Source organism: Coloeus monedula, assembly GCF_965178545.1.
Source record: "Coloeus monedula genome assembly, chromosome: 25".
NCBI lineage: Eukaryota > Metazoa > Chordata > Aves > Passeriformes > Corvidae > Coloeus > Coloeus monedula.
Genome location: NC_138805.1, coordinates 191,211 through 262,272, shown reverse-complemented (window position 1 = coordinate 262,272; position 71,062 = coordinate 191,211). Strand labels below are relative to the sequence as shown.

General features: G+C 48.2%; 2 protein-coding genes across 2 annotated transcripts; both read left to right on the top strand.

The window, feature by feature from the left end:
- Window positions 1-44,692: 44,692 nt before the first annotated feature.
- LOC309582071 (transmembrane protein 45B-like) lies at window positions 44,693-48,632 on the top strand (the record flags this gene model as incomplete). Its single annotated transcript, XM_082297065.1, has 5 exons — window positions 44,693-44,876; window positions 45,360-45,572; window positions 46,584-46,768; window positions 47,695-47,840; window positions 48,515-48,632. 5 exons carry the CDS (start codon window positions 44,693-44,695, stop codon window positions 48,630-48,632), a joined length of 846 nt encoding a protein of 281 aa, XP_082153191.1.
- Window positions 48,633-57,366: 8,734 nt separating this feature from the next.
- Window positions 57,367-59,993, top strand: LOC309582070 (transmembrane protein 45B-like; the record flags this gene model as incomplete). The annotated part of the gene is made up of 5 exons (XM_082297064.1): window positions 57,367-57,547; window positions 57,811-58,023; window positions 58,640-58,824; window positions 59,463-59,608; window positions 59,864-59,993. The coding sequence occupies 5 exons, from the start codon at window positions 57,367-57,369 to the stop codon at window positions 59,991-59,993; spliced, it is 855 nt and encodes a 284-aa protein (XP_082153190.1).
- Window positions 59,994-71,062: the final 11,069 nt, after the last annotated feature.

Here is a 71,062-nt window from a genome sequence, read left to right as displayed (position 1 = left end):
TTCATCTGGAATCCCAAGGGACTGGAAATGAAATAAATTGGCTTAAAGTGATGTTCCCCAGATCAGCAATTGGATCCTGGGAGGATCCCCCAGGGCAGTTTTCCACCAGGTGGAAAGAAGGATGTGCCTCTCTGCTGTGCTGACCCCTGCGAAGGCAAGCACATGCTTGAGTCACTCACCTTTATTTGTGTGATTTAGTGCAATAAATCATGCTTGTCTTTCCCAGGCTCCCCCATGCAATCCCGACACTTTTCCATCCCATTTTAAAGCCTAGAGCTGAGCTCCCATCAGCCTGCACTGCCTGGGGACTCATCTTACCTGTTGACAGACATCTGCATTGGCAGCACTTAGCCCTGGTGAAGGTTCCACCTCCTGCCTCGCTGAAATGTGCAAAAGGGAAAGGACTTGTCCTTAGAGAAGAAAATAGACTCTACTCAGCTTCTTGGAAAGTAATTTCCATTGACAAACAGAAACATTAGAGCAGGTCATTTATTCCTTGAAGAAATCAATGTATTGGGTAAAATTCCCACTGTTGGTAGGAAGGTGTCTGTGGTTACAATGTTTTGGCTTTATCATTCCAGCCCACTTTCCATGAAAGAGAATTCAAATTAATCACTTCCATCTCATCCTCATAGATGTTATTTATGTTTCTGTCTAGCCCAGCTTGGTGGAAAAACACCATTTTAGGTGCTGTCTGGCAAAACAGACGGCAACATGCCTAGGAATCCCCAAAAATCATGAAACTCCATCCCTGCAGGACACAGAAGTTGTCTGGTTTTGGTTGTTTATCAGATTAGCTATTCTGGAATAATTATTTTGGTAGGAACATTTGCATTCTAAAAGAAGTGTCTTTTTCTCCTTTCTCTTAACACAACCTGAAAGATGATTTCTCCATACCAGCCTTGGGCAACTCCTCACCAAGGTGGTTACACACCATCATGCATAGTAATATCTCCTTCTTGGGCTGGATCTTCCGCTCCAGGTCTTTGACAGTTCACAGCACCTTTAGTGACATGATTAAGTCTTGTTTACTCTCCTGCCCACAGAGAGGGAAGAATTGGTGCAGCAGCCCAGCAGTTTGCTACAAAAGGACCCAAAAGCATAGAATCATGGAATTATTTAATTGGAAAAATCTCTGGGATCATCAAGCTCAATCATTCCCCAGCACTGCCAATCCCACCACTAAATGATATCCCCAAGTGCCACGTCCACACAGCTTTAAATCACTCCGAGGATGACTGCCCTGGGCAGCTGTACCAGGGCTGGACAGCCCTTCTGGGGAAGAAACGTTTCCTAATACGTTACCTAAACATCTTCTGGCACAACCTGAGGCAATCTCCTGTTGTCCTAAACCATCACGTTTGGCTTGTGTGACAGCCATGCCACTCCATCCGTTCCTGCAGATGTGTTCATGGCCCATTCGGGGTCTCAAGGCGGGAGGTGAGTGAAGAGCAGTGATTTCCCCACGCCTCTGAGCTCCTCTGTGCTGTGCCAGGTGATGGCTCGCCCGGTGCCACATGTAAATACAGGCACAAAACAGATGCAGGAGGTTGCCCGCTCGGACTGAGCACACAGCTCTGTTGTGGTGCCTGTTGCTATAAACACGCTGGCGATTTGCACAAGTATGTGACATCGTAAAAGTTCCTGAAAGATTTTATCTGATTTGTTTTGGCTCAAAGCCCTTTATTCACATAGAAACACCAGGTAGAAAGACAATACGTGTGTATCCATGTGTATATTTTCAACTTCCTAAAGGCCATCAAATTGGAAAGGGAGTGGGTTTGCTTTACTCAGGAGTTGAAGACAAGGTAACCCAGAAAAAGCCTTTCCTCTTAAAAAAATATAAATTATAAATGTTGCTTCTCCCTGGACAGATTGTCTGAGCGATCTGTAACAATCTCTTGTACCTCTGCATTATTTTGATTTTAAAATATTAGTTCATAACAAATCTTGAGCTGTCAGAACTAAAGGATTGTACAAAACAGCTTCAAGGTTACATAAACAGAGTAGCTGGGGAACAATTTGGTAACACGTATTCATGTGGAGGGCAAAGATGTTTTTTAAAGGAATTTTCCACCTGAATATTGACCCTCTATGTTTTGGGAAATGTTGATTTAATGGGATTGAAATACTTTGAGTCAGGAAGAGGAGGGCAAATGGCAGAGGAGGGAAGAGAAGAGCTGGGGCAGCAATGGCCAAAAGTGTGTGCAAGGAGGTTTTTAATGAGAAGGAACTGGGGATGGGTGGGAGCTGGGAAGTACAAGGGATATAAATTAGGGTGTGCTTGGACTGGGGGAAAATAATTGGGAAAGATCTAGCAGAGAAGGTAAGTGAGAGCCGCTGAAAGTAAAGGGAAGGTGAGGGGCTGGAAAGATCACCTGGGACGGAAAATCCAGGACAGATTTGGGTCTAAAGAATGGAACATGAGAATAAATATAAGGGGGACTGGGAATGGGTTCTGGGACTTTGTACTGGAGGGGGGAATGGATTAATTCAACACAGGGGTCCTTTGGAGACAGTGGGTGGAGGAGTGACAAGGAAGAGATTTATCTGCAGTGGTGAGGGGAACCCATTCCCTCTGTCCTGGCTGGATTTAGGACCCAACACCTGTGTAAAAGAAGGATAAACGGTATCCCTGCAGCTGGGTGTAGAAAGGACAGAGTTATGACACTGGTTGTGACCCACTTGCTCTGACAAGCTCCCAGGGAAGGAAAGTGGAGGGTGAAAATCAGAAGGAGCAAATTGCTATTTGCAATGTGAGATGGAGGAGGTACACTGGAAAGAGTAGCTGGCATTTGGGGTGAGAGAGCTCTGCACTTAAAATTGCTGTGCTGGAAGGAGAGGGCTGGACTGGAGGTGGAAATAGAAGCAGGAGAGAATGTGAGTGGGAGAATGTAGAGCCTGTGGCGGGGACAAGGTGGGAAAGGGGAAGGAGAGGGACAAAGAGGAGGACTGTGATGAGACGAAGATGGTAGGAGGACATCTGGCAAAATTCTCCATCCTTCCAGGCCCTCTGCAATAACCTTCTCTTCCTGAACAGGAAATCTTACTGCACCAGGGCATATGCCAGAGCAAGCTGCCCCTCTCCCCAAATCTGAATGTTGTCCTGCTAAAGTGACTGGGATCAACAACAGGAGGTGCCTCTCACGGTGCCCCTTCTGAGCCAAGGCTCCAGCTGCTTTCTTTCTTCATTATTTTTCTGGATATTTTATTCCCCAGCTGCAAATCTGCATTCATTAATGAATGTCAGCACACCTTCCTAGATGCTTACAGGAGTTGTGTATTCACATTGACCCTAATTCAGCAAAACAGTTAAGCACATGTCTGACTTTGAGCAACTGAACAGGGCTACTGTGTAATTAAAGCTAAACATAACTTGGTGTCTCGTTTATTGAAGGCCTACTCAACTAATTAGTTAAACCTTCCATGAAAAGTCACCAAGATCCTTAATAAAGCAATACTCCACAAACAGCTGCTGTGGGACTCTGCCCAGGTCACATTATCTTGTTTGCAGTTTAGATGCCTGAAATATCTTTTTTTTTTTCATGTGTCTGGAGTTTAGTGTTCATGAGATACCCTCCCTCCTTCTCCAGCGAGGTATGCTAAAGCCACCAAACATTAATTGATTTAAATCCCACATGGTACCTACCAGGTAGATGTGGTAAATCACAGTTGTCAGGTAATTAAACACAACCCGTAAATCACATTGGAGCATGTGAACCAAGCATTCAGTGTCAATGCTTTTAAATTAATGTTGTAAAACAATATTTTGGGCTTAGATCAAGTGTACGGGGTGGGTAACATATCAAATTATGGCTAAGAAAGCATGAGCAGCAGGAATGGCACTAGGAACCAGCAGCCTCTATGATTCAAAATACCCAGTTGCAGCCCAACAAGTGGCCTGCCTCGGAAGGCGGAATGCAATGTTATTGCAGGGGGATTAGGACTGGGCATTAGACTCTCATTGCTCTTTAACGCTCGATTCATTAACCAGAAAGCAGAATTATCTGCCCCAGATCCATCACCTGCTAAAATGTACCAGCGGGTCATGAAAGATTAGTTTTGAGAGGGAGGGAGGGAGGGAGGGGGAGAGAGAGGGAGAGAGGGAGGGAGGGAGGGAGGGAGGGAGGGAGGGAGGGAAGGAAGCAGGGAAGGAAGGAAGGGGCGCTGACTGTCCTTCCTTGCAGTGTCAAGGTCTGTGTTGGTGGTGGGTTCCCCAGCCCTGGCAGGGGCAGGAGGGGCAGCCTGGAAGAAAGAAGGTGATTTATAACACATAAGGAAAGGGGCGGATTTTGAAAGCAACATGAAGGAGTGGGATGTTGGGTGGGTGAGAGACTTCATGTGACCCCAGAAATCTGACCATGACTTGAACTCATCCCACAGCATGGGCAGCACATGAGGGGGGATTCTGCAAAGCTCAATTCAGCTCTGCGACCCCAAACAGCAGGGGGACATGGAGCTGCTGGAGCGAGTCCGGAGACATGTTGGGATTGTCCACCCTGGAGAAGAGAAAGCTCCAGGGAGAGCTCAGAGCCCCTTGCAGGGCCTGAAGGGCATCCAAGAGAGACAGAGACGGACTTTGGACAAGTGCCTGGAGGGACAGGACACAGGGAATGGCTTCCCACTGCCACAGGGCAGGGCTGGATGGGATATTGGGAAGGAATTGTTCCCTGGGAGGGTGGGCAGGCCCTGGCACAGGGTGCCCAGAGCAGCTGGGGCTGCCCCTGGATCCCTGGCAGTGCCCAAGGCCAGGCTGGACATTGGGGCTTGGAGCCCCCTGGGACAGTGGAAGGTGTCCCTGCCCATGGCAGGGGGTGGAACTGGATGAGATTTAAGATCCCTTCCAGCACAAGCTATTTCAGGATTTTGAGTGTGATACCGTGTGCAGAAAGCAAAGTCTGGTGCTTTTGAAAATCCTGTGCTTATTTTCCTGCCAGTCTCAGATGGGTCAGTGCCTCAGAGCAACTTTCCTGCAGAATGATGGGGTGACCAACCTGGTTCAGTGGCACTGGAGAGATTCCAGGTTCCGGATGCCGCGAGTGAGGCAAAGCCCGCGTGGGGCCGGATGGGTGCCCGGCATGCCAAGGGTGAAAGTCAAATGTTGAGTGGCACATCCCAAATCCTGCAAACCCCTTTGTGATGTCCTGCCCAGGTTACAGTAAATCCCCTGCTGTGCATAGGGACTTTAGGGTGGATTAATGAGTGGAAAACCTTTCCTTAGTGGGTGTTTGCTGGGGCAAACAGCCCATGACCATTTATGCTCTAGACATCCCACTTCATAAAGGAATGTCAGGAGTCCAGGATAATTGAATTATGTTGCATTTGAGAATTATTGAGCAATCAAGCTGAAAAAAAAATAGATTGAAACGTCCTTTTAAAAAAAATGAATGCTCAATATTAACAGCCCTGGTTTTTCACAAAAAGCTTCCTTTTTTAAGCAGAAATCCTTGTTGATAAGTGAGTGCTTTACTGATAAAGCCATTAGCTATAACTTTCTTAAAAGCCACTGCTGTAGAAAAAGCCTTAAAATGTTGAAAAAGGATCGATCTGAACCCTTCAAAATGCTTAACTTTCATATAATGATCTTTTTATTTTCCCCACAAAAGGAAAAAACTTCATCTCAAGCCAGTTCCTCGTTTCCTTCTGTCCGCCTCAAAACTCTTCCATGCTTTAAAAACCTGTCCTCTTCCCACGGAGCATTTTAATTCCATCAGGCCAGCGTTTCCCAAAATAATGAGCATTTTTAGGGGCTGTTAAGCTGGTCTCCTATTTAAATTTACATCTAATTGGTTTCCTCATCTCTTCTTTCCTCTTCTCACTCAGCCATTTAGTTAATAGAAGTATCTACATAGTCTTTATAATCCCTTACATATGGATTATCTGTAATTTATTAAGGATTAAGGTTTACCTAAACCCCACTACTTTACTCATATATCCATTACATATCTAAATTTGTCTTAAAAGTGCTTTTTGGCTTGCTGAGCTCCCTGTGGGAGGAAGTTTAAGTTCAGACCAAATTTATCGTGTCCCAAATGCCTGGTTGGAAGGAACCGTCGTCACTCAAGATTTCCTGCAGATCCTTAAAGTTCACCATTAAAAATTCCCAGGAATTTGTTGTGCAAGTGAAATGCTGACCCAATGATGTTTGTAGGTAAATTTTAGTTGGTGGCTCAGGAGTGGGTTTTGAGGCAATGCAGGTCCTTTGGAGTCAGGAGGGATGGAATGCTGATCCACATTAGAGTGGTTTGGAAAGGACATGTCCAGGAATCCTAGCTCTGAAACTCTCCTCTTCCCTCCCTTGCAGAGCTTTGGCCTTCCTGCCCTGCTCCTCACTCCTTTTCCTCTTCTCCCTTCAAATAGTGGCTCTGGGTCATTGGTTTTCACCCTCATTCCTCAGAGCTGCTCCACCGGTCCTCCCACCTGGGAGGCAAGTGGGAACAAAAAGGCTTTGTGTGTTTTCCAGAGGACTGTCAAAACCCCACGGCATGAATATTATTTGCCTGAAAGGGAAAAGGACTCTAGAAAAAAAGGCAAATAAATATTTTCTCCTTCCTGTCTTACACCTTTGTTTTGTTCCTTGATGCGTTTGTTGTACAAGCCTGGTGCTCACTTACTGCTTGTCTTGTCAAGGGGTCTTGAACCATTTTCCTCCTCCCTTGACTTTTTTGTTTGCTTATTCTTTCATTGTCCTTGGGTGAGGAAAAGGTGAACAATCCTGTGGCTTTCAAATTGCTTCTGCAGGCCAGGGTGGACAAGTCTTGGAGCAACCTGGGACAGTGGAAGGTGTCCCTGCCCATGGCAGGGGGTGGGACTGGATGGGCTTTAAGGTCCCCTTCAACCCAAACCACTCTCAGGGATGTCTGGGGAGGCTGGCCAAGAGCCTCTACGTTTGAAGAGCTTTTCTCTCAGGTTCACTGCTCACCTTGATTATGATGCTGCAGCTGGATGCTGCAATTAGGAGGTGTCGATTGAGACACATCCTAATACTGAGGAAGAGACAATATACGGCTTGAAGAAATAAGTTTCAGGTTGTTTCCTGCATTTCCACTGTTCCTTGTGCTATTCCAGGCACGTTTTCTAATTTTTTTTCCATGAGCACAAAAGACTGGAAAATAACTGTGAGCAATAGCTGCTTTTCTCCTTTCATTCTCTCTCCTCCTTGCACATGCGAAGGCTGTCTGCTCCCTCTGCACTGTCCCTCTGAAGAAGGATTTGCTTGTTTGGGTTTGTGTTGTCTCACAAACCCATACACCTTTAGAGACCCTAAGAAGTATCATAACTCATAGTGCTGCGAATGCTCATGTAACCAAGAATTGGGGTATGAGGAGAACCCCTTTCTGCCACGAGCTGAGCAATGTTACCACAAGCTCTGGCAGCACCACTGCAGAAATGTAGGTGATTCTGTGGCAGAAATGTCATGCTGGGACCTCTACTCTCATTTGTATTCTCCTCCACTTTCCTGCTCTTTTCCCTTCTTTTTTTCTTGTTTTCTCCACATCCCCTGCCAGCAAAGCAACAAAATAAATCAGCACTGGTGGCATTTCCTCTCTCCTCAAGAAGGGATGTTAAACCTCCTGCAACCTGCCGGCTCAGCTCAAATGCAGCAGGACTTGGGGTGTTGCATTTACACTGCCAGAGGGCAGGGCTGGATGGGATATTGGGAAGGAATTGTTCCCTGGGAGGGTGGGCAGGCCCTGGCACAGGGTGCCCAGAGCAGCTGGGGCTGCCCCTGGATCCCTGGCAGTGCCCAAGGCCAGGCTGGACATTGGGGCTTGGAGCAGCCTGGGACACTGGGAGGTGTCCCTGCCCAGGGCAGGGGGTGGGACTGGATGGGCTTTAAGGTCTTTTCCAACCCAAACCATTCTATGATTCTACGTCACCCCTTCTTAAAGGGGGTGAAAGGCTCAACTACAGGTTGGCACTAACCCCCTGTGCAAATCCTCGGGTTGTTTTTCAGCATCACAACAGATACTTTTTTGTCCCTTGAGTCAAAGCAGCAATTTGGGGCTGCTGGAGGTTGGGTAAGACTCATCTCCTGTGTGTGTCACACCTCATCCCCTCTGTGTGTCACACCTTGCTTGGGCTTTCCAACTTCCATCTGCCATAGGGCTGGACTAAATACCTCACAGAGCTTAATTGTTCTTCCACAGCACTAAATAATTCACACCCCAGGGCTTCATTGTTCCTGTGCACCAATTTCCCCGTTGCACTCCAGGGCTTCCTGCGTGTCGTGGTTTGACAGTGGCCCAGAGCCAGGCACCACGAGAGCCGCTCGCTCACCTCCCCTGCCACAGCTGGGCAGGGGGAAAAGCAAAGGGAAAAAAAGCAATCAGCAAACGCTTCATGAGTGAGATACAAACCGTGAGAAATATTTCAAGGGCGAAACAGGCTCAATTTAAGTTGCTAAGTGAATTTACTACTAACAGAATCGTAGGAGGATAATGAGAAGTAAAAAACGCCCTTAGAACACCTTCCACTCCCAGGCCCCCCCTCCTTCCCCCCGACAGCGCAGGGAGACAGGGCACGGGGGTTTGGTCAGTTCATCACCGGGACTTCATTCCGCTGCTCCGGGAGAGGAATCTTCCCCTGTGAGGCCGTGGGGTCCCTCCCACGGGAGACAGCTCTCCTGAACTTCCCCGGCGTGGGCCCACTCTCAGGAGCAGCAGCCGCACCGCCCCTGCTGCAGCCTGAGCCCCTCCCACGGGCACACAGCCCCCCAAAACTGCTGCGGCGTGGGTCACTCTTCCATGGGGTCAATTCTTCAAGGCCAGGCTGCTCCAGCCTGGGAGCAGGGCCCCTCTGCACCGGCTCTGCCCCTGGATCCCAGCCTCCTGCAGGCATCCGCCCGCTCCGGCGTGGGCACCTCCCCCAGGGCTGCGGGTGGATCTCTGCATCCCCCGGGGATCCCCAGGGGCTGCAGGGGCACAGCTGCTCCCCCATGGTCTCACCACGGCCTGCAGAGGAATCTCGGCTCTGTTTCCTGGAGCACCTCCTCCCCCTCCTTCTCCACTGCCCTTGGTGTCTCCCTGGTGTTTCCCTCACATGTTCTCCCCTCCTCCTCTTCTCTGACTAGAATCCCAAAATCTTGTGACTTTGTGTCATCACAGAGGCGTGACCAGCCTCTCTCACTGCCCCAGTTTTGGCCAGCAGCACATCCATCTTCGGAGCCATCGGGGATTGGCTCTGCCGGACATGGTGGAAGGTTCCAGCAGCTTCTCACAGAAGCCACCTCTGTGGCCCTCCTGCTGCCTAAAACCAGCCCGTGCCAAACCAACACACTGTGGATTCTGTGGGCACTGTTCAGGGAAACGGAAGAGTGGGGACAGATAGGGCAAGAGGGAGTGACTTCCCCCCTCTTCCTTCCCACTTTCCAAGTCCTTCTCTCTCCAGGCACACATGCTGGGGCAATTCACAGTGATCTAGGTGAGGAGTTGGCAGAACAGAAGCCCAAATCTCAATTACGTTCCTCCTTGTCCGTTTGCACAGGATCCTTATCTCCCTGCTTGTAACTCTGTATTTAATTATACGCAGTGATAATACTTCACACGCTAAGTGCATTATTAAGCAATTCCTAAGATAAGTAGCTTTCTGGATCACAAATTATGATTAGATATTGGCAATCAAGCTGTCTTCCACTCTCCCTCCTCGGGCTGGCCTGCCAAAGACAGGCTTGTTTGGGTAGGTGAGACACAAGACCCATGTGAGAAGGAGAAATTTATGGGTAAAAGGTGTAGTTCATGGGTGAAAGGTGTAGCTGGCCACGCAGGGCTGCATGAGGCTTGTTCAGACATGGATTTGGGGGTTGATTTGCTGTCCCAGGCTGGCCAGGTGCAGCCATCAGATGTGTTACTCATCCTAATCCATCGCTTAAGTTGCGGCGGCCACTAAGCTCTTGCAGCTCTTAGGTTTTGTGATTTCCCATGCAACATTTACATGGGAGAAATTTCTTCTGGCAGCCAGGTTGTGGTGTTGGCTTTTTTGCAGCTTCATGGTCTGAAATTGAGGATCAGTGGAAATTAGTTTCTTTCCTTTCTTTGCATAGTTCATGTTCCCTGGTCCTCTGACCATGTCTGTTGGGCTCCTCTGCTACCTCCCAGTATATAGGATCCTAGAACAATTTGTGTTGGAAGGGACCTTAAAGACCACCCAGTTCCAACCCCCTTGCCACAGGCAGGGACTCCTTCCTCTAGACCAGGTTGCTCCAAGCCCCATCTTACCAGTGCTGGGAAGATGAACTGAAGGCTTTGCAGCTTGGTAAAGGCTTTGACAGCACAGAATGCTTTAGTTTGTCTGGGTGGATTCCTCCTTGCCTTCCTACTTTATCCCTCCCAAATATAGCAGGGCAGGGATGAGGGCCAGCAGAGTGTGATCAGGCTGGCAGAGGAGCTCCCTGATACCCAGCAAGAGGATGTGACCAGGCTCCGTGGTCAGCGCATCTCTTTTGGCAAAGTCTTCCCTCTTTTGCCAGCAGCATTTCTGGTGTCATCTCGAGTTATCTCTGTGCAGTTCCCTCATCCAAGTAATCTCCCACCCTGCATGCAGGCGTGGGATCACTGTGCTGCAATGACCAAGGGGTTATGGAGACTGCTTCTAATTCTGTGGAGGAAAATGCTGTTTGTAAGTGTAATTGAGAGGGTGGCTTTAGAGTTGATGACTCTAAGCTCGTGTTTTAGATGGATCATGTTTCACCTCTTTCAAAGCATTTATGAGCTTACCAGAAAAACAAATGTCATTGCTCAATCTGTGAAGTGTCTATAATGCAACTTGCTCTGTCAGTTCCTTCCCTCCAAGATACAGTGGAAACAGATTTATTTTGCTTTCCAAGACCCTCCAGAGGTCACAGTTGTCCCCCCCTTCAGTGTTAATGCACCTATGTATTTGTGTATGTGTGTAAGGTGTCCATGCACCTACTAAGAGTGCTTTCATCCACTCTCCAAATACTCCTGGTGAAACAAATATTTAGTCTTAGCTGTTTGTAGGAAATCTTTAATCTTAACTTTGCTATATATGTGCCTCTATGCTTTGCACAAGGACAGACTGGCTCAGTGCAGCTGAACAGTCCGTAGAGGTTTTTTCCCCCATCTTGATACTCAGTCATGATTGGCTCAGTCCTGATATTTGCACTTGAATGTGTGGGAGCAGCTTAGATAATCCCCAATTTCTAGAGCTTTCTGCCCTGTATTAAACCGTTTGTCATGTCTGACTGTAAAAAAAGGGTAAGAGATTCTAAAAGAGGGTGGGTCTAAGTTGGATATTGGGAAGAAATTTTTCCCTGGGGGGGTGGGGGGGCTGGGGGGTAGGGGGAGGTGAGGCCCTGGCACAGAGAAGCTGTGGCTGTCCCATCCCTGGCAGGGTCAGGCCAGGCTGGATGGGGCTTGGAGAAACCTGGGGCAGTGGAAGGTGTCCCTGCCCCTGGCAGAGCGTGGGACTGGATGAGCTTTCAGATCTCTTCCAACCCATACCACTCTGGGATTCTGTGTACTGAGGCTGTCCAGCCTTTAGGGACCAATGTAAATCACTTGCAGTGCCTGAAGCTTGCGAGTATTAAACAGGGGATCAGAGACAGAAGGGCCGAACCCCTAAAATTTGGTACTGAATTTGCTGCTTGAAGATGATTTGCTGATTTGGAAGTGAAGATGTCTCTGGCAAAGATCAGCAATGTCGCTGGTAAGACATTTCTTGCTCTCTTGAGGATTAATTTTGAAGTGGAATAGCCCTGGTCTGGCTGTGTGTTTTCCCACAGTCAAGACCAGGTCCTGCCACACACCTGAGCTCTGCACACCCAGCACTCCGTGCCCCAGCACCACCCTCCCTGCTCCGTGTCCTCGCACAGCTCTGTCATTACCTCCCCTAATGAAGGAGCAGTTTGCTGGCAAGCAAATCATCAGGTTTCGCACCCCACTTCCCTTTGGGAGGAATAACAATTGTGAAACAGCAGGGAAGGTGAGAAGATAGAGCTCAAAGAGCTGCACTAATGCTCCCCAGAGTGCCAACAATAATACATTTTCTGCCTCAGTACCTTGCATTTTGCGAGCGCATTTCATTGTGCCTCTCACGGTGTTCTGCAAACGTTAATTAATTACAGTCTCATTACATCTCTGTTAGATCCCTGTATTCATATATGAAGAACTTTCCATCCCCAAGCACTCTGGCATCTGTTAATCACCTGAAGGCAAACAGCAGTTCTGGAGAGATGAGCTTTGCCGTGAAAACGCTGGGGATAAACACAAAGACGTTCTTGTGAGGAAGGCTCTGGGTTAGGAATCCAGTTGGGGTTTGATTCCTGCTTCTGCAAACCATGTCACCTGAATCCTGCCATGGTGTAAATGGACATGTTTTTTTGGAGAGGATGATGGCGCTCTGCACCATCCCCTGTCCAAAGTGCTGTGATGTGCTCTCCTAATGTGCTGTGGCACAAATTCAAACAGATTAATTTAAACTACAGCTGGGACAGTAACTTCTCTGACCACTGGTTCATCCCTGGCATGATAGTCTGTGTGAAAACATCCTTTTTCTCTCCATCTCTCGCTTTGCTGTTTGCACTGAAAGGTCTTTGGGATGGGAAGAGGCCATTCCTTATTCTGTGCTTGCACAACATGGAAAATAGTTTTGTTTCTCCATGGTACCATTTGCTGCTTTAATCTTCCAGCTTTGAGCACTGAAGGTGGCGAGTACCAGTTGGAGAAGATTTGGTTGATGGTGAGCAGTGAGGCAGGCAGGGGTAACAGCAGGATTATCTGGGTTGACTTTATGTCATCTCCTTGCCACAGGAGTTTTAATTCCCATGTCAGCAGGATTTGTTGAGCTGCACAGCGCAGCTGCAGCTGCAAAGCACCCCTTGACTGTCAGAATGGGCATCACTCCTGAATTTGGAAATGGGTTAAGCACCCTTGGCTTTCCCACAGTACTCAGGCTGTGCTGGAAGTTAGCTGGTATTACCCTGATCCCCTCACTGCCCAAGAGGTTGGATCATCACATGGGCATATTTCTCCAGGCTCTGGAGAAGTCCCTGGAGGGAAAGCAAGCTGGGAGATGCTGGGATAAAGCCAGCTGCACACCTGGGAGCAGGTTTCCAGCCAGGCAGGGTGGTACCCAGGGCTGTCCCAAGGGCTGGGCAGAGCTGAGGGTCTGGCTGTGCCCTCATCGCTCTCACCTCCAGCCTGGTTCTCCTCCAGCACCAACAGGCGTCAATGCAGACACCCTGAGAGGCACCACAGAGGAGCAATTAGCTCCCATGAAATTTTCCACCATTAGGAACAATGGCTGGCTTAGTTCTCATCTGATTGAATTAATGATATTCTAACAAGTGACGTTTTTTTCCTTTTAAATTCTCTCATTTGGAAGGAATTGCTTGTCATAAATTACACTTATAAAAATTAGGCTGGTGTTTTGTATTGTTTACAACAAGTACTTCAGGGTTATGGATGTTACTCATTGATTTATAATGTTTAATTCTTCTCCCTTTCTTTCCCCCTCCTTTGAGCTGTTCATAAATCAAGCAGCCCTGTCAACCCTGTGTCAACATTTCACTCAGCCTGCAAGTTGCAGGCAAGTTGGGACAGTGGTTCTTATAGAGAAGGTTGACTCTTCTCCTTCACTGTCTTTCCCATTTTGAAGAAACAATAAAAAGGTGAGGCTGGCACTTGGCAGTTATTTCTGAGTCACTTTTCATTAGGCCTTTTTCAAACACTTCAGAGAACAATGTTGGAGGCAGGTGATCCAAACAACTCATGTTCCCGCTTGTGCACTTGTGGGTTAGGGCAGCAGCTGCCATGGAATTACACTGGGAGGCTCAACAGGTGTCTGATGGTCCTGGACCACATCCAGATGATGTCAGGCAGCCTTATCCTGGCAGCCTCCTCTTCCCCACCAACATGGAGTCATCATTTCAAAAGCCTGGGGAGGTGGCTGGATTTTTTAAAGGGTTCTCCAAGAACTGATGGAACTGCCAGGAGTGTCCAAAGTTGGGTAGAGTCCCTGGGGATTTGCAGGTGACCCAGAGCTGGTGCCTGGGTAAACCCTGAGAGAAGGAGGATTTAGTGACCAACACAGAATCCTAGACTGCGTTGAGTGGGAAGGGACCTGAAAGAGAATCTCATTCCAACCCCCAGCACTGTGGTTCCAGCATGAGGGTTTCAACATTGAGCAAGTGGTCCACCATGTAAGGGGCTGATAGTTGAGGGAAATTAATGGGAATTAGGGACTGAAGGTCCTCTGAGAGCCTCTGGCAGCAACTTCCTTAGTCATAGGATAAATTCGCTCCTTTGGAAAACTGGGAAGAAAACTTTCCTTTCCCCAAAGATGCTGCTAAGAAACAGCAGAGGTCTGGCAAAGAATATCCAAAGATGTGGGTGGGTGGTAAAATTCCCTGCATCAGGTAAAAACTGAGCATTTTCAGCCCTTTCCTTAGGTCAAATATCAGGGAGCTGCTGAGCCCTCAGCACTGAACTGTCATTGTGAGAATTACCAGTGTCTGACCTCCAGAAGTCAAAAGGTTGGTAGTGATGCACCACAAAATCCATCCTACAGGATGAACATGGTTGTTTCTACTGGGTTTGAATGTAAAATGAACAACCATGTCAGCAGGGATGGCTGTCCCCTGTTTCTCCTGCCCATCTGCTCTGAACCCACGTCACCATCCATGCTTTGGGAGGAGCGAGGCGTCACACCAAGCCCCAAGTGCCTGGTGGATGTTGGTGTATGTGTGTGTGTGGCTACCCGGGATAATTCCTGCCCACACCTTGCCTACACCAGGCGGTTTTGCCAGCCGGCCCCTTTGCTAAGCAGTAGGGCTCGCCCAGTTGTAATAACAAAAGTAAATAAATACATGTTAATGATCCAGTGGTGGTAATTAACAATGCTGAAAAACAGATGTCTCCCCGAAGAGCTCATGAGGCGGCCGATTGCATAAGCTGCCCCATTATGTGGATATGAGTTGATTATTAAAAGAAAACATTTAGCAAATGCAGAACAGGACATTCATCTGCTATTACATAATGGTAATAAGCAACTGAATCCAGGCAGAGACAGTCTTCCAGCCCTTACCGAATGCCGAGTGAAGTGCATTTATGGCCTCCGCTGTGAAATAGTCCTCCTTGTTTTTCCAAGAAGAGGAGAGATCTTTCAAGAGATAATAAATAAAATAGACTCTCATTGCTTTAACATGAAGCAAGATGAGTCCTCGGGATTAGTTTGGATTAGTCTGTTGCCAGTGGCATGGAGCTTTGGCGCTCGGCCATTTATTCACCTAGAAGACGTACAGCTAATTGGAAAAGCACCTGCGAGGAGATGCAGCTCACCACCTGCACTTTGCTGAAATAAAATAAGCCTACATAATTGACTACATTACCTATTAATGTTATGCAATCACCCTGAGGCATTTATTATTATTATTATTATTATTATTATCATCACCATAATCATCATCTCCTCTCCCCCCTCTTCTTCCTGAAGCTTTTATGAATCAAACTTTTGTCTTTTGTTGTTTCCTTGGAAACCTCAGGATTATGCCTCTGTATCAAGACTGGGACTGCTCTGACTGACTTGCTTCTCCCTGCAGGGGAATCCTAGGAAATTAATCCTTCTTGATAGGGAGAAGAAATAGTCTGACATTTAATTCCTTTTTCTAATGGGACACAGCCTCCTCCCAGTCTCTACCTTTTCCCCCCCAGAAAAGTCTGGTGGGAGTCTTTTGAGTGCCCCCCTGGTTGTTGGGATAGCTCAGAGCCTCATGATGATAAAAAAACTCCTTGTTGGCTTTTTCATTGACCCTGGCCAACAGCACAGGGTGGACAGAAGCTGTTTGGCAGAAGCTGTTGGGAGCTTGGTGTGATTGGCAGGTTTGGGGGTGGGGGGGTTCCCTGCCTGCACATTGGAAACAGATTGGTCACATGTAGGAAAACCTGGCACTACAGAATGCAAAATCTGTATGTAACAGAGGGTGACAGGCAGGTGGTCACAGGGACTTCCATGCTCAGCACAGCCCTGGTCCTGGCAGTGCATTAAAAAACCACAGAGGAAAACCTCTGTTGCTGCGTAACTGCAAGGGAAGTGAAGACAGAGCTGGAAAGACTCATGGAGAAGAGCCATCAGAAATTCCTCCTGTTTTATCTTCTCCACCTCCCGGCAGCTTTGCCCAAAGTTGAACCAGGCTCAAATCAGACCATCTCAGTGTCTCTGCAAAAAAAAAAAAAAAAGCCAAAAACAGATTAAGAGTTTCAGGGCATTTCCTTGGCTTTTGCACATCCTGATTGGAGAGGAAGGAAACTTGAAGTTCCTGTGGTCAGAGACACTGTGCCAAAATGTGGATCTGGTTTCCAAAAATTCAGAAGTCAGGTTTGTTCCCAAGTGCCCAAGTGCCAAAGTGTTTTAGCTCTGCTCCAGTCATCAAACCTTCATCCTCATGGTCTTCAACTTGACTGAGCAAACCCAGTTGTTCTTTGCCATTTCACATCATAGGAAGGAAAGTGCCTAATTATTGTCCCTGGTTGTTAATTACTGCAGTTCTGTATTGATAATTAGTGATGTTACTGCACAAATTATTGTGTTACTTTTGTCCAAAAATAATCAGGGTCAGTGGGAGGAGTAGTTTAAGCCCTTTTAGGCAGTGAAAGAGAGTAAGAGAAGCCTCCTGCTCATGTCATGGAGTGTGTGGGCAGGGCTGAGGATGGTGAGCTTGGCATGTGAGAGAGGGTGCAGCGTGGAGTTTTGGGTTGAAAACATAGCAACAGGTCTCTGCAGACACCTGAGCTCTTTGAAGCACTGAATTTGCTGAAGTGGCTCCATTGGATGCCCAGAGAAGGAAATCTGAATTTTTTCCTCTCTTGCATTAGGGGGAAAAAAGGTTTTCTGCAAATAAATTATTTATCTATGAACAGGTCAGCCCTGGCTGTGGAACCTAGTTGATGTACTCTTGTCCTGTGGGGTGGGATCATACAAAGTCCCACCTGTTGACTCACTGGTTGGACCAAGAGGTGACCTTAGTGCAGCTCTTTGAAGCTCAGACAAGAGCTCCAGTGGGGAAGAGCCTCCAAATCCACCAGGCACCTGGATAAAAGGGTTATTACCACATAACCTGAGAAGTCCTAATGGGTGAGGGGTCCTCTGAGATGAATGGTGTGCTTGCTGGGGATCTGTAGGGAATTGTTGCTCACCTCAGTCTTGTGCCCAGTCACTGTCGTGATGGCCCTGGCTTGGCTCTGCTGCTCGGTTTCCTCTGGACAGGGCCATTCCTGGAAAATGCTTGGAGGTGCCCCTCTCCCCAGGCATGTGTGCATGTGGAAAATTCCAGTTTGGACCTGGATTAAAACATATTCTGCTTCTCATGTCCCTCTAAGTTTGCATTTTGTGAATTGCACCTAGATATAGTAGGCAAGAACACCAACAGGATCCCCAGGGGATCTACTTGCACAGATAATCCTGTCCCAGATATGTGGGCAGGACTCAGAATCCCAGAATGGTTTGGGTTGGAAGGGACCTTAAAGCCCATCCAGTTCCACCCCTGCCATGGACAGGGACACCTTCCACTGTCCCAGCTTGCTCCAAGCCCCATCCAACCTGGCCTTGGGCACTGCCAGGGATGGGGCAGCCACAGCTGCTCTGGGCACCCTGTGAACCACAGCATGAGGTGCTCAGCACAGATCTGTAGAAGACACCAGTGGCATCTCAAGGTACATCCAGGCAGGAAATCAGATGATTAAGCTTTAGCAATGCTGAGTTACCAAGGTTCAGCCTGAAGAAAACTCCAGGAGATCTTAGAGTGTGGTGGCCAGTGAACATACATTACAAAGGACAGAGTTTTCAGTAAGACAAGTCCCTAGTACCACAAGAACCACTTAATGTTAGGGTGACCAAAAAGGCTTCTCCTGGGATGCTTGTTCTGTTATGGTAATCTATCCCAGTTTGGTTCCCCAGTTGGCTGTTGGCCTCTATCCCTCATCACTCCCCCAGAGCTTCTGCATTGGTCCTTGTTCCCTGGTCCTGCCTTTTCCCCGCCCCCGGATAAAACTGTGAGTTTTGGGATCATGTTCGTGTTTGCCTCTGCGCCCTCCGACAGTGTAGCAGCAATGAATGCTCCTGGTGGAACGCACCCAAACGCCCTTCTCGACTGTAACACTGAGCTTCTGTGGGGGCACGCGGGAGCCCACGGAGCCGGGCAGGGACGGTGCTATCAGAGCCCCTTCCAGGGCCTAAAGGGGATCCAAGAGAGACAGAGACGGACTTTGGACAAGGGATGGAGGGACAAGACACAGGGAATGGCTTCCCAGTGCCAGAGGGCAGGGCTGGATGGGATATTGGGAAGGAATTGTTCCCTGGGAGGGTGGGCAGGCCCTGGCACAGGGTGCCCAGAGCAGCTGGGGCTGCCCCTGGATCCCTGGCAGTGTCCAAGGCCAGGCTGGACAGGACTTGGAGCAACTTGGGATAGTGGAAGATGTCCCTGCTCATGGCAGTGAGTTGAAACAAGACAATCTTTAAGGTTCCTTCCAGCCCAAACCATTCTGGGATTCCAGGATTACCAGCAGGAAGGTGGCTGCAGCAATTCCATTACATCCAGTGTTTGCATCCCATCTCTGGGACAATGAGGTACTCATGGCCAGTGTCCACCTTGCAGCCTGATCTGCTAAGTTGCCATGGCTCTTCTCCATCTCTGATACTTGGATCTCACCTGCATCTTGGGGCAGATCCACAGCTACCAGGAACTGACTTAGACACACACAGAAGTTCAGCACTTCATACCAGGGAGACTAGAACCAAGCACTGGGAGCTAAATATTCCATAACTCAACCCCCTGCCATTATTGTGCTAGTTTTTCTTCCTGAGGCTCCTAAGTATTTTTGCTGTCATTATTTTAATTGACCTCTGAAAAAAGAGCGGTATCAAAACAGGAGCTCAGATTACTGAAGTTATTACCCTGTTATGTGCAATGAGTGATTATTTTATATGTAGAGAGACATAGGTATGTATAAACTCTTTTTTTTTTTTTTTCTGCAAAGGCAGCAGTTCAATAAATAATTAATGTTTCTCAATCCTGTAGCTATTTTTCTTGCTGTAAAAAATTAATTGGTTTTCCATCATCTGTTTCCCTCTGACCTGAAGGTATCTGGCACGGCAGCAGTGCCCCTGCTTAAACATGCTCCTTGTAATCTTTGTCATGCCCATGGTACAGAATCTGGGGAATAAACAAACTAATCAGAGATATTCGAGGCACCTCCAGGAAGATTTAGTCATTGTAACACTTTGCGCTTATGCAGCATCCATCCGTCTGGGAATAATTAAGCCTCTCAACCCCTGATGAGGTAAATGCTGTGCTCACTGCTGTGGCGGCTGGTAAACAGAGTCACAGAGAGGTTACATGGTTTGCCCCAGACCACACAGAAAGGCAAAATGGTTCTGAGGTAGAAAATGCTTTTGCACCACCAGTTTACAAAAAGTAACTGAAATATGGAGGGGGGATGAGGTGAAATGATTAAGAGGTCCCAGAAAAGCCTGCAATGAATTAAGGACTAGCTTCTGCTCTCTTGGCTGGTCATGCACCCATGACCTGACCCACAGCATCCTTTCCTTCAGTGGGGACACAACCAGGGACACGTGGGCTCCATGGGAGCGCAGGCCCTGACCCCTCTCCCAGGGGTTATCAGGGTCAGTGTGCTCATGTCACACAACTAATCCCCCTCACAAGCACTTGCTTGAACCTGGGGCCTATTTGGGCTTCACATTTGGAGCCCATTGCTGCTTAATTCTCCTACTCTTAGCCCCAGTCCTGCACCACAGCAACTCGTGCCAGACCCAGCAGCAGCAAGGAGCTCTGGCAGGAAGGTGACATTTACTTATCAATTTAATTTTTTAGAGAAAAAGGTATTTTGGGAGGAAAAAAGACTTGTTCTCACTGCCTGTCAACTTTTTTTCAATGTTTCAGGGCTGCTTTGGTCCCAGCCTGCTCCCCAAGCATCTCTGGTCCCTACTCTTCCTTTGTGAATGCTGTCATCCTTTTGATCTTCTGTATCCTTCAACTTTCAACCCTTTTTGACCCAAATTTTGCAGGTTGGTGAGGGAAATGGGAAGCCCTTAAGGTCTCTCAGTGACAGCCCTCAGTTGTTTGCTGCAGGGTGACTTTGAGATGTCGTTTTCTCCCAGCTTACTTTTCCTCTCGGCTGTGGGCAGATGCTGAGCATCCTCTTCACCAGGTGGCATCATAAATCATCCCCGAGCGCTCCTGTCCTTCTCCCAACAGCAATGATTTGCCTGAAGCCTTTGCCTTCCCCTGGAGCATCCCCTGGATGCAGGTCCCGAGGAGGAGGAGGACAGCTTGCTGTAGCAATGAGCTACTGCCCCCATTTAACAGGGAAAACCGTGGAACTGCAGGGAGAAACTAAGTGCTGGAAAGCTGGAAAATGTGACATTTGCACCTAATAATTCATGTCCTGGCTGCTTTCCATCAGCTGCACAGAGTTAGGCGTGGGTTCCAGTGTCTCCAGTGTCATCGCCATCTCCATCTCCTGTGTCTTTCAGTGGTGGCTGAAACTGCCATCAGTGCTGTTGCTTTACCAGTGTCACGGAACTTAAAAATGGGATGAAAGGTGCTATTTCAGGCTCCTTGCATTAGCTGGTGCTGTCACTCCCATTTCATATGGAAGACCAGAGGACTGAGCTTGCTGCAGTGCCTGGGCTGAGGAAAGCAGCTCTCTGTGCTTTACCAGGGGGATTCACTGGTTGTTTGTGCATGGATTGAGCCCAAAAGAGTTAACTGATGGGGAAACAAGAGCCAGTTCAGCCTAGGGGAGCCAGCAAGTACAAGCATTTTCCTAATATGAAGCTTTGTTTAATTATATCTGATGAAGATTTCAGTGGGGGCTACCACTGCCATTGAGTTTTCTGGAGCAAATTCCTTCCCTTTGATTTGTAATCTGCTCACATCCCTACCAGCCAATCTTGTACAAACAGCCCCACAGGCTGTAAAATCAAATGGAAAATGTGGGGTCACACAGCTCAAGTCTGAGCTGAAAGGGCAAGACAGGGAGGGCAGGGAGGTTACAAGGTAAAGATTTGTGCTCCAAGTTGTCTCTGCAGATGTCCAGGCTGAACCATCACAGATGCCTGGTGATCAGGTCCAAAGCCCAGCACCCCTGAGACCCATAAATTCATCTGGATGGTGCCAGGGTCCCCCAGCCCCACGGGAATCACAGAGTGGCCCAGTGCAGGCACTAGGCATTGAAGATGCTTTGTGTCACCCCACACAGAAAACCCTCATCAGTCTCATCCCTAAAGCAGAGCTTCAGCCTGAGACACCTCTGTAAAGCTGAATCAGGAGGGGCTGAGGCTGGTTCAGAGCACACATGTTGTAAACGGAGCCTGGACTTTTTTGGGTGGAATAAAAGTCTGCTTGTTTATTTAAAAAGAAAAACCAGGAGCGGAGACTCGAGATAAGCCCGAGTCCCACTCAGCAACCCAGTAAAAAAACAACCGTGCGACGCACAGAGCATCCCTTCGGCCTCAGATTCCTCAAGAAAACCCCACGAAGGGCTGAGCCCCCGGGCAGTTTTATAGTCCCTCTGATGTTATGATTGGTGCAGCTCCGATCCTCCCTCTGGTGGCTCGTTGCCAGGGTCCTCATTGGTGTTCAGCTCCGTCAGTCTCTGGGGCGTCGAGTAATTGGTTTTCCCCCTAACCAATAATTCCTCAAGATGTTTACGTCATAAATTAATAAGTCATCTTAAGAACATTCCAGACCGTTCCCCTCTTTTCTATAGACCCACCACTCTTCCCCCATTGGTGTCACCATCTAGCGATCACATAGCAGCATTACACCCGTGCAGTCGCAATAATAATCAACTTATTAACTGTATATAACAAGTAACTATTAACTTCTTTTTAACAAAAAAAAAAAAACTTTTAACCATTTATTACACACATGTTTCTGGTGGCAGAAACACTGACTGGTTGGGGTTGGAAGGGACCTTAAAGCTCATCACGTTCCATCCCCTGCCATGGGCAGGGACAACCTTCCACTGTCCCAGGCTGCTCCCAGCCCCAATGTCCAACCTGACCTTGGGCACTGCCAGGGATCCAGGGGCAGCCCCAGCTGCTCTGGGCACCCTGTGCCAGGGCCTGCCCACCCTCCCAGGGAACAATTCCTGCCCAATATCCCATCCAGCCCTGCCCTCTGGCACTGGGAAGCCATTCCCTGTGTCCTGGCCCTCCATGCCTTGTCCAAAGTCCCTCTCCAGCTCTCCTGGAGCCCCTTTAGGCCCTGCAAGGGGCTCTGAGCTCTCCCTGGAGCCTTCTCCTCTCTGGGTGAGCACCCCCAGCTCTCCCAGCCTGGCTCCAGAGCACAGGGGCTCCAGCCCTTGGGGCATCTCCATGGCCTCTCTGGACTCGCTCCAGCAGGTTGATGTCCTTTCCATGCTGGGACCCCAGCGGTGGAGGCAGCTCTGCAGGTGGAGTCTCATAAGGGCAGAGTAGGGGAGAGCCTCTGTCCCACAGGAAGAATTCCAGAACAGCCCTCATCCTGGAGCAGGAGTGTACGGGAGATGAATGCCACTTTCCAGAGCAAAGAGGGCAAGAGCAGTAACAGCACCGGGCACCTGGGTTGGGCCACTCCCCTCCTACAAACAGGGTATCAGATAACAGAGAAGCACGTTTGGGCCAGCAGGTTATAACCAATGGAGTTACTTGGACCACCAGTTTATAGATATTTCTTTGCCAGGACAAGTCAGACAAGATGAAAGTTTTCAACTCCAAAGTGCACAGATTCCCTAAGTGCATCGAACCTCCCCAAATCACAGATGACTTTGCAATCCAGGGAGCAGGAGGTGGTTAATATGGTCACACTGGGGTTTTACAGCCAGAAGCAAATGTAACTGGCATCAAGACCAGCTTCTTGCTAGGCTCCAACCAGCAAGGAAAAATATTAATTCCTACATTAAGCCAAAAGCTTTGAATTAATCTATAGTAGCACATTTGAAGAGAAGATTTTTCTGGAAACTGGCAGAAGCACCTTGTGCTACATGAACTCTTGATTACTGAATTACTTTGTCTTTTACCACTTACATCTTATTGCTACTCCTGCTTCAGTTTTTTGTCCTCAAGAAACTCGGATCATGATCCTGCATGGCATGAAGCACAAAGACAGCAGCATTTGCTAGTAGGAGCTGAGATCACAGCATCATTCCCCATGGGAAAACACATCTAGGAAACTTCATCCAGACACAGACTTCATAGGATCATCCCAGATATATTTATATATTAAAACATAGCAGAAATGACATATGCTTGCAGAAATAACTGCATTCTCTCATTACTCATACTTTGCCTTCGGAATTTTTCTCCTTTTATTGCTGTTTTACCATAGTAGCAGAGTAGTAGCAGTAAATCTACAGCGCATCTTTCTAATTACATCTCGATTTAATTATCATCCTTCTTCATGTCTCCATCCTAATGAGGTCTTCAGGTTGTGACAGTTGTTGATGAAGTGGCTGGAGAGGTGTTGTCTACTCTTCACCTGAGCAAGAGCCATCCAAGCCAGAGACCAGAGTGGGCCCTTGACAGGGTGCAGCCTCACACCCTCTGCTTTGCACACACAAAACAATCCCCATTGTGAAACGCCTGTTGGAAAGGCAGATAAAAAGTTTAAACAGCCACAGGGCACCCAGGTTGGTGGATGGGTTCCAGAAACATTAGGTCATAGATTTTTTTTTCTTCCCCTCTCTCCCAAAATACACTCGGGCACTTTTCCAGCAATTATCAAAAGTCACTTTTTATAGCAAGGGTGTCTTCTACAGCACAGGTCCTCCAGATTCTCTTCCACTGGCTTTGTTCTCATCCGATTACAAAGCTTTTCTTTATTTATTTTCCTTTAAGGTGGAATGGCTTTAGAGGCAGGGACACCTATTTCCCTCCAGACCGCCCCAGCCTAAGCCCAAATGAACATCCCTAAGGTCAGTACGTTTCTACCAGAACAAATTGTCCTTCCTGGAAGCGGGGCGGACACCTTGCTGTGCTTGCTTGGCTCGTGCTTTGGCCTCTGCCACTTGGGACTTGTTTTCTGTTGACATCCCAAAGGCTAAATAGCAAGTGGGGAGGAACTTCCTGCTTCTCATTTAAATACTTATTCCCTTGGAAAAGCCCAGACCCAATTAACAGTTATTCCAACAAAACTGTGGAATTCACCCATGGTGCATTACCACACTGAGCAAAATCTGTTGCAAATGCAGAGCAATGAGATTCCTTTCAGTCCAAATGGTGTTGGTAAAGTGCTGCCCGAACCAGGAGCTGTGCTGAGCTTTATAATGCACCTCCAGTCTGGAAAGTGGGAGAAGTGAAGTGGTTTGACAAGGACTGTGGGAATCAGTGGCAGAATTCAGTGGAAATCCACCAGTTACAGAGTTGGCAATGATCTCAGAGTCCACTTTGGGTAGAGCACTGCAGAGCCAACAACTTTGTGCTGGTGTGTAGGAGCAACACTCTCATTTGTGACTGCTCATAACTCGTTCTGTCCCTAATGGCAGGGTGACATCATTCAGTTCGAGTAAAGAATCACTTTTGCAGACCAAATACATCACTGGGTGTTCAGTTTCAGAACTTCTTCTGAAGTCCAGTGAACATTTGGGGTCAGAGGCAACATAACCATCCTATTTCTTATTTCTCAGCAACATTCCTGCTGTGTTTTCCTATGTTAATGACAGATCAAAGGAAAAAGGAGGGCTGCTCTTATATTATCTGCCACTGATATTAGCAGTGCAAGATCTGCAGACCAGTTAAGAACATGTCTAGCTATAAATATCCACTTCAGTCCCAATATTTTCAGTGTTGTGGCCAAATGATTTCTAGCCACTTTATAAAGCAGAGATGGAGAGCAGCCTTGAAACACAACCTAACCTACCTGCCCTGTGTTTGACACTTGTGTCTCTCCTATCCTAAAACCCATCAATGGTTCAAATTCCGTATTTCTGTGATGAATCTCTTCTGTTTCTTCATTGAACTTAGATGTTTTTCAAAGTTCAGACTCAACCCGTTATTTCCATTTTCAATTTATTCCTTACTCAACTTATTGAGAGTCAATAGAGGTTATTTCACTACCTCACTTAAATATTTTTGCATGGCTTTAGTTAGCCCTCCCTCTGCAGCCACTCTTTCCTCAGCTGAGCAACACCATCTTACTCATTCTTCAGATGTCATGTTTTCTGACTGCTCATCAATACTCTGTTGCACAAAACACACAGCTGACTGTCCTCAATCCACACACTGAAATTCATTTAAATCTAAGTAGATAATTGAGGCTTGTTGGATCAATATCAGGCAATGATCTAATATATTGACTAGAGATCTCTATCTGCGTAGTAATGGGTTAGTCATCGATGCATGCAGGAATGACAGGGCAGCTGTGGCCAGATCCAACCTGGGCTTACACCATCTTATCCAGGTCATCCACATCAATGATTTGGGTTCTCTCTGAGTCCACAAGGATTTGCCCAGGGATGGGGATAAACCAAAACCTGATAGCCACCAAAAAAAGGCTGCTGATATCAAAGATAATCAGGGCAGTTTGAATTACCTCCTGTCCATCTGCTGGCTACAAAGAGAGCCCAAGCCTTGAGGTTAAGCAGGGTAGCATGAACCTGGTGAGAACTGTGGGATTTGGGAGTGCTTTCACACCCAGCAAAAATCTTCCCCAAAAGTCCCTGCTCCTTTCATCCTTGGTCTAGGCTTATCAAAGTTCATTAAGAACCTTTCCAAAAAAGTTGTGTTGCATGCTTAAAACATCAAATCCAGGAGCTCAAAAGCCACAGGGTATCTTCTGCCACCTTAAGTAGTTTGTGAGACATGGGAATCTGAACACAACCCAAATAGCCTGAGATATATCTTATACATGATGTGGATTTAAGAGAAGGGGGGGAAAAAAAAGATATCAGCACACAAAATATTAAGTCATTCATACTTTCTGCAATTAATTTATCTGTCATCAATAGACTCATAAACTATTTGACTTTATGACAGCTTGGAAAGAGAAGATGCCAACTTTTCCTGCAGGTGTGCATCTGTTTGGGAATACACCAGCAGTTGTACGTGCAGGGAGAGAGGATGATAGGAGGGAGACAGTGGAATTGTGAAATAAGATGGGAGTGAAAGGGTTGGCAAAAATGCTGGCTTGCTGCATTTGTCCTCCTTGGAGATGGGAAGAAAGGGTTTGCAAAGCCCTGGCTTCGAGCTGTGTTACCAAAAGTAGATTGACACCCTCTTATTGTGCACTTTTATTGATCTGGCTTCAGGAAATGAACACAAAAAGAGCCCAGGGCACTACAGAAATGGTTCAGCACATTTCCTCTATTCCATGTGATACTTCAAATATGTATTGAGGGCCAGACACCAGGTGCTCACACTGCTGTGATGGTAGATCTGACTAATTTCACTAGGATGTGAAACCTTCCTGGGCTTTGCATAACTGTTCTTCAGAGCTTCTCCCTTGGCACCTGTGGGGTTACCTCCATGCTGGCCCTGTTTAATGGCTATGAGGTACAAGGCTTTAGGGCTTGGGAGATAGGGAAAATTATCCAAGTCAAGGCAGATTTTATGAGTCCTTTTAAAAGTTAAGCAGGGTTGGGTGAGAGGGGTGTTATAAAAACACTAGGTAGTATTGTGACTAAACCCCCTGTCCCCTACTAGGCTGAAAATATGCAATAATCCCAGAATATCAGCGGTTTTAGCTGATTTCCAGGGGTTTCTCTGAGCCAGGGAAGCATGGCTTTGAGGGGATGGGAGATGAGAAGGGTCAATGGCCTTGGTGTTTCCAAGTGCCTCCAGGTGAAACCCTTCTGTGGTAGCAGCTACTAAAATGTGAGTCAGCTACAGGCTGCCTTTCCTGCAGGAGCTGAAAGAAACCTGGTAGGCAGCCAGTTCCATCCCTGCCCAGGGTGAAAACTCCCCAGACAGGGCACCTCTGGGACTGGAAGGGGAACCTCTGTCTGCTCCTTCCTTGCTTGTGCTTGGCTGGAATTTGTGTTTTGCAGACCTCAGTAAGCTGAAAGTACCTTTAGAGGTAATTCAGTGGCTTTGTTGGATATCCTGGGCCAAAAGTTTCTTGACTTCCTTTTCTCCTTTTATTGAAGTTAATTAACTTTATTAATCAGAAAGGTTCTGGTCCCCACACTGGGTTCATGTACTTCCGTCATCCCCTGGAGGCAAACTGTGGGATTGTGGTAAGTTTTCCTCTCTGTCAGTTTTGGTGGCACAAAGTTCCCAACAAACACCTGCTGAATTTTTTTTTCATCCTTTTTTTTTTTTTTTTTAAACAAAACTGATGTTTGGATGAAGCCAATGCTCAAAAGATTGAAATGGTTCTGCATTCAAATGGTAAAAAGCCATTCTTTGCTCACTTGATGCAAAAGGGGGAAAAAGCAAAGCAATTACAGCTGCAGAAAGGAATAACTGGGGTGGAAATGTGGAAAAGTCCTGATCTGAAAGCACTGACAAGAAGAGAAGTGGATAATGAGTCTCAAGGGTCAAGGGAAAACTAGTAGTGAGTAGTGTCCTGGCTGCCTTTTGGCAGAAGATGAAGGGGGATGGTGAGAAGGGACACTGCTGGGGTTTGGGTACCAGAATGGGGAGACAGGAAAAATCCACAGTGAGAAACAAAGAAATTAAGATTTGGGCTTATGAAGTAATGAGGATGCTCCGTTTCTACTGAAGCACAAGCAAAGCTGAGGGTGCTTTAAAGTGAAGCCTTCAAATTATTTCAATCTGCCTGGTCTTTTGACAAGGGCCTGGATTGACAGGACAAGAGGGAATGGTTTTAAACCAAAAAACGTAAGTTTAGGTTGGCTATGAGAAAGAAATCCTTCCCTGTGAGGGTGGGCAGGCCCTGGCACAGGGTGCCTAGAGCAGCTGTGGCTGCCCCTGGATCCCTGGCAGTGCCCAAGACCAGGTTGGACACTGGGGCTTGGAGCACCCTGGGATAGTGGAAGGTGTCCCTGGCCATGGTCCCTTCCAACCCAAACCATTCCATGACACATGAACACTTCCCATTTGTATCAACCACAGAAATTTGCAAGGAACCACTGCTTCCTTCAATCCCCTCAGCTCTAGCAGCACATCCCACCCTCAAAAAGGAATTCAATAAAAATGTGGGGAAAGGGGAAAAAGTGAGGAACCAACACAAGGAATTTCACTCCACAAACAGGGAAAGATCTTGAACGTGCCACTGGCGTGTTGCTGCAGACAGCTTAAGCCAAGAGAAAATTCTTTGTCAGTGACATCAACTCAGCAGTAAGTAATGCATTTTCTAGGGCTGAGATTCAATTTAAGGTCTCTCCAGTGAGTGGAATGACTGAATGGTGCTTGAAAAAAAAAAACAAACCTCCAACAAATGAGATTCATCATTTAGCTCTTGTCAGCCTATAATTTAAAAGTGGGGGGTTTTACCCCCTTTTTCCACTTGAACTGTGGTTTATGTACTGAAGTCTGCTAGAACTGCCTTGAACTTGGCTTTCTCTAGAAATCATCCCTATTCACAAATGTAGAAGTTGACAAGAATAGGTTTAGTGCTGGGTGACTCATCCAAGGCTCTGAGGATCTTTAGCCCCTCCACACTACCCCTTCTACTTACAAGCTGAGAGCCAGCAGAAACTGCAGATTCACTGAACACCAAGAAAATGGACAATTTTGGGCTGTGCATCCTTGTAAAATATGGCACAGAACAATTTTTTTTTCTGGTAAATTGTGCAGTTTTCAGCAGTCAGTGTTTTACAGCCTCCCTAAACCAAACTTTGCCTGCAGAGCTCTGGGTTTAATAACCTCCAGCAAATCTCTCCTCCAGAATTTGTCATATTTTTTCCCTCTACAATAAAAATAAATTTGAAATTGCTATAATTTTACAGGGAGCTCTCACTGCCTATGAATTTTAAACTAGCCTGAATAATGCTCTGGTGAAAAGGCAGTAAAAAATAGTTTTATACCAGCAAGGTGAGGGCTTGAAAGTTTTATTTTCTTGCCGAGTGACTGGAGTTAGGCAAAGCCAATCCCCAGAGGTTTCCTTGCTGGTGATGCAGCTCTGTGGATTGCCAAGCACATACCCAACAGAGGACTAGTTTTCTAAAAATAGTGATTAGGTCATTAACTCTTGTCCCCCTCTCTTGGTCCAAGTGAAGTCTGAGGACGGATCTGGAGTGGTGGGAAAGGATGAGGAGATGCCACTGAGCACTTCCCACAGCTCTGTCCTCATCTCCTGCAGATCAGGGCTTGAAGGGAGCCTGCAGTGACCTCATATGGTTTGGTTTAGGCAAAGCAGGGAAATGGGGAGAACCTCAGATTTGATTTGTTTTGGGGTGGATACATGTATATGACTTTGGCATTGGGTTTGGAGGGTCTGCTGTGCCATGTGGGTGACCAGAGCCTGCCTCTGGCTGGGAAATGGGGTTTCATCTCATTGCTGTTTGAAAATGAGTTGTTTAATCAAAATTGGTTGTCTTGACTCTGCAGCAAAGGGAGAGAGAGGGAGGTTAAGCCAGCAGCACATCCTGGGTCTGTCTGGCCATGGTGATGCTCAGTGGATTTCACTCCTCTGGGTGTCTGCTGGTGGATTGAGATGGGTTTGTAGTGGATTCAGATGTTTTGAGGTGGTCTGCAGGTGCACTGAGAATGGGCACAAGGTGTGCTGGAGGCTTTCCCTGGGCAATCCCTGATTCTACAGTGACATCTCTGTGTCACTTGACCTCTGAACAATGTGAGACCTGGCTACTGAAGGCTCCTGACCTTGCAAACTGTGCCTGACAAATCCATAATCTTAGTCCAAGTCAGAACCAGCAGTCTTTCAGACAGGTTTAGGAGGGCCTGGTTCAGAGCCAATGCAGCCTCTGTCTTTAGAGAGAGTAACTTGAGGTACAGTTGGAATGATCTCTCCCAGACATGATCCTTCAGGTTGAGGTTGGAGCACTCCGTGGGACAGGACACAGAAGCAGTTTCCATAGCTGAGCTGCAGCCCACTCCCAACGTGCCTTATCTTCATCTCTCCCTGTATCTATTCACATGCAATCAAAAGCAGAAGGGTTAGGGATTAAACCTGCTCTGACTTACCCTGGGGGAAGCAACAGCTGGGTGTAGAGTGTTTGTTTTGGGTGCTTGTGCCATCGCAGAGGAAGAGGAGGCTGCAATGTGAAGTTGCTGTGAGGTAAAGCACAACCCAGCTTCATGTCAGGGCTCAGCTTTGCTTGACAAGTCATCTCTAATCTTTCCTCGCTTTGCTGGTGGCTGCTGTGAACACTCAAAGTGGAAATTCTGGGCAAAAATTATAATGCTACTGCCAGGATTAGATCAAAATAAAATAGGAAAACCCCATTTAGGAATCAACTACCACTTGTTAATTCATCTCATTGCCATGGACCCCATTTTTCCTGCCTTGTGCTTCAACAGCTTGAACATCCTGGTTTGTGGAATAGTTTGGATAGAAAGGAGGTGGGGTGAAGGAAGAAAAGTTGCTTAAAAAGTAAGTCAAAGGCTCCAGCATGTGTTCTTGGCTGGTTGAATTCAAGATGAGGGTTTTAGGCTTCCCGTGGGACCTCCCTTTCACAGCTCCCCCCTAATCCTTTGGAAATCGCCTGTTACCTACAGCTGTTGGGTCACCAGATGAACTATTTGTTCAATTATTCTTGGCCGTGCTGGCCCAGGCTGCCTCAAAGCTGTCGGCTCCATCCCTCGGCCCACTTCAATCGCCTCCGGAGGAGCCCCAGCCCGTTTGAAGCCCTCCGTCCTGCTCGCAGGAGCGTCTCCACTGCCGCCCCCGCATCCCTTTTTATCTCGCCCTGACATCCCCGAGCGCGGCCGGCGATGCTCCCGCGGCTGCAGGGGCGGGCTGGGAGGGCGGCTCCGGTGTCGGAGCGCCGGAGTGAGAAAATAATTACAAATGAAAGAGAGATTAGCAGAGGCTGTTGCGGCAAATGCTGCCGAAGTGGTTTCTGGAGCGCCGGCGGCCCCTTCTAACGGGAGCCATCGGCTGCAGCTGCCGTCCCTGTGGCCATGCGGAGAAACGCGGGTCCCGCTGGGATCCCGGAATGAAAGCTTAAACCTGGCAAACCACAGCTCAGGGGGATGAGATGACCGACCGGGGCAGCTTCACGTCATACAAATGGACTGGTAATTAACACAATTTTTTTCCCACCTTTGTCTGCCCCCTCTGCCTCCATCCCCTCGTCAGAGGTGTTCAAACCCGCCTAATAAATGGATCGCAGCTGCTGAAAGACGGCTCTTGCCTGGCTCTGGGAATCCTCAGAGTTCACATTGCAGGAGATCTGACTCTTCAGCCTCTCTGAGATGTCATGAAGTTCCTAAGTGGTTTGTCCTGGCTTCAGGCAAAGCCCCATTTCAGTTTGCTAAACTTCCGCCTATTTAACCAAATGGTTAGGATAGGACATAGCATTAATCCAGAAATTCTGGGTGTACAAGACATGCAGGAGAACCTTTGATGGTCTTTAGATGAGATCTGAAATAGTTGATTATTTATGGAAGGATGAGAGATGGCTTTGGGAAGCTGTTCCTGATGGGTGCAAGGCTGAAGGCATCCCGCACATCTGCCCGTGCATGCAGCACTTGCAGGCACAAGAAGCACATGGACAAGAGGAACTGTTCTACATTATCTGTTCAGCTCTTGGGGAGATTGACTGGGAGGGTAAATTCACCGTGATGGCCAAGGCAGTGGTGCCACACAGTAAAGAGGAAGATCACAGTAAAGAGGAAGATCTGCTGCTGACCATCTCTGGAAAGCTGGATGTGGGAAGTGTGCAGGCAGTGGGCTTTGGTGGCTTGCAGAGAAGTGATGGCAAACAGGGAGCTGGGTGATAGATCTGGAAGAGTTGTCCCAGCTGAGCATCCCCTTTTCAGCAGGCTGATGCCCCATCCCTGGAAGTGCCCAAGTTTGGATGTGGCCTTGAGCAGCCTGGTCTAGTGGAAGGTGGCTCTGTCCAGGGCAGGGGAGGGGAATTAGATGAACATTCAGGCCCCTTCCAACCCAAACCATTCTGTGGTTCTGTGATTCAGCTCTCAGTGACCATGCCGACCCTGGGAGGACAGGCCTGCTCACATGAAGGCAGAGCAGTAGAACAAGAAGAGGCCAAAAAGACAACACCATCCTTGTCTTCTCAGCCATCCAGCCCTTTGCTAACCAGAGGGAATGGCATGTTGGGCACTGATAATATTTTAATCATCAGCTCTTACATTAGAGGCAGCATCAAAGTTTTCTCTCTTCTCCTGGAGCTATGGGGAAGCCCTGCCTGGAGGCCCAAGGCATGGCCAAAGCTTGATTGTCCCATGAGATTATGAGCTGTTAGTGTTTCTTTCTTCTTCCAGACTCTGAGCTTTGCCCCAGTGAGCAGAGATGTCACCTGTGTCACTGTCAGAAGTGGTACAGGACAAGGAGAAATGTTTTGATGAGATGTGCTTCCCTTTGGGTTCATAGACTCCTAAAATGAATGGTTTGGGTTGGAAGGGACCTTAGAGATCATCCAGTGCCACCCCCTGCCATGAGCAGGGACACCTTCCACTGTCCCAGGCTGCTCCAAGCCCCAATGTCCAACCTGGCCTTGGGCACTGCCAGGGATCCAGGGGCAGCCACAGCTGCTCTGGGCACCCTGTGCCAGGGCCTGCCCATCCTCCCAGGGAAGGATTTCTTTCTAATAGCCAATCTAACCTTCTCTCTTTCAGTTTGAAGCCCATATGTCCCTGTTTGCCCCATTTGGGACTTGCAGCACCAGAGCAGAGGCACTGCAGCATTCCCTGCTTTGCTTCCTCCCCCCCCCCCCCCCCCCCCATCCCCAGTTTCTAAAGTCAAAAGAGATGAACAATCTCACCACCCCCCTCCTCCCACCTCCCACCCATTCTCCCTCCATCACCTCCAGGTCTCTTCCAGCTGCTCCCCACATCTCCCGACTCCCAGCAATTGCTCTTGAAACATGTCAAAACACCATTAGCCCGTCCCGGGCCAGCCTGGCTCCTTCCCCCGGCCGAGTGGGCCAGGACAGGCTGGCGCTGACACATCCTGCCTGCCACTTTGAAGTCCCCGCCCGCGCTCGGCGGGGACAGCTGGGGCGTGCCACAATCCCCTCGGCCCTTTGGGCTAAGCCGGGCGTTTTAAAATAGTCCCCCCTCCCCTGCCCGGCGGTGACAACTGCACAATTATTTCAGACGCTGTTTATGGACCCGCGGCGTAACCGGAGCCCGCGGAGGAGGAGGAATGGAGGTGAAGGGGGAGAAGGCGGCAGCCCTAAGTGGGTTTCACCCTAATTAGCAGCCCCCTTGTTTCTCACCGGGTGCTGGAAAACTCATCTATGCACGTAAAATCTGCAGCAGCAAAGAGATCCGTGGTGAAAGCTGGCATTTTGTCACAATCCTTATTTTTTAAAGGACGGTTTGAACCCTTTACATTTGTTTCAGGGCTCCCCAAAAGGCATTTCTACCTCCTTTCTGGAAAAGACATGCTGCCAGGTGGGTTGGGAATTGCCTTGGGTAATGCACCTCCTTGGGCCTCCGTTTTACCATTGGCAAAACAGGGATGTACGCTCTGGTATAACCCCGGGAAAGTAGGGGAAGGGGCTGGGATAGAGCTGGTCTTCCTGAAACCTGTGCGGCAGTCCAGCTGCTGCCAAGTGCCTTTGGAGAGGGAGGAATATGACAAAGTGACACAAGGAGCTGCTCACCTTAAAAACAGGCAGAGAAACATTCTCGGCACTCTGGGTTCCTACACCCCTGGAGCTGGGCTCCCAACCAACCCCAAAATGGGGTTGTCAGCCCCTGGCCCCCCAGGCCTTCGCCCTCGCACCCCGGAGCATCCCTTTGTGACAGCGTGGGATCCTTTCCGTGAGCCCTCAGCACCACCTAGTGTTCCCAAATATTCCTGGGTTTCCGTTCTGCACATCCGGGACATGCCTGAGCTGGTCCCCGAGGCGGGGGCAGCATCCCACATCCCACATCTCTACATCCACAAGGAAGCCCTCCAACCCTCAGCTGCCACCTCTCTTCACCCGTTTAACAACACAAATCCCCAGTGCAAGCTCTCAGGTGTGAAGGCTGCTCCCAAAAAGCTTCAGCACCTGCTTCACAAACCATCCTCCTCTGTGGGGATGGATTTACAGGGAACGCTGGAATGCTTTGGCATCCAAAGTTGCTTCTGCAGAGTGTGGGAGATGCTGGTTTGCAGCACATCAGAGCTGTATTTCCATTGCTTAAAGGTCAATAGATGCCGGATTTGAACTTGCTCTTCTTCCCTGTATGGTTTTTCATGGTAACTTTTTATGGTAATTCAACTTTCAGGATTGAAAATTAAATGAAAGGTAGCAGAAATTATAAATGTTTGCTTGGGAAAGGTAGTTGGGGCAGGAGTGCTGGAGAGGAGGATAAGAGTGGGGAAGATTGTAAAGATGATGAATACAAGGAAGAAAAAAATTAAATATCAGTATGAATGACACTTCTCAATTCTAATTTCAAAAGCAAAGGGCTCAGTGTTAACATGTCAAGATGATGAATTGATTTTCTCTCTTTTCAGATGAAACTACCCACCACATCTGAATCTTCTGGTCCCTCACAGCTTCATGTCCCCAGTAATCCCACCATCACTCAGAGACATTTCTTCCAGCCCCAGGTGTCCAAGATGAACGAATTCCTCCCCCCAAATTCCTCTTGCTTTATTGGGTGATCTGGGTACGGGTACCAAGGGTGAGCCCAGCTGGGGAGGTGACATTCCTCCCTCTGCCACCGAGATGTGCCCTTGCTCCATCACTGCTGAATGGCAGCCGGATGGAGGGGGGGAATCCCCGGATCAAACCTCCAGGATGTGAAGCTTCGATCTTTCCTGGCTGCCAGGGACAATGCTGATGGCGCAGCCTTGAGGGCTGTGCAGCTCCCCTGCACCTCTCCCGGAGGGGTTGCTCTCCACGCGAGGTGTTTTAGGGGAGCATTTCCTTGCCTTCCCACTTACATTTTTAACTCCTTGTCAACTGTGAGTTCTTTTTTTATCCTGTTAACATTTCCCACGGAGTTTGGCCACTTCGTGTTTCCTTTTAGGTGCTGTTGTTTTCATCTTTAACCTTCACCACCTCTCACTGAACCTCCCCCTCTGTTGCCTGTCAATGTTTTCTCACACTCTGCCTTCTCTCTTTCTTTCTCTTCCACTTATTTTCTTTTCTTTCCACTGTCTGGCTACACAAATTTCCTTTTAATGATTTTCTGTCCCTTATTAATGCTTTTGCCATGTCCATGCTATAGTGCTGGCCTCCAGCTGTGACTGATGCAGTTGGAATCACGTCAGGGCTGAGCCCTCCCTGCTTTTATTTAATTCTCGCCTGTTCTTACCCAGCTGGGGTCCCAGATCTGTTCACAGGGGGTGTAACAGAAACCTTTGGGGGTTTTCTTTGCTTATGTCACCTTTCCTTGCCCAGCTCTGCACCAAAGCAGTCCCTTTTCCTCCTGGCTGTGCACGGATGCCATTTGCTCTCTGCAGCTGCAGATGTGCCGTATTGAATTTATTCATCTCCTCCTTTTGCCATCTGGCAAACTCCTTCCTGGACCTCTTTGCGTGGGAAGAGGGCATTTGCAAGAATTAGGTCACGTTTTGGGCAGAGTCTGGTGGGTCCCTTGCCATGTGCTTTGTTATTTCCCAGTTTGTGCCTCCCCAGGGCACTTTGAACTCCCCATCTCACTGTATGAGGGGACTGAAGCGGCCCACGGAGAGGAATAAATTTAGGTGATGGTGCTTTGGGGAGCAGCTGCAGGTCTCTGCCCCTTCCCCTGTTCCAAGGTACTTCAGCATCACTGGAGATCTGGGTTGCACGTGATGGGCGAGCACTCAAGTGACAAACAACACTGAGATGGGAGGATGCTGCGAGGGATCATTCCCTGGGTACCAGGAGGTGGCTCACTTAGAAACAGGAGCATCTTTTTCCTGCAGATCCATTGCCTGCATTACACAGGCAGGTTTTGTGGGTGCAGGGGAAGGAGAAGGAAAACGAGACATCATCACTTTGTTTGGAAAATACATCGATATTCCAGCGATGGGCATACAAATATCTGTGTCTGGCCAGCGTGCCAGCTTGCTTTCCCATTTTCCTGCCTCTTAAAATTGCAGGCAGCCTGTGCAGCTTCTCTTTCCGGATGTGTGACCACATGGCAAATGACTCCTTCACCCGTCCCCTCTGCCAGCACAGGAGAATGAGGGAAATCATTTCCTGGCTCTGACACTCCATCATTTCCCCCATTTCTCTGAGCCGTTCGTTCTGAGCTCTCTCTGAGCATCACTCCCACAGCACGCTCCAGCCTGCAGCCCAAATGCATCCCTGGAGACTGCAGGTATTGTCTAACTACAGAGCATACTGAGATGACTCCCAGAGCAGCAAACTCCTGTTTTCTTGGTCATTCCCAGCTTTGCATGTTGATGTGAACAGACTGCCAGGGTGTTATGTGCTGCCAGATCTCCTGTGGATATGTTTAGGAGCTGCAGCTCTGCGTGAGAGAAGCAGGGAGAAAATAGACATCAGGAGGTGGAAAATTAGAGATGGGCAGGACACAAAAGAGCTTTCTTGAGGCCTCAAAATTTCCTAGAATAGGAATTCTGAAATTTTTTTTCAGGACTGATTTCATGGGGAGGCAGTAAGATTTAGAAAAGTTGCTGATCAGGACTGGTTTTTTAGGCTGGAAGTGCTGTGCTGAGCAGAATTCCCACCTCCAGTGGCAGCCCAGTGCCTGTGGATGGTGAGAGCCTGAACTGGACACAGCTTTGATGAATTTACAGCCTTTACATATTGTTTCAAGGCTGTCTAAGGAACTGTGAGGGTTTTAAGGGTGGCTGAGCTCCGGGAAGTTATGTCTATAAGTTGGAGATGATGTCAGGTTTTGGTGTGTCCTATCAGGAAATGATTGTTCAGGACCACGTGGAAATGAGACATTCTGCTAGGGCTCTGCATAGCCCCGGCTCAGGGATGGTCTTTACTACAATAAATACACCCAGAGAAGTTATTTGTTTCCTTAGAGTTAGATCCACCCCCCTTACACACCCCGTGATTTTGTTCTGCAAATATTTGAAGGTGCAAATTTCCTGGTAGCCAAGAAACACCAACATGACTCGGCAGAGCTTTGGGTGGGAACAAGTTCCCAGTTCAGAGTCAGGTTTAACTGAAGGTTTGGTTTTTAGCTAAACTCAGCCTTTCTTATGTAACAGATACAGCAACTTCATGACCCATGACTAAGACTTTTCCATGGCATTTTTTGGGGTCTCATTTGCATTTTTGGACATCCCTTGGGGTTTTCTTCATGAGCTTGTAGCAACTCCCCAGCTTAAATAATTCTTCATTTTTCCCAGGCCCTCCTCTCACCAATTGTTTTCCTTCCATTTATTCCTCAGCCTCAGTTTTGGGGGTAGTTTTCTGGGGGTAAATCCTTCTATGTGCCTGGAGCAGGGTGATTTATTCCAGGTCTTGTGGGACACAAAATGTCATCAGGCTCCTGGGACATTTGTGAAACAATTTAATGAAGAGACAAGAAATACCTGCAGCTTGGCTTTTGCCTCTGGAAAATATGAATCATCCCACCTGAAAAACCCGGAGGATTTAGGCATCCAGCCCCACCACTGATAAAGGAGAGGATGACTGTGAGATGCTTCCTCCCTTCCAGCAGCATTTACCTCTCTGGGAGGTGAGAAAGGATGGATTAATTGATAAATATTTATTATTTAAGAACCCATCTGTTTAAACAACATTGTGGGACCAGGAGAGGGAATAGATTTTATGTCAATAAATCAAAATGGTAATATAATAATAAAAGAAAAAGACAGGGGATTGCCAGACAGCTCTTCTAACCCTCAAGTCATTTATAAAATCAGGGTGGATATATTTAAAACGTTAAAATCTGGCTTTCTTACTACACATTCCCTGTGGCAGGTGTAGTTGCTCTCAGTGCTGTAAGTAGCTGCACTGCTCCCTAAAAGTGAGTAAAACCCAGGGCTGGAGCACAGAAGGCCCTGTCAGAGCTTCCTTTACAAATAGCCATAATAATGCTTCCCTCCTTCCCGAGGGTGTCATGAGGGTTAATTATTTAACATTTGTGAAGCACTTGCAGGACTGGAGATGAAAGTGGAAAGTATTATTAAGGATAAACTCAGTTTTATAGGAGGCCTGGCCAGAAAATTGCATTTGGAGTTGAAATATGGGTTATGAGTGGGGATGCTAGGAGGGGCATCCATCAAACCTGGGAAGCATGGAAAATGAAGTGCTTTGGAGGAATTAATCCAGTTAATAATTAATGCAGTGTTTCGGGGATGAGGGGTGCGGGGGTAATGCCCCACACAGCTCCCCTGTATCCCACAGCTCCCTTGTGTCCCACCCTGCATGAGGAGGGTAATGGGGAACTCTGATAGAAGGAAATGTAATCATTGCACAAAATCCGAGAAAATGAAGATTTAGGGGGGGAAAAGCCTTGAGACAGCCAGAATTCAGCAAATCACGGATGACTTTTGTGGGAGAAAAGTGCAAATTAAAGCACCTGGTGTGCCCAGGAGTGGGGATTTCTGTGTCTGGGGTCACCTTTCCCTCCCAGCTGCGGTTCGGGAGGCAGGGAGGAGGCTGGGGAGGCAGGTGCCACAGGCAGGGGAGGAGCACAGATCACCTGGGAGCAGGTGCAGCACCGGGATCACCAGCACAGGTAAGGCTCTGCTGCCAGGGCTGGCAAGGGAAGGGGGTTCTGCTGGGAAGGGAGGGAGGAGGCCACCCCACACCATGGGATGGGAAGGAACCCCCTGCCTGCCCTTTAGGGACCCCTCAATTTGGCGTCCAAACTCCATAGGGAGGGAAGCTCCCCTTAGGAAAGCAAATCTGGGAGAGATTTAAGTGTCCTCAGCCCACCGGGGTGTCCCCCTGCTCTGGGGTCCCCCTGGAGGGGCTCAGGGGGCTTGGCTGCTGTCCCTGCCTGGCTGGGAGGCGATGGGACAGCCCAGCAAACCCACAGCAACTTTTTCTAAGGAGGAAGTTGAAAATAAACAAGATATGTGGGGCCCAAAAGCAGGCAGAGGTGAGAGCAGGGCAGCCTGGGGGCAGCAGGGCCCCAAAACCCCCTGGCCACTCTGCAAGAGCCCTTGCTGGCTCCCTGCTCCACTCCCAGCCAAATTAAATGCAAACCCTCTACCTCACAGCTAAACCAAAATTACTGCTGCGTGCACTGAACCAAAAACTCCCTCCCCACCTTCCTCTGCCCACAGAAATGCCTGGAAAAGTCACTTCTAGTGCCTAAAGCTGCAGAGACTGGAATCATAGAATCCCAGAATGGTTTGGGTTGGAAGGGACCTTAAAGCTCATCTCGTGCCACATCCTTTGCTGCCACCTTTGCTGCAGGGGAAGGTTTTTTTCCTTCTTTCTTCCATTCTTCCTACCAGCTTGTCATTAAAAACTACTGACCCCTCACCTTGGCAGTGCAGGGTGCGATGGCCAAGGCTCCAGGTGCTCCAGGAGGGGGATGTTGGGGACCACAGCTCTGTGGTACCCAGGAACAAGCTGTGATACTCAGCAGGCTGAGGGTTATGTGGGTTTTTGGGTATATATTGCAATGAAATTGGTTTTAATTCTTTGTCTTGGATAGTTTTCCTTGAGGGGTGTTGAAGACACACAGTGCTTAACCTGTATCACATTCTGGGGCTATTGGGACGATTTGAGGACAAACGTTCTTCTCCTTTTTGGAAAATGCCCATGGAAGTTGTGGAATCCAGCAAAGTTGTGGCTTTCCCACCCCTGGAAGAGTTCAAGGCCAGGTTGGACGGGGCTTGGAGCAACCTGGTCTAGTGCCCGTTCTGAGCCTCTGTAATTAGGCTTTGGCTAATTTATTTTATTTCTCAGCTCTCTTTGCTGGGATGTAGTTTCTCGCTGCTTCCCTGATGGTAGGGCTCAGAGCAAGGACAGGGACGGAGGATTCAAACCAGGGGCTTATAAAACAGGAGGCAAAAGGAGGCAGCACAAGGAAGAGGAAGCAGAGAGCTGTATAATTCCATCACTAGCTTTTACATCTCTCTCTCCCTCAGTGTCTCTTTCCAGGTGGATCCATTGTGTCTATTAAATAGACCTCTAGTCCAGTATCCTGAATTTAAAGCTTTCATCCCTGTTTGAACTTCCAAGTTGAACTTTCCCGTTCCAGGAGGATGGATTATCTCGGTTTGTGTTCTATCTGTAGCTGCTGTACAAGCTCCTGCAGTACCTGATGGTCCTTCAGATACTTCCTGGCAACTGAGCCTAGTTTCCAATGATGATGATAATTTTTTAACCTAAGTCCAAACCCCTTGAGGATCCTTTAGAGGCAGAAAAGTTGCTTTCCTGCTTTTGCAGACACAGCTGAGCTCACCAGTATGAGGAAGATGATTGCTCAGTGTCACTGTTAACACTCCCTGGTGCAGCCAGAGACAGAGGGAAAAGAGAACCTGACAATAATGGGATGAAAGGGTTCAGAGTGGGGTTTTAGCCTGACATTAATGCATTAGGGATCCAGCTCCTGCAGGAGCTAATGGAAGTGCTGCTGTGATTACAAGTGCCTCTGCAGACAAATAAGACAATGCTGGTAATGAGTGAGGCAGCACAGGCTACAGGAGAGCTCGTCACTGTCAGTGATGCCTCTCCTGATACCTTTTGGGTGTCTCCCACCATCTCTCTGTGCTCAGAGGCAGAGATATCTCAGCCCTGTGTCTAGACCACTGCCATCCCCATCAGGTGCCGGCTCTGGGCTGTGTGGTTGTGTTGTATTCAGGGATATGCACAGAGGACATGCAGGATGGGGAAGGGGCTGACTGAGGATGGTTTTTTGAGCACAGCACCTCAGCTGCTGCTGGTCTGTAGGTCTGGGTTTGATGTGCTCCTGCAGTTGCAGATTCAACATGAGAGCCCCTCTGGAAGGCTGGAAATAGCTTCATTTCCAGATACACATCTCAGTGGCATTCCTCAGCTCAGCCTGAGCTTAGCCTGGGTGGTTTTTTTGCAAGCCAAGACATTTCTCCTCTTCCCTGAGTCAGCCATTCCCTGGGGACCATCCCTGTCACCCACAGATGCTCTGAGAGTCACGCACAGGTCCCACGGTGAGCAAACCAGCTCTGGTGTGTCTGAACTGCCTGATTCACAGAGGCTGAAGGGCAAAGTTAATTGTAGGGGTGATGGCTGTGACCTCTTCCCACTGGTGAACTTTAGACTGTAATTTCCAAGCTGGGGAAAACTGAAGTGATGCCCTGACTGATACATTCTCAGTGGACGTGAAAAATAAAAACGAAACAAAAAAATCTCAGGAAAGCAAATGAGACATTTGGAATAGTAAAATGTCCCAGGTTTTAGCTGAAAATAGAATTTGTGGCTGCCAGGGTAGTGTGAGAGGAGGAGGTGAAAGCCTAATTGGGCTCCTTACCATCCTCCAGATGCCTCCCCAGGTGGTTGGGTGCATTAGCTATAAACCAAGAAAAACCAGCTCCTCTGGGAGGTGATAAGAGCAGATGAAACAGTAAATCATTAAGCAGACACAGCGTAGAGCACCATAATAAACAGGGGGCAAAGAGCACTAATGACAAGCCAGCAGAGGCACAGAGGTGTTGCCAAACGTGCAGGCTGGGTGGTGGGGGAAGGGACACAGTCAGGCTCAGCAGGGATGTCCTGGGATGGTGGCTGTGGCCACCAACACCAGCACCCACTGGACGTTCAGCTTGTTCTTTTCCCTGCTGGCTGTGAGCATGTCTCACTTCCTTTGGAGCTACAGGGATAAACAAGAGCTGTATGCCCCAGGGCACAAACATAACTGTGGTTGGTTTTCCCCCCTGTGCTTACCCATTGCATGCTTTCAGAGGAGGAAGAGAAGCAGGAGAAATAGTTTTGCTGGTCACGTGTAGATGCTAAGAGAAGGTGGCAGAGAAATTTTCCTATTTTTACAGCCGCCTGTGAAAGTCTCCTTTCTCACTCTAACCAGCTGGGAAAGCGGTCTGTGTTTTGTAAACTATCTCACAGGTGCACAAGCTGTTTGTGACTTTGTTTCCACACTGGGAAAAATATTTTGAAAATGGGTGATATGCTGTTCAGCCAATCCCTCTGGGAGGTGGAGGGTCAAGCACCCAATGGTGTTATGCCACCCTTGCGAATAAAGCTATAAAAGCTGAATTATATCATTAAATAGAGCCATTCTCTGGACTTTGAACCTGACCCTGAATCCGTGTCGTTCTTTGCGCCCTGTTGGTACAGCAGCGACAGTCACGTGCCATATGCTCCTTGCTGTCAGGCAGGAATGGAGACCAGGAACCCCAAAAGAGTCCCCATCACCCCCTGAGCTCAGCCCAGATCACATAAGCACTGTAAAGTGGCTGTGCATACCCCATTTAGCTGATCTTTCTATTGTGATTGGTCAGTATAATCTTCAGGTCATCCCGGTGTGACTGCATCGACCTCAGGTGGGAAACCAGCAGGCTCCACTTGATATCAGCCATCAGTTACATATTTGACTGTATATTGCTGTGGTTGTGTTATAATTATAGCATCAATATGGCATGATATGGCTGCAATCCTTCTTGTTGTGGTATTCTTGGATGGGTTTGGTTCTGCTTCCAGTTATTACCCTGATGTTATCCCATTCTTCCTTGTACCTAATCCAAATTTCCCCTCTTTCCATTTAAAGCCACTATCCCCATTTCATGTCTATGATGAGATTCTCTACTCACCCAGAAAATATAGATTTTTCAGCCCTCTCCATGGCTTGGGAATGCTGCTCCCTGAATCACAGGGAAACAGGTGGATGCTCCCATTCCCCAATTGCCCCTTTCAAAGGACTACAGAGATGATTGTATTAACCCACTGGACTGTGCCAGCCCTGCTGGTAAACAGCATCTTGCTCTGATTTTCTGTTTAATTACCCAATGCACCCACTGTCAATAAATCTTTCCTTTTAAGTCATGAAATAAGGCAGAACCTTGCAGTGCTAATAGTGACCTGCAAAGCTGCCAGCCCCTACCATACCCTTGCCATGCACAGCTTTTCCACTCTTGGATTAAACCCCCCCTAAACTCATCTTCATGAGCCCACTGGGACAGCTCAGAGATGCTTGGTGAAGGCAGGAATGGAGACCAGCCTGGTGGCACTGCAGGGACATTGGCCCCATGCGCTGCCACGTGTGGCTGCATGTACTGGGGTGATGTTTGCACATGGAGCCAATGTTTGCTTAGCTCGAGCTGCTGGATTAGCTGTTTGGTTAAACCAGCTCAGATCAGGCAGGTTGGTTGCAGGGATTTAGGAGATTAGTTCTAACCCAGTGGATTTTCCTGCTCGGGGACAGATTCCTCTGGGAGATGGTATCTGCACAAGCCGTGGACTTCAAGGGGTGAAACAAGGTGTCCCTGGACAAACCAACCTGAAATCAGATATTAATAAAGCCAAAGAAGCAACTCCCTCTCTCCAAGGCTGACAGCAACAACTCATGTTTAACCCCACATGCAAATCATCCCTTGTGCAACAACAGAATAAGAACATTTTTGGTTTATATTTTCAGCAAGTGGGGACTGAAGCCCAAAATGCTGCTGGGGAAGGTGGTTTCAGGATAATCAGGGCACCTGGGATGGGGAGGTCAGATCCAGCTCCAAACCATGCAACTCCTGCTACGTGGAGGGAGAGCATTCACTCCACAAGGGAGATGGTTTCTGCCCAGCATTAAGTGTGGATTGGCACAGGGAAATTACTAAACAGAGAAGGAAGTCCTGGGCACCAGCAGCACAGCCTTTGTTATCAATTAAAACATTCCTAATTGCCCGGCCTGCCACCACTTCACATCAAGGCAGCCCTCAAACATATGGTCGAGCCCACATGAAAGAGCTGATCAGTTCTCAACCTAATTAAGCAAACAGCACACAGGAGCTGGCTGGGTCTAATTGCAGTAATTCTCCCAGGAAACGGGTCCCCCAGCATCCTGCAAACCGTGCGTGTGTGCACTCCAGCACAGAGGCTCCAGCAGCTTGCTGCAAATCCTGGTTTAGGGATGCTCAGGAGAGGGAAGGAGTGTGAGCAGATCAGGATGCAGGGAACGAGTTGGTTTGTTTGCCCAAACCCACAATGTTTTGTTTCTGGCAGCTTTTGGGGTATTTTTGAAGGTATGTTTTTAACAAAATGCTTTGCTTTGTGGAATAGATGCAGGGTATTTTTTACCTCTTCCATGGCCTGAAATAATTCCAGAGATTTTAAAAAATTTTGGACTTTGCACACCACTTCCGTGGCTGTTCAAGGAGCTAAAGAAACACACTGGTGTTTACCCCTAGACATTCCTGTTTTCCCTGTGTATTATCTCTCCTACCTGGTCCCCAAAAGCCCACCCTGCCCTGGTCTGCTGCAGGTCCTTATGCTCATACTTGCAGAAAAGCAAGAAAAGCAGAACCTACTGCTGGGAGGGATCCTTGGAATTAAAGGTTCAGGCTGGGATGTGTCAGAAATTGCAGCAGATTTGGGGCCTTTTTGAAACAACTGTAGCTTTTTTTGACATTTCCTAATCTTGGGGCAAGGACCTCAGAGAGGTCCCAGGTGTTCCCAATGCTCCTTCCTATTCCCATGTGCTTGGTCAAGCCTTCTCCAGTTCTCCCTGAAAGGGAAATCCTATTTTTTTTCCAGTGTTATGCCAAATAACTTGTCTAAATTGAATAATGACATTGTTTTTCTTTGCCTTGTAGTCAGAGAAGGTTGACAGGATGGCGAATTTTAAGGGCCACGCACTTCCAGGCAGCTTCTTCCTGCTCTTTGGGCTCTGGTGGTCTGTGAAATACCCACTGCAGTATCTCAGCCAGAAAGTAAATAAGAAATCCTACCGGACTTCTTGTTTCCAGCGTGTGGATGCCATTGAAGGAGGAATCAAAATCTTCTTTTCTCTAGTAGGTAAGGGTTATATTTCACTTGCTATGCCAGTATTCACCTAGCCCGCAGTGATGACGGTACAGGAGCCCTGACTCCAGAGAAACTGGTCTAGATGTGGAAGGACCAGAGAATCTTTAAGGCTGGAATGATGAGATCATTAAGTCCAACCATTAACCACTGCCAGGCCCCCCACTAAACCATGAACCTGACACCACATCTACATGTTTTTGAACACTTCCAAGTACAGCACTCGCCTGGGCAGCCTGGATGCATCCTTGATGTCCATCTTGCCTTGATCCCTGGTATAGTTTGATGTGGAAAAGCAAGTCTCATACCCCTTCCCAAAGCTGAGCTGCCATTAAACACAGGCCTGATTTTTCCATCCAGTCTTTTCTCCCAAATGCAAACTCACCAGCTCCTGCTTCAGAACCCCCAGCAGCAAGGAGTGGTCTCAACCACTGCAAATAAACTCCCAGAAACTCCATGCTCTTGGGTGTCCTGCAGGGATGCTGGCGGAGCAGTTTGTCCCAGATGGGCCCCACTTGTACCTGTACAGCGGGGAGAGGCACAACTGGGTGAAGCTGATGAACTGGCAGCACACCACCATGTACCTCTTCTATGGCCTCTCCGGGGTGGTGGATGTCCTCACCTACATCTCCCAGGCGGTGCCGCGGGGTCTGGATCGCCTCATGTTGGCCGTGGCCGTGTTCGTTGAAGGTTGGTAGAAGGTGGGGCTTAATTTGGGGAGGGATATTGGGGACCAAGTCAGAGAAGGACTAAAATTTGCTGAGATATTTCTCCAGATGCCTCTGGAGATAAGACACATTGTAGGGGATGTATTATGGCAGGCTGGGATGGAATGAGATGGGAAATACAGTCACGGATAGATTCAGGTTTGGGATCTCTGGGGCAAAGCAGCAGAATGAGGTTCCTTGTTACGACAAACAGCCAGTGGACTCTGCATTCCTCTGCCATCCACAGGCTGTTCTCCTGCCCCACGTTCCCCCCGAGAGCCATTAATTGCACTGCAGGCAGCATCAGCCTCATCTGCTTGTGTGGCACGTGGCAATTTGAAGTGATTTATTCTGGCTTCAGCACATCATGAATATCATTCTGTCCTCAGGCTGCCTTGCAAGTTGCCAGCCGGGATTCCAGACCCCTCTTGGATCATAGACTCATAGAAAGACATGGCTTGGAAGGAAGCTTAAAGATCATCTAGTTCCAACCCCCTGCCATGGGAAAAGAAGGTCATGTTTATATGGAAACCTCCTTAATGAAGGCACAGCTCCTGTTACTTTCCCTTTCCTGATCACAGCAGTTTTTGAGGCAGCAGCAGCAGGGGCAGCTCCACATGCACAGTTTGGCATGTAAGGAAATCTATCATTTACAGCTCCCAAAAAATGGTGAAGTTCAGCAATAAGAAAGAAGGACATGGCAGAAGCCTGCCTAGAAGGGAGGGGTTGTCTGAAGAGGTGATGGCACAGACATGGGAAGAAAACTACCCTGTCCTTGGTCCCTGTATTGCTCAGATCCTCCTGCCCCAAGGTTGGGCATCTCATCCTTCCAGGATGTTGGGATGCCAGGAGGCCTAGGGGATGTTTCTATGTGGAGTCCCTTCTTTTTGTGGTGGCCTGTCTCAGTTTGCCATCCAGACAGGTGATTTGCTCGGCTCAGTGGCCATGGCTGTTGTTGTGAATGCTGCTCTGAGCAGGGCTTGTGCTTTGGCAGGTTGTCTCTTCTATTACCACGTCCTTCACCGCCCCATGTTGGACCAGCACATCCACTCCCTGCTGCTCATCACCATCTTTGCCGGGGCTGGCAGCACCCTGCTGGAGGTTTTCCTGCGTGACAACATTGTTCTGGAGATGTTCCGAGCCAGCATCACCATCGTCCAGGGAACGTGGTTCTGGCAGGTCAGTTCTGCCTTCCCAGAGCAACAAAGCAAAGGGAAAAGAGGAGAAGGAGTCGTACATCACGTATCAATCACACATCTCCCAAGGATTATTTTGCCAGGCTCACTTCATAAATAGCTCATAACCCAGAATGAAAATTTACTTATCACAGGTCATCTCTGATGGCTGCTCCTGCTGCAAGAGCTGTTTGTCTTGGCTTATTGCTCCTCCAGGGGGAAGAGTGAAAGCAAGTGAGCAACATTTTGCAGTATCTAACGACCAAGTACTAATTGCTTAATGTGTCTAATGCACCCTGCAGCCCTCCCTCTGGTTTAGTGGAAAGACACAAACCTCACCAGCAATAAAACAGCTGAGTTAAAATACAGCCAGCTGCTTGCTTTGGTAGGAGTTGGAGAAGCAAAGAAATCAGTTGGAGATAATTGCTCTTAAAACTAAGCTGTCAAAGAAAATCCCAAACTAACAAAAAAGGAAACAAAAACCAACCAACCAACCAAAAACAAACAAAAAACCAAACAAAAAAACCCACCCCAAACCCAAACCTCTTTCCCTTCTCTTTTTCAAGGCTGCACTAGCTCAAACCAGCCTTTATTCAGAGGTTAAAAACTGGGCTGAGCTTGTAAAATACTAAATCTGGAGTTTTTAAAGAATGCTCAGAGTTTGGAATGCTGAGGGACAATTGTATCTGGATATTGAACAGAAAAAGAGGTATCTTGGGCACAGATTGGCTTTGTGTGGCCTCTCATTGCAAGGATGGACTTCACTCTCTCAGCAAAAACCTCTGTCCTGGTCAGGGCTCAAGTTCCTTGGTTACAACATGAATAAAGGTAATTCACTGTGAGGGTGGTGACTCTCTGGCACAGGTGGTTTAAACCATTCTGGGATTCTATAATTTTTTTCCCAACTAATAAACTTCTTGTTCCACCCAGATCGGTGTTGTGCTGTTCCAGCCATGGGGAGGTCCAATGTGGGATGAGAATGACCACAGCAACATCATGTTCCTCACAATGTGCTTCTTCTGGCACTGGGCAGCTGCTGTGGCCATCCTGGCTGTAAACTACGCCCTCACTTACTGGTACGGCTGGGACGGGGGCTGGGACAGGAACTGGGGCAGGGCTGGGGTGGGCAGGCAGGGCGGGGTGTCTGCAGTGAGACACAGATGTAGCCCAGCCCTTCCTGCAGTGCAAAGTCACAGCGGAATAAGCAGTCCCGGACTACTGCAGGTTTCAGGGCACAGTATTTGCTGAGTGCACAGAATGCAAAACAGTGTCAGTGAGAGACACGGGCATTAAATGGGGAGAAGTCAAACAAGTGAGTCCCTAGGGGTACTCCTGGAAGTCACACTGCTTGTTTTCCTCTGCACTGAGTGCTGAAGTCAAACTTCAATTTGATGGAGACATCAAAGCGTTACCAGGACCCCCTGACACTTTGTCCCCTGCCTCACAAGGACTTCAAAGCAGTTGAGGGTCACTGAATTATTAGAGGTACAAAACCTAAAACATTACCAGCCCCCAGTTTGGCTTTTCCAAGGGGGTGGGAGGATTATCCCACTTTTAGGGATGCTCTAAGGGATGCTGTGTGAGCTACAGAATGGAGAGTTCAGTCCATGCCATCAAATAGATTTTCTGCAGAACAAAAACCACTCAATTCCCCATCAACAGCATTTTAGGACCTCTAGAATGAGGGTTCTGGTGAGTGGCATTAGGTTGGGGATTTTTCTAATGATGATTTATTGCTCCTGTGTTACAGCTGTCTCCATAGGTTCAGAAGAGGCAGTGGAGAGCCCTACATCAGCCTGGGGGTCCGGCAGCAGAACTGTGACAGCAGCTCCCAAGCTGCCTTCTTGAATGGCTCTGATGAAGAGTGAAGAGGGTGCAAACTCCTGCTCCAAACACATGAACAGTCCTTTTTCCAGAAGAAAGAAATCTAATGAAATATTTATGTTTTGGAAGAGTGAGAAGTGCCCCACGGTGCTGCTGGGAGGAAGGCTGAGCACGCAGGGGTGGCTGCCCTCCATCCATACCTGAGTATCTCTGGCTCGGACACAGGCACAGCTTGAAGTGATTTTTAGCAGCAAAAGAAAGCATGGAAATTCAACATGACAGGATTGCTTCATCCTATGGGCTCCCCTGTGTGTTCCCATAGGGATGGAGGGCATCCTTTGGCCAGCTGACTTTTCCAAGAGCCTCGAGGCTTTGACCTGCTGTGACTGAAGTCAGGGAAATCTCCAGGCTGAGGTCATGCATCTCTGGAGCAAGGCATCACCCCAAGGAGAAGGAGTAAGAGAGTGCTAAATGTGAGATTATGGCAATTTTTGCAGTACCAGGGCTTGGTTGCACACAATATAATATTATTACTGAAGTTTTGAACTAAAGAGGGGTTTTGTTAATCATTTTCATATTCACTTAAAGACTAAGAGAGTGAATAAATGTGAAATAAAAATCTTTGCTGAGCTGATATCCTTAAATTTAAGACTGATAAATTATAGAGTGTGTAATAATAGCTTAGAAAAATCCATCCCTCAGACCTGCAAAGCCTGAAGGACTGTGAGATACATAGCTAAGCAGCAGGGATTCATGAAATGTCCCAGTTTTCCATTGAAAATAAACCCCCTCAGCTTGGAAAGCAAGATGAAACAAGCACATGGTTTGTTTTTAGGCTGCCTTTGCTAGCTAATTTCTTGCAAAAAGTGACTGGAAATGTCACCTCCTAGACAGAAGGAAAATATGCTAGTTGTAAGGGGATTAAAAAAAAATTGTATTTTTATATATATATATATATATATAAATAAATAAAATAACCACCAGCACGAAGTAAATTGCAATTGTACATGTCTCAAACCCCAGGGCTGAAAGGACGCTCTGCACTGAGATCTTCTCCCTTCTGTGTAGTGGGGGATGGATGGCAGGAGATTTTTGTGCTCATGTTCATGACTGCACAGAAAAGCAGCTCCTGGCAGGTCCAAGGGAAATCAAAGTTTGTCTTTTAACCCCTTTTCCCTTGTGCAAAGAGCCTGTCACGGACTGCAGAGACTACAGCCTGGATTGTACTGCCTGTTAACGAAGACTAACTAGCTCCCCTTGATGCCAGCTTTCCTGTACATCCACTGCTAAGCCAGTTTATTTTGCAGGGCTGGATACTGGGAGGTGCAAACAGACTGGGCGTGATGAGAATAAAGCAGCAGAGCTGCATCTCAGTACATCCATCCCATAAACTCATGATTAGGTCTCATGAGTCGTAACCACTGAACATGAGGAGTATTTTGTAGATATTTTTTTTTTCTGCCGAGGCAGAACAGTTTTTCCAAACACCACGAATTCCTCTGGCTGCTGTGGGGAGACACGACCCATCCTGCAGATGCCACATGCTAATGGCAGAGAGCCCCCCGGGAGGAAGGGCACAAACCGAGCTATCGGGAATGCTGCAGGACAGGGATGGGCTCATTGAAGAGCAAAAAGGCCTTTTGTGATGGTCTGAATTATTTCTGGTCTTCTCTGAATTATTTGCTTTTAGGAAACAGCCCAAGCATCCCTATTTTCACTGAACAGCCAGGGGAGGGCAGCAGCTGCAGCTGGACCAGGAACGGATCCAAGCTGGATGCAGTCATCTTCCTCCTTCCCACCCCCAAAAGCCGGAGGTTTTTTCCACTCCGGGGCACACAAATGAGAGCTGACTTTGGTTTTTAAAAGCACTCCTTGCTTTTGGAAGTGGGATAGTGTTTATTTAACTCTTCACAGCTCTTAATCAAGTTGCTGTCTCCTTTCCCCCCTCCTTTCTTTGGCCCCTGTCACTGTATGGCCACAAAACACCTTTTCCCTCCACAGCACCCAGAGTCTGGAATAGTTTCTGTTTGCCTCATTAACTCCCTGCTCCTACAGACATTCTAGGCCTGTCAGCAGAGCACTCACTAATTTGTTTTCCAGCTCTGGAGCACGTTCTTTTCCAAGGTATGAAGGTCAGCAAAGGAGGAGAGATCCAGCCTGTGATTAAGGAAGGAAATACAGTTGGGGTTCATTTCTGCGTGAGAATTAATCATTTTTATTTTAACTAAAACCAGTTTGTAAATAGTTTAGGTACCAAAAAAAGGTATGAAGGTGTCTGGACCAGTGGTACAGAGATGGTTTATTATACAGAGGTGCAAACATAAGCCATCCTCACATTTATTTCTTGCGTGATGGATATTTTAGGACAGGTCTAGATGAAGACTTGCTTTTAACACAACATTAACATCAAACAGATGCTCTGGATCATGTTTTTTCAGCATATAATGTTTGGACTTGATGATCTTGAAGGTTTTTTCCAACCTAAACTATTCTATGATTCTATAAATTGAGTTCAAGTGTCTCTGCACTGGGCCCATTGGCCATGCAGCTGGAGTGGGCTGGGGCTGTGTTTGTATCCACATCCACACTGATTTTAAAAAGACCAGGATGCCCTGGGTGGTGTCTCAGGGATGTTTTGTCCTTGTGTAATTGTAGCCTGATGTTCGATTTTGTCACTCAGGCGTCCTGCTCATCCTCGGCCGGAAGGAGCTGCTGATCCTCCCCTTTTCTTACAAAGGAGCCCAGACAACACCCCCAGAGCAGCCAAAGGTCCTGGCAGCTGCACTTCCTGCAGCTGGAAAGACAAACCCTTCATCAGGAGCCAGCACAGCCCGTCCACAAGCCACTCATTCCTGGGGCAGGGATAGGATCTCCCGCTGCCAGCCCTCACAGCCACTTCTGCGTGAGGCTGAAATGAAGGTGTAGCAGCAGAACAAGCCCTGCCTCTGCTTTTACCACCTGCTTTACCTCCTGTTGCCTGTTTACGAAAGCTGGTGTTAGCATTCATCATAATAATAGTAATAATACTTTGCACTTCCCAAACAACCATCCATCTGCAACACTCGAACTGCTGGCAAACCTTTAATTAGATTGTGCCTCCCACCACCCCCAGGAAGGAGACAAACATTACCACATTTTTTCATTAGCACTGAGGCTGATGATGAACCTTCAGGGCAAAGATGTTGCAGTTACAGCTGAGAAAAAAGAAAAAAAAAAGAAAAAGAAAAAGAAAAAGAAAAAGAAAAAGAAAAAGAAAAAGAAAAAGAAAAAGAAAAAGAAAAAGAAAAAGAAAAAGAAATCCAATTCAGTTCAGGGTTTAGCTTGAGGACATTAGAGGAGCTGGAGAGCGTCGGACACAGCTCTGCCACCCCCAGACTTTTCCTGGGAGTAAGAATAGGTATATTCCCTAAGGAATTTCAATGGAATTGCATCCATTTGTGCCCACAGTGATTTTACCATGCATGGAGTGTCAGTGACCTGCTAGGAGATTTGGGGGCATTTGCCATCTTTTCCTGGGTCCCCCTCACTGGGTTGTTCCCAACCACCCATCAGAGTTAAATCCCCATTTTCCCCATGGGGATGGTTCAAAAGAAACCCCTTTTTCTAAACTATTTAAGGCACTGAAAACTTCTTTCACTGTCTGTAACTTAAGTTGCCCTTTTCATAGAAGCTTTGTCTCTGGCCTTTACTCTTTGCTGGCCCTTTACGGAAAAAAGTACATTGATCCTCTGAGTAGATACTTTCCAGCTGGGCCCCGTTTCCTCCCATCACTCTCCAGCTGCTGCACTCCCACCTCATTTTTCCCCACTTTCGCCAAGGGCTTGGCTCCTCTTGTTTGGGAAGCAGTTTCTTGCCCTTTGGGGTAGTGGTTTGTAGGGGTGGGTGGTTGCAGAAAGGAAAACTGTGCTGGAAGAAGTCCCCTTTGGCAGATGGTGCTGCTTCTTTTTTTCCAGCAAGAAAGGTAAGGGTTTTGTCCTCATTATTTTCAGGGTTGGGTGTGTAAGGAAGAACTCCTGTGAGGGTTGTATTTCTCCCTATGCTTGGATCTAATATTGTACCAATTTCCTAAGCTTAAGCTTGGGTGAAACTGCATAGTGGAAGCCCCTTTGCTACTGTGGGCTCCTCAGGACCCTTTTGCAGGTGTGCTCATCCCTGTTCCACTCATCCTGCTTCTCAGGCACCGTTGGAAGTGAGCAGTGCTGGATGTACAGCACAGCCTCTTGTTTTCCTCCCTTCCTCCCACTTGATATGAAGATAATGGGAATAAAAGGCTCCTGGCTATGGCTTGGTGGCTTTTCTGGCTGTGCTGGACGACAGCCCATCACCCTGGGGAGGCTGCTTTGCTTCCAGTGCTGCTCCAGCCTTGGCTCACACGTGTGGCTCCAGGCAGGGCTGGTCCTGCAGGCTTGCTCAGGGTGGGTTTGGCAGCACGAGTGAGATAAATACACAACTTCCTAGGAGAACTGCTGGATTGGGAATGTGGCTGCCCTGGGGTCAGGGGCCTGGGCAGTGCTCTGGGGTGATGCTGGGTGTTTCTGCACCATCAGCTCAGTGCTGTGGAAGGACATGGGGACCCTCAGGTGGCCTGAGGTATTTATTTGCCTGAAGCACTTGCATTGTTCATCTTTGCAGCCATCAGCAGGATGGGCAGCAGCTTCGAGGTGGCTTCTGTCTGTGGTTGCTTGGTGAAGGGCAGCGTTGTGCTTTAGAGAGGAAAAAATGAGTGGAAACAGGCTGCTGTGTCTTGCCTGCCCATCTTTTGGGGGAGAGAGGGCCATGGCCCCCCACTTCTCAGCTGCTGTGGGCTGGGAGGTGGAGCTCACAAAGACTTCGCTCTGCTTTGCGAGCTTCTGGCTCAAAATCTCCTGCCCTCAGGCAACTTTTATAAGATTGGACCCCCTAAAATGGTTATCGTGTCCCTGGCAACCCAGCTCAGAGGCTTCCAGCAGAGCCCTGTCAGACCTCACTGCCGCCTTACCTCTTCTTGGCTCTTTCCCCAGTCACCCCCAGCCCCACTGTAACAACTGAATATACGTGGTTGCCATGGGAACAGAAATTGGCTGCTTATGCTGATTTTTGTGGCAAACTCCAGAAGAGCTGTTGCCATTTTTTTAATAGCAGACGGGAGGTGGCCCAGGTTGTGAAAGGTGGTTGACTCAGGGTGCTTCGAACTGGCCCTCAGGATGTTCAGCTCCAAACATCCTGTCTGAGGGGCACCTCCCCATGGTGGCTTCTCCCTTTATCTGCCTCTTCTGAGTAATAACCTCCTTGCTGGCACATCTGGAGAGGGAGAAGGACCGGCAGGAGTCACAGGTAAATTCTTCCATCCACACACTGGTGAGCAGCTGTGCCATGGAATGGACACAGCTGTGGGAACTTGGGAAGAAGGCACGTGGGGAGAACCTCTCTGAGAGACAAAGGTTCAGCATGATGACAGCTGTGGGTGAGGCCGGTGGAAGTGGTGCTGATGGTGCCAGAAATCTCTGGCTTTAGCCCTTTCTTAGGGGGGGTTATTGTGATTTGGAGCCACATCATAGCAGAGGATGGGAGTTGTTCAGCCTGGAGAGGAGAAGGCTCTGGGGAGCCCTCAGAGCCCCTTCCAGTGCCTAGAGGAGCCCCAAGAGAGCTGGAGAGGGACTCCTGGAGTGTCAGGACAAGGGGGAATGGCTTCCCACTGCCAGAGGGAAGGGTTACATGGGATATTAGGAGGAAATTCTTCCCTGTGAGGGTGGTGAGGCCCTGGCACAGGGTGCCCAGAACAGCTGTGGCTGCCCCATCCCTGGAAGTTTTCAAGGGCGAAGGAGGATTCACAAAGAGAAGACCCTCCAAATGCCTGTGGCCAGGTGCTGAGCTTGCCCTCTGCACACAAGTTGGCTGTCCTGGAATGCTGATGGTTGCACCCATGGGTGCTTGTATGGAACGCTGGTGTGTCCGGAGGGACAGCAGCAATCCCCCCATGAGAGCAAGTGAGGTCAAAATCATGGATGGTGATGGGTCTGGAGCTGCAATGGCTCCAGGGGAGAGCCTGGGAGCGGGGCAGGAGTGCTGTCCTTCCCAAGCCAAGCCTGAGGAGGCTGCAAGCAGTCAGGCAAGGCTCTGTCAGGACAGCAGGCAGCTCCCCTATGGCGATTAAGCAGGAGCTTCACAGCCTGGAAGCTGTGGAAGGAGAAAGGCAGCTCAGGTAATAACTTCTGACTGCAGCCATATTTCAAGTGCTCTGACAGACAGAGCAGCTCCCAGGAGGAATAAATAACCTGGTGTCTCTGCTCTTTCCTGGCTGCCACTTACTTGGAGCTAAATGAGCTTTCATGGGGGAGCGTGGGCTCCAAAGCTGGAGTGGGGGAAGCCAGTGTGGTCAGGGTGTCAGGGCTGGGCTCGTTGGGCTGGTCGAGGGGCTCTGTGAATGTGGGGGGTTGTTTTCCTGTGCCTCAAATACGTGAGCTGTGCAAATGGACTGTTGCTTGGAAACGTCTGGTTTTGCTGCAGAATAGTGGCTGTTTCATAAAAGAAGGAGGGTTGTTTTGTTTTTTGGGGTTTTTTTTAGTTAGTGAGTTACATGCAAGCTTCTGCTTGTCTGATGGTGGTTTGGGTCATCTCTGCTACAAGAGAGATGCCCCAGGACATGGCAGGATTCCTGGAATTGTTCAAAGCCATGTTGGACGGGGCTTGGAGCAACCTGATCCAGTGGAACATGTCCCTGCCCACAGCAAGGAGTCAGAATGAGATGAGCTTTAAGGTCCGTTCCAGCCCAAACCATTCTGGGATCCATGGTGGCTGCTGAAGGGCTGTTTCCAGTTGCCGGGAAGCAAAGGAGACTCATGACAACTCCCCAGAGCCTTGCTGGATTGGGCTGCTGAGGGGTTGCAAAGCAAAAGGGTCCCTGGCGCTGCAAGGAAGAGCAAGGCTGCTCTGCTGGGGGGGGGGGGATGGTCAGGGTAGGAGATTCCAGCTCTGAAACAGCAGATTGGGTCTGCTGGTAACTCAGGTGAAGGGGGAATGGCAGGTGGGTGTGGGGCGACAGATCCCCGGGTTAATCCCGGATGCTGGCATGGCTTGGAGCAGCCTCTGGAGCTGCAGGTGGGACACGTTTGTCGTTTCTGGGCTCTGGGATGTCTCTGCTCTCCTTCTCTCCACCAGTTAATCATGTCAAATTAATGTTCCTGACATGCCTCTCGATCAGGGTGCACTCCAGCTTCAGGCTGTTGCCCTTGCAGTCACAAGTAGGACAATGGTAAAATTTGGTTATATATCACGCAGTAAAATTTGGTTATATATCAATGGTAAAATTTGGTTATATATGTGCTTAAATGGGCTTTGTTGTTAGTCACTTCGGATGTAGATGTCTGTGCAGGGAAAATAAGTGTCCTGGCTGGGATGTCCAGGCTATAATCAGGAAAGACGTGGGTTCTCCTGGGGAATCAGCCATCTCACCCTAATGTAGGCACCCAAAATAGAGCAGAGAGCCATCCCTGATCCCCAGCTCCTGGGTGGGTCATTTCTCACCTACCTGAAAGGCTGTTTAGTAACTTCCATCCTGAAAGGAAGCCTTAGCACAGATTTGAGCCTTTCCCAGATTGCCTGTGTCCCAGAGATGCAAAGGATGACAATGGTTTCTACATTCCAGTCCTGTGTTTACCACACGGAGCTGAGCCAGTCTGACCCATGCCGGCTCTGCAGCCAAAACCCAACCTGGAACGTCTTGCAGATCTCTCCCTCACCTCAGGCACTTGCCACACCGCATCCTACCCTTGTTTTGCAGTGCCTAATTACTTTCTAGTGTGGGAGGACTCGGAGAACGTGCTGGAGTTGTTCATCCAGCCTCTGTAATTTGCTTTGGTATTTATAAACACAACGAGGATGTGATTTGTGATGCAAGGGCAGGTCGGTGTGGAAGCTTTGGGATGAGTAATGCCTTCCTCTATGCACATCTGAGCTGCAGAAAAGGACTGGAAAGCCCATGAGGAGGAGAAAAGTGAGTCCTCCTTAGCTGGTAGAAGCTTACAGAGAGCAAGGAGAGAGGTCTTTCTGGAGGGAACAAGACCATCCCAAGGTAAAACAATGCTAGAAACTCTTAGATCATTATTTATTCCTTTCTGTGCTTGCTACACTGGGATTTTTCTCAGGAATTTTGGTATGGGCTGAAGTACTTCGCAGGATATAAATTTGGTGTACCTTTGCTCATCTCCATCCTTCTTGGTTGGTACTCTGGCATTGATCTGATTTAGTCAAGGCTTTTATCTCTTGTGTCAAATCACCACTTGTGTGCCACACAAAGGTTGTGAGGAATATGCATGAGGCTCTTTTTCCAAGTGGTAGTGGTTCCTGGGTTGCCTCCTCCTGCACAACCCAGAAAAGCCTTCACTGGCTGGAGGTCCTAATCCAGCACTGAATTCACACCCTGGTAATTGCCTCATTTGGAGCAAGTTCATGGTCTAAGGAAATAACTGTCATGTTGCTTTTATTGGCAAAAACTTTGTTGTGTTTCTTCTCCTAATAGCTGTTACGCATTCTTGGGCACTAATGTACTGTTGTGTGGCACGAAGTCCTGATGATTTTATGTGCAGCCACAGGAATACAAATACACACAGTGGTGCACAGTGGCAGCTTCCCCGTGCTGATATCCATCTCTGGTACTCCCTGTTTGAGCTGAGCCATGTGCACCTGCTCTGTCAGGATGTGGATCCCTGGGGATGCTGAGCAGCCCAACAACTCCCTTGGGGATGCTTTAGGTTGGCCATCAGGCGCTGTTTGTCCTTGCAGGTCCGGAGAACAAGCCCGATGCCAACAAGTTTTCTGGGCAGTGCCCTCCGGGGCACTTTCTTCTTCGCCTTTGGCCTGTGGTGGTCAGTGCGGTACCCCCTGAAGTACCTCAGAAGGAGAGGTGACGCCGAGGGCCAGCGGGGCCACGGGCGCGCAGAGCTCTTCGAAGGGGCAGTCAAAGCTTTCTTTGCTCTAGTAGGTAAGAGATTACAATGATGAGTCCCTGCCCCAATATCTACTAACACAGCAGCCACTCTCCCCACAACGCTGGGGCTGTTTGAAGTGGGAAACCTCTGGCACAGTAGGGCTTGGGGACATGCTTGTGGCACGCCCTGGGACGGGACCTTGCTGTTGTTCTCCTGGGCAAACACCACTATGGCTTCATCCCTGCAAAGGAACACTCCCTCAGATTTGTCATTTCCCCGTGTATAAGGAAAAGTGACTTTTTCTCTCTTTGCCCAGGGATACTGGTGGAGCAGTTTGTCCCCACGGGCCCCCACCTGCAGCTGTACAGCCCCAAGACGCACAGCTGGACTGACCTCACCCCCTGGCACTACTCCACCGTCTACCTGTTCTTCCTCCTCTCTGGCATCACAGACCTGATCTCACACTCCCCGCTCAAGCTGCCACTGGGCTTGGACCGGCTCTCGCTGTCCCTGGCTCTGCTCGTGGAAGGTGAATTGCACCTTGTGCTGGGGGAGGAGGGGACACAGAATAAGGAATTGCTGCTGTGCTCATGGGTGTGACGGCTCCTGGGCAGTCTAGGAGCCCCAAAGGCAGAGCTGGAGGGTGTGTGGATGCACGATGGCACTGGCTGTGTGACACTGTCACCCCCTCCTTGCTCCTCCTAAATATGGATTCAGCCATAGCTGGATGCCACAGGGGATGCTTGAGGGATCTGTGCTTCTCCTGGTGGCCAGCAACTTGCTCACTCTGGAGTTACAAAAAGGTGTCATCTCCCCATCTTGGTTGGATGTAGAGGGACAGACCCTGAGACAAAGCTCCCCACCATCTTTTGAGCTCAAGGTGCACATCCCTGTGCTCCTCCTGCAGCCCTGGCTGGGGCACAGGGAGCTCCGTAGGCACAGGGGTTCCTCGGGGCAGGGCAGAGCCGGTGCTGGGGCTGCCTGGTCATTGCAGAGGGAAGGTGGTGACCGCAGCTGGTGGCTCTCTGGTTCTTCCCCCCAAGGTAGATCGTGGCAAGGCCTGGAGCATAGTCTGAGTTTTCAGATGATCTTTTAAGAGAAAAATCCCAGAGTGTCCTTTGCTAACACAGGGTGGATCTTGGCAGGTTTGCTCTTCTGTTTCCGTGACTACAGCAATGCTGTGCTGGACCACCACCTCCACTCCCTGCTGGCCATGGCTATCTTTGCTGGAGTCTTCTGTGCCCTCCTAGAGGTGTTCCTCCGAGACTATATCATCCTGGAGACCTTCAGGACCAGCTCCTTCCTTCTCCAGGGCTCTTGGCTTTGGCAGGTCAGTGTGTATCCAGCGTTCTCCTCAGAGCTTTCCACCCAGGAAGGCAAGGGGAGTGGGGCTGCTCTGCCCTTTTAGGCACATCTGTTGGGGTTAAACTTGTAGGCTGTTCAAATATCTTTGTAAATAAGAAGAGGAAATGAGGCTCAGTGCCAGAGCTGCCATTGTGAAGAAGTGCATGTGTAGTGTAGCAGCATGGACAGACCTGGAAATGAATGGAAAGTGGAAATCGGAGCTCCCAAGGGAAGGAAACCACAATCATGAATTTTTTTTAAATTTCATTAGGTCCATTTTCTTCCTCTGTTTGTTCCAAGTAACTGGAAACATCTGGAAATCTCTCACATAATCACCCAGCTTTTGGTCTAGGGGGAAATGTACAGACTGGCAATGTCACCTTTGGGACGTCATCTTTCTTCAGGATGCTGCACTGCAAGCCCTAAGGATTGTCTGAAGAGAATCCACCTCCTCCTGACACCCTTGTGTCAGTCTGAGGGGGCAAGGGTGCTTGGGGAAGCCAAGGGCAGTGCCCCAGGTGTTACTTGGGGTTATAGTGCCTCTAGTCCACAGTCAGCTGCAGGAGGTGGGCTGAAAACAGGAGGGATGTGCTAAAGCCTGACTTCTTTTTCATCTGTGACCAGATTGGGTTTGTGCTGTCCCCTCCATGGGGAGGACCAGGCTGGGATCAGAGTGACCCCAGCAACCTCTTGTTCCTCACCATGTGCTTCTGCTGGCACTACGTGGGTGCTCTCGTGGTGATGGCCACCAACGCTGCCATGACCCGCTGGTATGAGGGGTCCTGGTACAGGGCGTGGGCTGGGGTGGCCAAGAGCAATGCTTAGACCCAACACTGGGGTGGGAAATCCATGCACCAGTGTGTCATGGGACAAGGAGTGTGGGTGTCTCTGCATATCCAAGCATGGCTTGGCTGGAAAGGGTGGGCTCCATGCCACCACAGAGCAGCCTTTCCAAGCAGGGTGGGGTGAGCCAGTGGCTCTCACTACCCACAAATCCCTGACCAGTGTCACTGTCTCTCCTGCAGCTGCAATGAGTCCTGCCAGCTGAAATTTGGGGACATCGACGTGGAGCTGGACTGTGGCTTGTGCCTTCACAGAGGGAAGAAGAGCTCCAGTGGTGCCTTGCTGCCGGAGGGCAGCTCAGATGACAAATGAGGCTATGGCGGGCATGGAAATCTCTTCCCTGCTGTTTTAGAGCACTTGACATGAGGTTTTTAATTAGTCTTGATAAACTACAGCAGCACTTGGCAGTGGAGCTTCAGAAGTAGGAGGCAGGACCCTGAGCAGAGCGTGGCAGGGGATGCAAAGCCTTTCTTTGTGCATCCCTTTGGTAGCCACAAGTTTTTAATGCTCTGAGCTGCAGCCCAGGCTGCAGACTGCAGTACTCATTTGCTGGTGGGGTCCAACTGGTGTGGCAAATCTGACTATTTTTTTTTAATTATTTTCCCTTCTGCTTCCTCAGAAGGGAGCCAAGCCAGCGTTCAAAGCTCCTGGTGGCTGTCGTTCACTCTGGTGTTAATGGAGAGGGTTTTGTACACAACTGAATGTACAGGGTATCTGTGATCACCAATAAAGTGCTTTAACACACCTCCTCTGTGGATCTCTTGAACACAATGCTGCAGGCTAAGGCTTCAAAATGGTTTGGGCTGTGGATCAAATATCTGAGGGGTGGGACTGTGTGTGATTTAACGCAGACAAATCTGCCCAGGGAAGGGTGGGTGTCCAGTGGACAGAAATGATGGAGGGTAGCTGCTCTCCTGCTTGTTTTTCATCAGAAGCTGAGTTAGGCATGTGATCCAGGGGTGTGGTGGTCCTGGGAGGTGGGATATTTGCTGGGCAGGGGGCTCAGGTGGGAGAAAGACCCTTGAAGCAAAATTATGGTTTCAGCTGGCTGGGGGTGGGTGTATGGATGGCCTTGGTAAGTCTCTGAGAGCCCTGCAGTGGTCTCAGCTTTTCTCCAACACCTCTATTCCCCCCTTGGAGCTGGTCACTTCCAAACAAAACCTTCCCATTAGGGGTGTCTGCCTTGCTGTTGGTGTCTCCTTTTGTTTGCAGGCGAACAGTATGGGGGGATCCTTCCTGCCATTGAGAACAAAACCGAATTTAAAAGATAGCATTAGGAGGATTAGTGAAAGAACATCACTAATCATCATCCAAAAGTTCATCATCAACATCTAAAATGTTTGTGCTATGTCCTTGGTTGAGGGCTGGGCTGGGTGAATAGGGGAGCACAAACAGCATTGATTTTATCTTCCAACGCCTTTACTGTATTCCCCTAAGAAATGCAAGAGCCAGTTTAGTCTGAAGACATGCCTCCTGGGCTGCACAGGCTGGGAGGAAAGAAAAATCCCCCCTGGCTCAAACCAGTTGCAATTCCCAGCCTGATGTGAGCTCCCTGGAAGAGTGAGTATTACCTATTTAATTTTTTATTTGGCATTTTTAAATTTTATTTTTGTATTTTATTTCTATATTTTCTCCTTTTGGAGCAGGGCTGGAAGAAGACCAATGCTTCGTATTGCTGGCAGCTGTCCAGAATAAAACCTTGAGGAGTAGAAAAAACCAAGTGCAGTGGTTTTGGCTCCCTCATTTGGCACCCACACACAGAGGATGGTTAATTGGGATTCTAAAGCAGGCTGCCCTCCTGAGCAATGATTTCTCCAGGATCTGGTTGCCTTTAAGTCGGGCTGATGTGGATCTCCAGTACTGGAGTGAGAGCTTGTATTGTGCTCCATTGAGGTGATGTGTTCCCATTGTTAATAATCCTCCTGGGACTAGAAGTGGGGTCATTGTTGTTACAGACTGGCTGCCATTAATGGGAAGCTCAGTGCAGAGGTTACAACCTGGTGTACTGAGCTCGGATTGAAAAGAGGGGGGAAAACAATCTCTTTCCCCTTTGATCAACTAATGTTACTTTTTTCCTGGTTTTTTTTTCCTGCCCTAATGTTATCTTTGCAGTACTGAATCTCTTACTGAGGATTTTGCTGCATAAAATGTCCGTTTTGCTGGTGATGTTTCTTCTTTCTTTGAATAAATGGGAAAGCAAATAGTAATCATCCTGCTGTGTGTTTCGACAGGTCCGGTGGGATCACACTCCAAGACCAAGAGGGTTTCTTTGAGCTGGGCACCCAAAATTACCTGTTACCGTGTTAGGTGATAGAGCTGCCCCATATTTGACATAATGACTAATGTTCGTTGTGTCAACAGAGTAGAAAGAAGACATGAGGTTGTTGAGGCTGTGGCTGTGTTTGTTGAACAGTTCCCAGCTAGCCTGGGCGTGGGATTGATATTTCCTGGAACATCTTCTCTCCCAGTGAAGCTGGAAAGGAATAAAGCTCATTGAGTGGAGAGTCAGCCCATGGCAGGGGGTTGGAATGAGATGATCTTTAAAATCCCTTTCAACCCAAACCATTCTGGGATTCCATGAGTAGGCAAGGTGCAAGTGATTGGTAAAGTCCCCATTGTCCACCCAAAACTGTTGCTGGTCCTGTGCTGTGGACACAGGGGGCCCTGAAATAGGTGAGAGCTGGACACCTTGTTCCATTGGAGTCCCTGCCTCTCCAAGGTGGGTTAGGATCTGTGCCTGGGTGAGTTTAATTACTGGAGACCTCATTATTTATCATACACAGACCCGAGAGATGCTGTTCCTTTTATTTTCTGACAGAACATTCGATTCCTTGTGTACTTCCTGTGGCATGTCTGCGCTGTTGATCCCCAGGGAGACGCAGAGATGTGGATGATTTTCTTTTTCCATGGACTGTGGGCTGTGATTCCCTGAAAATACCTTGGCCAGAAAGCAGTGCTGTGTCTCTTTGTTGTTCCACATGTTGTTAAGCTTTAAATGATGCACAAGCCAGGATCTAAGGTAATTCTTCCCTGCATTTTACCTTTTTTCTTGTCTATTGGCACACAGAAACACTAAGACCGGTGGTTTTAATGAGAAATATTCTCTGCTGCACAACTAAACTTGGAGAATTGATTGAGGTATCCAGAACACACGTGCTGAAGTGTTTGGAAGGAATAGGGACCCTCGTGCTTCCAGGTTGAATTCACAAGTTGTCTCATAGTAAGGGCTGGGAGAATGTCATGAAAAGGGGGATGTAAAAGTTTTCCCATTTCCACAAATCCTCTACTGCTGGTAAATGTCAGGAACGGCCTTTTACCCTGAAGGAACTGGCCATGGAAGCCTTTGGAGGATGGCTGGGTGTGATTTGGGACCCCTCTTGCCTCAGCTGGAGGGAAGAGAAATTCTTGAGACCATATGGAAAATTGCTGCTGGACGAGCTGAGGTGCTTTACAGACCCTCTGTACTCGGATCTGTGTGCAAAACCTTTGTTACTGCTGAGACTCTTGCTGGAGATTCATGGTTTGAAGAGGAGTTGAAATTACCACTTCAAGCACCACTAAAATCTACTCTTTCAGCTTAATTATTAAACTTAGCTTCCAAACTTAATGCAATTGCTGTTCAGAGGACAATTGGATTTTCTAGGTCACTCATCTCTTCCAGAACTTATAATATTTCATACTTTTTTTTTTTTTAATGCATTTCTTGCCTATTAACTCAAGTGATTTAAGAAACAACAGTCAGCAGTACATGGTTTTTTCCTCTATGAGGATGCACAACTTGGATCTCATTCAAGGTTGTGGTGAGGCTGCATCTTGAATAGTGTGTTCAAGTTTGGGTCCCTCGCTACAAAGGCATGGTGGTGCTGGAGGTTGTCCAGAGAAGGGAACAGAACTGGAGAAGTGCTACCAAGGAGGGGGAAGTTTTCCAGCTCTGGCTGGAGTAGTTTTTTTGGGAGGCTGGAGGTTCTTGGATGTGCCTGGGTGGTGATCATGAAGTGTTTTGTGGAGAGGAGGCTGCTCCTGCTTGCAGGATGCTCTGGGTTCCAGCAAGAGTTTAACAGTGTAACAGGGGTGATAAATTCATTGTTAATTGTTAATTCATTTCCATGTACTTTGTGAGACTTCAGACCAGCAAACAGTTTGCTGAATGCCTGTGTATAATGAGATGCTCAAATATGATGAATCTTAAGAGTTAGAATGGCAGCATTGAAAAAGATACAATTTTCCCCTAGAGGTATCATCTGTGGAGTCTCATAGTGCTCACATCACTCATCTCTTTCCTGACGTGTCTATGAATGTCAGGTAGGTGTTTCTTTTCCCAGCACTGCTTTGAAAATAGATACCAGTGACTATATTTTGTGGGGGGAAATAAAATTTAAAAATCCAGGTGTGCCAATGTGTTTCACCAAACAAATTTCCCTGTTTATTAACCTTAATAATATTTCTTTTCCCTGCAGGCCATGAGGTGGTTCATGCACTGTGTGAGTGCTAAGGCTGGCATTAGGATGCCTCATCATGCCCGGTTTCTGCTGGTTCTGTGAGGTGTTTCGAGTTCACAAAGAGCATCCTTCTCAGCACAGTGGAGTCTGATGAGATGGTGATTACACATCTTACTGATTTCCAGAAAGCAACTTGGAAACATCTTTGGTGCAGCTGCTAAAATCTGGTGAACCTTTTTTTCCTCAGGACACCTCAGCAAACCTGAGCTCATCTTTGGAGTCTCCAACTGCAACAGCAGCCAGGCTTCTCTCTGCCCTCTTGCCTCAGTTGAAAGTTGGGTATAAAGATAAAGAAAGGTTTTTCTAATGCTTAATATCATTATCCAGTACTTTCCTCTGGTTGGATTGTGTGTGCTGGGGATATTATTATAATTATATTGGGATCAGCAGTTATGGTGATAATGTGGTGGGGGCCTGAGTTACCTGGATTAAAAGATGAGTTATCTGGATTTGAACAATGAGCTGCCAGCACTACTTGGAAACCAAACTTAAGCCATCAACAGTGCAGCAAAACCTGGAAAAGCCGCTCTCCAGAGCTGGTGCTGGGATGCTGAAAGAACAGCAGTTGCCTCTTGTTCATCTTTCTCTACTGGTGACTTTAATTGCCCCTCATTTCTCAGGGTTATACTGTTGGAAAGTAAAGTATGTAGTTCCTGCAGTCATGTGTGAGTGTAGGAGAGAGGTGTTGAGCCTATCAAATAACATAATTTTTACTTGATTTGCAGCATATTTGTGATACATCTGTTCTGCTGACCTGATGTGCTGTCTTACAATGTGCTACCAGTGCTCCACCAGCTGCTCCATCACCTGGTGAGTGCTGTCACTGCCATGAAGGGGTGGGAAAAATGTCCCTTTGTGCTGGGTTTAGGTGGTTCTCTTTTCCCTCTGTGGGCTGCTGGCATCTGATGGACATGGTGCAGCTCTTGTTTCTTCCTTTGTTTCTTCCTCCCTGGGAGACTCTATCTGCAACACAATGGACAAAACCCACCTAATTCTGCAATTTATCAGAAAAAAATTCTACCTGGCCAAGCTGTGTCACAGCTCAGGTGGGGGCTGAGTCTTAACTACACCTTGGGCCTCAGCAGTGTCACAGAAAGACACTTAAGTAAATGTGAAATTGATTTAGTTTATCTTGATATTCAAAGTATTTGTCTTAGAATGTGTAATGTTCTACGCAGGGCCATAAGTGTGAGTTTGTTGGGTTTTAAAGAGAATTTTAGTTGGATTTAAAAGAAAAAACTCTCAGAGAGTTTTTTAGGTTTAAGAAGTTTTTGTGTTGTGCTGCAGTTCTTCTTTAACTTAATGTTGTATCAAAACATTTTTGTTACGGAAGCCTTTGGAAGGTGGGAGCAGAACAGAGGAGTTGGCCCAAAATCCTTGTCTTTCCTAGGGATTCAATGAAGCATGGAAAACACTCAGCTGCTGGTTTTAATTATTGACTGAAGGAAAACTAAATTACCATGTAGATGTCTGCGTACAGTTTAAGTTTCCTGGTGCTCTGTAGCAAATTCCAGGTAAAATTTAGATTTAAATGACAAAATAAGGACTGGAGATGCACTTCCCATCTTAACTCCTGGAGGCACAGCTCTAGCAGTTTAATTAATTGATTTAATCAATTGATTAATTATCACTTGAGCACATGGATTACTTGATTGAACTTCTGTAGAAACCAGTTTTATATTTTAGACCAGCTTTAACAGCAGAGCTGGAGCCTCTCAGACAGCACTGGATGTGTAAACATGACCATAAAGCTGGTTTGTGGTCAAAGAAATTCCTGTTCTTGTTTGGGCAGAGAACGTTTATTCTATGTTTTGTGTTTAATTGGAAGGAGAGAAGCTTCACAATTGAAGATGATTTAGACCAAGTGCACGGGATCTTTGTACAAGAAAAACACAACAGCCTTAAAATAGTTTATTTTTACTTTTATTTTTTAAAATTAACTTTTGCTTTACTTTCAATTTTTGCTTTAAGTTTTGCTTTAAGCTTTGCTTACTTTTATTTTCACTTACTGTTATTTGCTTTAATTTTCACCTTTTTATTTTTGCTTTCATTTGCACTTATTTTTATTTTCACTTCTACTTTTTATTTTTTAAATATACTTTTAAGACAAAAATAAGAAGTCCAAACACCATCAGCTGCCCCAGACTTGTCCCACCCCAGCCAAACTCCAAACCACTGTCGTTTACTACTGTAAAAATGAAAATTGCAGCCCCCCTCCCCTAGAGTTTATACATTTTTTTAAAAGCCCCCCCAGTAAAAGATGTAACACACCAACTACCAGGAACTGTGATCCTCTGGTTTATTAGTGTCTTGGTTTGAAAGACAGGTGTCTGCGAAGGAAGGCAGGAGTCTCCCTTGGAATGGAAGAAAAAAACAATTGCAACCCCCTTCCCTCCGAATTACTATAATTTTGAAATCAAGGGGCTTTTAGGCAAAGATATGAGGAACAGGAATAACAGTTCTTTACTATTGTGTATCTCTATGTGTATAACCAGTCAAACAAACAGCAATAACTCTGGCAGTAACAGCAAACAATCCCAAACCCCGTCCCAGCCTTCTCGGCTGTCGGGCCCTTTCCCCTCGGGTGCAGTTCCGCTCGCAGCCGGCAGGGGCGCTGGCGGCTCCCGGTGAGCAGGGCAGGTGCGATGGTTCCCCCGCGGCTGCAGGGGGCGCTCCGGAGCGAGCTCTGGGAGCACGCGGCACTGGCGGCCTGGGATCCCGGGAAGGGATGGAACAAAGGCTTCACAAACCCCTGGGCAGCCGATCCCGGGATCCCGGGGAAGGATGGGACAAAGGCTTCACAAACCCCTGGGCAGCCGATCCCGGGATCCCGGGAAGAGATGGAACAAAGGCTTCCCAAACCCCTGGGCAGCTGATCCCGGGATCCCGGGAAGGGATGGAACAAAGGCTTCACAAACCCCTGGGCAGCTGATCCCGGGATCCCGGGAAGGGATGGAACAAAGGCTTCACAAACCCCTGGGCAGCTGATCCCGGGATCCCGGAAGGGATGGAACAAAGGCTTCACAAACCCCTGGGCAGCTGATCCCGGGATCCCGGGGAAGGATGGAACAAAGGCTTTACAAACCCCTGGGCAGCCGATCCCGGGATCCCGGGAAGAGATGGAACAAAGGCTTCACAAACCCCTGGGCAGCCGATCCCGGGATCCCGGGAAGGGATGGAACAAAGGCTTCACAAACCCCTGGGCAGCCGATCCCGGGATCCCGGGAAGGGATGGAACAAAGGCTTCACAAACCCCTGGGCAGCTGATCCCGGGATCCCGGAAGGGATGGAACAAAGGCTTCACAAACCCCTGGGCAGCTGATCCCGGGATCCCGGGGAAGGATGGAACAAAGGCTTCACAAACCCCTGGGCAGCCGATCCCGGGATCCCGGGAAGAGATGGAACAAAGGCTTCACAAACCCCTGGGCAGCCGATCCCGGGATCCCGGGAAGGGATGGAACAAAGGCTTCACAAACCCCTGGGCAGCCGATCCCGGGAACAGCAGGCTGGAACGGCAGGGATGAGCACAAATCCCGGGTGGCAGATGAGATGTATCAAACTCCAGAGCTGTGGTGGGAGCCCCCGGAGGTCTGGGCAGGCAGGGCGAGCGGGGCTACAGAGCAGCGAGGGCTCGAAGCAACGGCGGGGCCAGGGCAGCTGCAGCCCAGCTCCCAGCGGGGCAGGGAAAGGTGGGCTTGGGATCCCGGGGTTTCTGCCATAGAAGGGAGGCAGCCAAAGAAGCAGCCTCTCTCTCTGTCCAAATCCCGAGGACTGACTCCCCACACACCCAGGTGAAAGAGATGCCCCCCCTCCTTCTGTGGCCGCGTCTTTTGTTTTTCTTAAGCACCCAGCAATTTGTCCCCCCGGCAACATGTATGGGGAAAATTCCTTTAACAGAAAAATAAAAGGGAAGGAGAACTAAAACCCCAACAATTAGGCATCCAGAAACACCGAACATCAAAAATTCTTTCAAGTGAGCCAAATTCTAAGCCCTTCATCAGAAAAAAAATCACCGATTTCCACACTGAAGCTCCTTTTTTCAGCAAGATATTCCAAATATACCAGTAAAGTGTTGTGGTGGATGGACACATCCCAAGTTATATATAGTTAATATATATAAATAAATATATATTTACATACATGTATAGTCTGTAAAAGTAAAGAACACTTGAGCATCCTCAACTACCCTTGGAAAAATATGAACTGACAGCACAGGAATAAATGCACCATCTAAACTCAGAGTGTGATTCAGAGCAAAAACTGATTCAACATTCACTTCCACAGTTCATTTTGGGCCATTGGAAATTCAAGTATTCTCTGATTTTTCAGGCCTGCAATTAAATTACAAGGACTTTTCTCATCTGTGGCTTGTAGTTCTTGATGCATCACCCTGAAAAAAAAATGGATGCTTCAAGTTCAACCCAAAAAGACGGTTTTGGTGTTCACTCTTCAAAGCAAGGACAAAGCAATTAGGAAAAGGTAAAACAAACAACATTCCCAGAATTATGAGCAGAGAAAGGCACTAAACACATAATCTGTACAGAAAGGATTATTAATTAAGCAACTGGAATAGCTGAAGGCTGGATCTGTGACCAAGCCTTGGGATAGTCCCAGTCTACTTGATTCTCAGGACCTGGAGTGAGCTCTAGTAACTTACTTGTGTCACCAGCAAGGGATAAACCCAAAATTCAGCCCTCAAAAAACCTCAGACTATGGGGAATCCATCCCAGCAGAGAACAGCTGGATCATGACTTTGCCTGCAGTTTATTTCTTTTCCAGCATCCAAATACTCACACGGCCATAAGGAGTGTTTCTTTCCTCGTCCCTGCTGAAAACTCATGTCCGTTAACTGCATCTTCACAGACAGCACAAAATCTAAAGCAGATGATCTTGTTACAGCCGAAAAAGTGACACCAGAAGATGGCCCAGCAAGGGCTGAGCCCCAGAAAAAGGGCTACACACAGATAGATTTGCCCAGAGGAGGAGAAAAGGATATTTTCCTGTGGCCTGCTGTCAAGGTGGAGTACGGATCCACCTTTAGACATTCTTGACCTCAGATAACAATTCACAGTTTTTCCTGCCCCAAAACCCATGGATACAAGCAGAAGAGCTGCTGCTGAAAAAGGCAGCATTACATTCACCCGCCCAGGGACCTGCTCTGACCCAAGCTGGGAGGTCAGTGTGATGCCTTCCAGAAGTCCCTTCCAGCCTTCATTTCTCCAGGAGCCTGCACCAGCTGCAGGATTATGCCCTGCTGAACCACCACACTGGAGAAAACAATTATTCCTCACCTTGCATTTGGAGAGGCCCTGCTCTGTTCTCCACTGCAGGAAGCAGAGGCCCTGGTCAGCACATGGAATAGCCCCTGCCCTCCCCTTCACACACACACCCTGCAAACCCAGGCAGCAACACTAAAAACCCAATCTGAAAGGCCTCTTTTCAACCAGGATGCTCTAAGAACTGGCCCTCTTTGCCAGATGTTCACAAACACACCCTGGAAGCACCAAGCTCAGCTCCAGAATGGCAGGTCTGTGCCAAGTCCCCATCCCAGCAGCCACCCAGGGAGTGGGTGAGATAGCCAATCCCTCTGCTCAGAAGCCTTTACACCACTTTCTCCCTGCAGGTGTTTTCTCTGAAGTGCCTGTGCTTTCAGCTAAAAAGAATAAATCCACCCTGGCACCATCCAAGAGACACCAGACAGCTGCTACAATATAATCCATAAGGGATATTAAATCCAAGTCAGGCATCTGCATCTCCCTCACCCCTCACTGACGCTGTCTAGAGCACCAGAACTAGAAGCACCCTCAGCTTCTTTGCTGTCAGAGCAATATGTTTTACAGGGAGAGATTTTTCAGAGCCACACACACATGGGATGAGCAGAAAGGTCAAAGCCAAGAGTAAACACATTCAAAGTCTCAGGTGTTTCACTTCCTGCTGCACAGTCAGGCAAAGCCCCCGGTGCACAGGCCTCCCTCAGAGGAGGGAATAGATGTGCTCCCTGCCAGGGAATGTTCCCAGGGAGCAGGTGAGGAGGAGGAAGAAAATCCCTGCTCTCACATGAAAGCAGGTGAGACGCTCCTGAGAAGTTCCTGCCTCCAGAGTGGCCTCCAGCCCAGAGGATGGATTTGGACCAGCCTGTGTTGCTGCGGAGACTGCAAGGATGTTGAGGATGCCAGGAGGATCATTCACAGGTAACATGACTCCCCTTGCTCCTTCTGCTCTCACATCCAGGGATCATCTGGGGAAGTCTAAGCATGGAAATGGAACATTGGCTAAGGTTCCTACCTTCCCACAGCACAGCCAGGCTGTGGGACCCAGAGCTCCATGAAGCTCTGACATGGGAGGATGAGGAAGCCTTCAGAAAACTGAGATATCCCCAAGCTGTTCCAGTCAGACCCAGAAATTCTGGAAGATTATTAAGTTCCACAGACTCTGGCCCATCATCTCCTCCCCTTAAGGGTCTTTACCCCCTCCCACTGACACACATCACGGCAAGATTCTGGGGAGATGGGAACACTTCCCTCAGGTCCAGCCCCTCCCACCACCTTCAGCCCCACACTCCAAGCACCACAGTCTGTCTGGAGATGGGCCCAGGGAACCTCCCTGATGCCATCCAGAGACTGATGGTATTTAACAACCAGCTTGTTCAGCCCACAGCCTGTTCTCAAATTGCTCTCAGGAGCACAGTGCTGCTGGAAATAAAATTCTACATTAACCCATCCTGGCAGGACACACGGAGAGCCTCCAGGCCAGGGGTTAAGTGCTGCTGCTACAAAGCACAGTCTCCACACAGGTCACTGGTAAATACAGCAAAATGCTCACAGTTTTAACCCACTCACTCCTGCGGAACCACATATACATGAATTAAATCCTTGTTTCTCT